This window comes from Pistacia vera, unplaced genomic scaffold, assembly GCF_008641045.1.
Source record: "Pistacia vera cultivar Batoury unplaced genomic scaffold, PisVer_v2 Contig328, whole genome shotgun sequence".
Lineage (NCBI taxonomy): Eukaryota > Viridiplantae > Streptophyta > Magnoliopsida > Sapindales > Anacardiaceae > Pistacia > Pistacia vera.
In genome coordinates this window covers 33336-104983 of record NW_022196144.1, presented here as the reverse complement: position 1 = coordinate 104983, position 71648 = coordinate 33336, and the positions used below count along the sequence as shown (strand labels likewise).

The 71648-nt window shown below is 37.8% G+C and overlaps 6 protein-coding genes across 9 annotated transcripts; 2 read left to right on the top strand and 4 right to left on the bottom strand.

The window, feature by feature from the left end:
• The first annotated feature begins 27321 nt into the window (after positions 1 to 27321).
• On the top strand, positions 27322 to 29451 carry LOC116137509 (pentatricopeptide repeat-containing protein At2g32630). The gene has a single exon (XM_031423206.1). The coding sequence runs from the start codon at positions 27362 to 27364 to the stop codon at positions 29207 to 29209; it is 1848 nt and encodes a 615-aa protein (XP_031279066.1). The 5' UTR covers positions 27322 to 27361; the 3' UTR covers positions 29210 to 29451.
• A 481-nt stretch (positions 29452 to 29932) lies between these two features.
• Positions 29933 to 33905, bottom strand: LOC116137475 (leucine-rich repeat receptor protein kinase EMS1-like). The gene has a single exon (XM_031423169.1). The coding sequence runs from the start codon at positions 33903 to 33905 to the stop codon at positions 30099 to 30101; it is 3807 nt and encodes a 1268-aa protein (XP_031279029.1). The 3' UTR covers positions 29933 to 30098.
• Positions 33906 to 36379: 2474 nt separating this feature from the next.
• On the bottom strand, positions 36380 to 41405 carry LOC116137513 (RNA polymerase sigma factor sigF, chloroplastic-like). Of its 3 annotated transcripts, none has more exons than XM_031423215.1 (9): positions 41286 to 41405; positions 40238 to 40389; positions 39960 to 40084; positions 39672 to 39866; positions 39314 to 39569; positions 39008 to 39238; positions 37915 to 38055; positions 37542 to 37742; positions 36380 to 36861 (listed from the first exon to the last, which is right to left on the bottom strand). In XM_031423215.1, the coding sequence occupies exons 1-9, from the start codon at positions 41365 to 41367 to the stop codon at positions 36574 to 36576; spliced, it is 1671 nt and encodes a 556-aa protein (XP_031279075.1). In that variant the 5' UTR covers positions 41368 to 41405; the 3' UTR covers positions 36380 to 36573. The 3 variants fall into 3 exon arrangements, with proteins under 3 accessions (XP_031279075.1, XP_031279076.1, XP_031279077.1); XM_031423216.1 differs by having other exon boundaries at positions 40238 to 40394; positions 41286 to 41389; XM_031423217.1 differs by lacking the exon at positions 41286 to 41405 and having other exon boundaries at positions 40187 to 40292.
• Positions 41406 to 42701: 1296 nt separating this feature from the next.
• On the top strand, positions 42702 to 43672 carry LOC116137502 (transcription factor TCP11-like). Its single transcript, XM_031423199.1, has one exon. The coding sequence runs from the start codon at positions 42840 to 42842 to the stop codon at positions 43458 to 43460; it is 621 nt and encodes a 206-aa protein (XP_031279059.1). The 5' UTR covers positions 42702 to 42839; the 3' UTR covers positions 43461 to 43672.
• Positions 43673 to 45031: 1359 nt separating this feature from the next.
• LOC116137493 (OVARIAN TUMOR DOMAIN-containing deubiquitinating enzyme 12) lies at positions 45032 to 51516 on the bottom strand. The gene is made up of 11 exons (XM_031423186.1): positions 51362 to 51516; positions 50438 to 50848; positions 50183 to 50343; positions 49474 to 49547; positions 49179 to 49233; positions 48936 to 49010; positions 48739 to 48812; positions 48606 to 48654; positions 48243 to 48327; positions 47645 to 47701; positions 45032 to 45271 (listed from the first exon to the last, which is right to left on the bottom strand). The coding sequence occupies exons 2-11, from the start codon at positions 50775 to 50777 to the stop codon at positions 45216 to 45218; spliced, it is 1026 nt and encodes a 341-aa protein (XP_031279046.1). The 5' UTR covers positions 50778 to 50848; positions 51362 to 51516; the 3' UTR covers positions 45032 to 45215.
• Positions 51517 to 57486: 5970 nt separating this feature from the next.
• On the bottom strand, positions 57487 to 60864 carry LOC116137504 (serine/threonine-protein kinase PCRK1-like). Of its 2 annotated transcripts, none has more exons than XM_031423200.1 (5): positions 60721 to 60864; positions 59991 to 60400; positions 59091 to 59351; positions 58784 to 58906; positions 57487 to 58395 (listed from the first exon to the last, which is right to left on the bottom strand). In XM_031423200.1, exons 2-5 carry the CDS (start codon positions 60363 to 60365, stop codon positions 57880 to 57882), a joined length of 1275 nt encoding a protein of 424 aa, XP_031279060.1. In that variant the 5' UTR covers positions 60366 to 60400; positions 60721 to 60864; the 3' UTR covers positions 57487 to 57879. The 2 variants fall into 2 exon arrangements, with proteins under 2 accessions (XP_031279060.1, XP_031279061.1); XM_031423201.1 differs by having other exon boundaries at positions 59991 to 60369; positions 60721 to 60845.
• Between the last annotated feature and the right edge of the window lie 10784 nt (positions 60865 to 71648).

The following is a 71648-nucleotide window of genomic DNA, read 5'->3' as shown; positions in this document are numbered from 1 at the left end:
TTTCCCTAAGCAAGCGACGCTTGGGTGAAATATGTTTTTTGCTATTGTTTACAACCACGTGTTGTTAATCTACGAGAAGGGTAACCTTCACGCTTCGTGGATGCCAATCAATGTTTCCGTCCATTGGAGTAGCCAAGTGTCAGCGCGGTTACCTCCTCCAAATTAAATGCGCCCTCATCCACATTTAATGCTCTGAAAGAGAATGTCGTTTCAGCATGGCTTGCATTTAATGCGCATGGCTGGCACTTATTGCGCAATAGACACGTCTGTCAGAATAAAGATTATTTTATTAACCAAACTAGCTACAAGCACAATGGATAACATCTGAAGAGGTCGTTCAAGTGAAACACTCTTCGCCATGTATCGATTTCGAGGTGATATGACTCTTTGCTTTTGGTAAAAATGTGCTAAGTATTTTCAGGTCACGAGCTACGGATGAAACTCAACATGTTGGTATAGCACTGAGTAGGATCCGACCCAGGTCGCTGAACCTGTGGGAAAAGGCCACCTCAGGTTGCTTGTGCTATTCTTAGAGACCTATGCTGCGACCTCCTTACAACTCGATGGTCATGTTGAATAACTAGTTTCACATTATCTTAATTGTTTGTCTCATACAGCTTGATCAGCTCGATCAAGCGTCATTCAGGATAAGTCAAGTCACAGCATAATCATGAAGTTCTCAAGGTTCAATCCTTAAACCTTAAAAACTGGGGAGCTTCTGATATGCCCAAAAAATCAGGGCTGACGTGAGCTCACGCCAGCAAGGGCCAATCAGAGTTCAGGAAGGTTTTGTGCCATCTAGACGCTGCCACGTCACGCAAGGACGAAAGAGGTAAGGCTATCGTCAGTGTGGCAGGTGAATGCCAGGCTTATAAGTGGTTAGGAATTGTCCACCTGCCCAAGCCCTACGCGATTTAAAGATGTCTCCCATGCAGACAACCAATGGGAAGCGAGTTAGGAATTGTACCACATCTACACGACTGCAGAATCATGATTACTACCTTGAATCCCCCAACTATAAATAGAGGGCTCCTCTCTCATTTACGGATTGGCTTGTCTTTAGTTTTCAAAAGCATACTCTCTCTCTCTCTCTCTCTCTCTCTCTCTCTCTATATTATATATATATATATATATATATATATAATAATTCTCTCTAGATTGTATTCAGCTCGTTGTATGCGACCTGACTGTAACCATCTATTATACAATCACGGTGGACTATGATTCATTTTTTAGCATCCAAACCACTTTAAAAACTGCTTCTTTTTATTCTCTCTTTGCTATTTTCATATCGCGTGTAATTTCTAAGTCCACTTGCACTTTGCACATGTGAGTCATTGGTGTCAAATTAAGCATCAACACCTCTCTTCGCCATGTCAACCCTTTGTGTTGAATAACGAAACCAGTCCAGCCGAAACACCACTTTTCCGGTAACTTTCTCGTAATGTTTTACAAATTCCAGTTCATCTCAAAGAAAGTATTAGCCACAACACCAAACGTGTTCTGATCAGCTTCAATTAACTTCACAAAGAATTCCTGTAAACCCAATTTGTCAAGGAACCGTCCGGCATTTGAGACATGGTGATATAAACCGGTTGAGGTGAACGGGGAACCAGGAACGGTTCAGTATCACTGCTGACATTCACGTTTGACTTATGTTGACTGGCTGCCATTGATAAACAAAGAGCGAAGACATTAGTTCCATGAAAAACTGACGAGGAATGCCATACTTTACAGCAATCTAGGCTGTCCATGGTATATTGAGATCGGATACGATGGCATCAGGTTGACTTTAACGGACGAGATCATCAGCTTGAGGTTGCATCATCATGATGGCTTTGCTCAAGTTATATGAAAAGTCTCTGGACGGAAGTGCGTCGAGGTTTTGACAGTTCGGCGGCAAGTTTGCGGCTACGAAAGGAAGTCTAAGTGAGGAGATTGATGGCAGTAAGGAGATTGATCGGTGGTTTATAATGGTTGCTATGACGCCGTGGGCAGCCAGAGTCGTTCATGTCTATCATCGGAATTTGGTGGCCCGGTGACATGAAGGGAAAGAAATATATGGCTGATGAGGGATTGTGTGATTGATGCCATTGATTTAGATAAATGGCTGTAACTAATAGCAGCTTTACATGATGAATTGAAACACAGTTTATATACAGAACAGAGACCTGAAATTTTCTCCATAACACAGATTTAAAATTTTTTTTTTTTTTTTTAATCTTTAACGAAGACTTTTGATTAAGAACTATATGATAATTTATTGTTTAATTCAACGTTGAATGAAACTCGGAATTAAAGAATTTTTTTTTTTTTTTTTTTTAAAGAAAATAGCGTCAGCCTGGAACTTTATCCATAATATATACAATATATTAAAACTCGAGGGAAAAGCAGTTATGTTTTAGCTCAACCACATTTATTAATTTAATAGTTAATAATTTGTCAATTATTATAACATATTTTAATTATATGAAACCGCAAAAATCAAATTTACTTGAATTATTACCATACTTTCAAATATGTGTGGGAGTAGTTATTCAAGAATTTTTTCTTCATTAAAAAAAAAATATATTTTTTTTAATAAAATATATATATCTCAAATGTGATTTGTGATCTTTGAATCCTAATTATTATAATACTATTACTACTCTTGGCAGTTAGAAAGTGATTGTTTTGTAGTTGACTTGACATATAGTGGATGAGATCTTAAATACAAAATACAATTGGTTGGTAAGCTCTTTAAACTATAGCCTATGCAACTAAAACTTATATAAGTAGATTTTATGAAAAATACTATTTTCTTTTAAAATATAAACGAATTTTGTAATTTTAAATTATTAAAAAGATTTTAGATAATTCAAAATCAAAATAAATACCTTATGTTGATACCAGATTCGCACCAACTAGAGCGATCTGATTGACCTTAACGGAATCGGAACCAATGTGTGCATGGTTAACGATAACCAACAATGTATGAATGGAAAATATAGTTAAATAAATAACACAAGAGAATTTTAAAGTGATTCGGTCAGTTTTAATCTTGAGCCTAAGTCCACTGTTTTTGTATTTACTATGGGAGCTAATAATAGTATTCCTTGAACAATTTGCTAACCCCTTTTTCATCGTTGGAAGGGGTTTATATACAGATTTTGTACCAAAAAAAAAAAAAAAAAAAAAGAGAGAAAATAAAGGGATTACAATTAAGATTGAAATGCAACTCTGATATTCTCGCGATTGAGCGTTGAGATTGCGCCAAGATTGCTATCGATTTGATCCCTTCCAAGATATTCGGGATCTGAGGTTATCCGTGTGCTGATTTGACAACTGTCAAGATTGGTCGCGACTAGCTTATGCTGGGATCGAGCTACATCTCAACAAGCTTATGCTGGGTCAGACAATTAATTGAGCCGAACTGATTCTAGGTCAGGCTATAACTTCTCTGACCTCTGACGTCTTCGAGCTTGATGGAAAAATCACACACAACATCTGCCCCTTAGTGTTCGGTGCTTATTTTGAGCTTTGAAGACTAAATGCTCGATTTGATGTCAAGCTCGGACTTCGAAGGTTGTGCGCTAAAGAAAGATCTGACCGAGCTTCATGAGTCGGACTTATCTTCGGTCGACATAATCAGCACTTGACCTTTTCTCTACTGTGATATTCTTGAAAAATTCAGAATTTGAAATGAAGGGCATGTGTGTAATTTCCATGTGGTCAGGTCACATTAAATGCAACAGCCTTTGGCAATTACTTTTCGTCGCACATGGGTGACTATAGCTGTCCACGCGTGAAGTCTAGGCAATGTGCGGCGACAGGTATAATTGTAGCAGTTTGACAGTTGATTGACCTTTATGGATATTTGACACATGGCCACGTCTAATTCCTAGGATTGCTCGACGAATAGACGGCTGAGATTCACTATAGATCGACGAATACTGTTGAATTCTAGCTCTTCGTCTCCCATGCACACCACTATAAAAGCAGGAAACTTCGTCAAAAACTACACATTCGCAAAAATTCTCAAACCTCCTCTGTTTTTACTCTATCACTATTCTTTTGACTTCACGACATTCTTTCGATGAATATCCTCCACTTTTACACTTCAATAAGGCTTCTTTTCCCTCCTTTATTTATTTTTATGCCTTTTTTGGTTGACGGTGGCCATTGCCATGGCGACATTAAGCTTTTTAGGGTTTTTTGAGTGTCTTTGTCAGTTTTGGGTTTAAGAAGCATTTATGGAGGCAGCCGTCGGAATCCTGGTAGCTCACTTGTGTCTATTGTTCGATGCGAGCTACCCTAGGTGCCTAAACTAAAAGCAAAGTGTGGATAGGTCACCGAATTTTTGAGCTTTGACACTTGTTCGCTCCTGTTTCAAGTACCCAAAGGCGAGCTATCACCATGTCTTAGTCAAGCAGCCACAGTATAGACTGCATGTTTGACTCTTCAGCAGGTTCAACAGTTCTCGGGGACATAATCCCAAAGGTTTTTGAGGACTTCGTTGTATAGAGCTCGGACCCCGATGCAGCAGGCTCTTTTGACCATGCTTCCGTGGAGACTCCTCCGCCAAAGAAATCTCCAACTCATAGGCCCCAGAAGGACATTCTTCGATTGGGGCCAAGGATATTGAGCACATAATTAAAGTTTATGCACCTCAACTTCCCTTGAGGGCTTCGGGAGGCCTCTTCCGAAAAAATCTGCCCACCTGTTGTGTGGTGGTCTTTAATACCCTCTTGAGGTGAGGGATGTCCATTCCCCCTCACTACTTTATCACCAGCATTTTAGAAAGGTTTGGCATTGTGCCCCTTCAATTGACAGCAAATTCTTACATAATTATTGTAGGCATGTATATAGTGTATCAAATAGCTGACTTGGGTGAGCTATCTATAGAAGAGCTCGTTCACTTGTATAAGTTGAAAAAGAATCAAAACAAATTGTATTACCTCTCTAACATGAGGAAAGTACAATTTAACGATTTGGTCAACGTCCCAAAGAAAATTTCGCATTGGGACTCACAGTATTTATTTTACGAGGCTAGGGAGACCAGCGTTTTTACCTCGGAAGCTAGTAAGACCCCGATCTTTATGCGTACAAAGAGTGTTTCCAAGCTCAACAAGTGAACTAACTAATTCTCTTTGTTTTGCAGTAAACGTCGAGCAAAACTTCCTTCCTGAAGCAAGCTTAGAGCAGCTTTAGCGTCTCAACAATCTCCCCGACAGCGAGTGCAATGTTATAGAGCTCATCACGCTTTCTCGGTTGAGAGCGTATGACTTTTGCACTGACAAAGTAAGTTCAATATCTTTTTTGAAAAAGGTAAGTGCTCAATAGCTCGTTGTTCTTGTTCTTGCATTGTTAGGTCGCTAACCACTTACTTCTTCTTTTGTAGATATGTGGACTGAAAAACCCAAAGGCCTAACGAAGAAGGCGCCGGCGCCTGGGATTACCAAGAAACTACCAATTGCTCTAGCGAAGAAGCAACCCACTAACACTACCGGGACGCTCGAGCAAGGTACCTCGCGCCCGATCCTCAAGCGTAGTGGTGGCGAGCTTAGGGAAGACCCAAGTGCCAAGAAGCCTACGACTACCTCCAAGGCAATCGAGGATAAAGATGCCGTCGAGCCCCCAAAAGGCCAGGCAAAAAAAACCCCCGACATGTTGGAGGCTTGGGAAAGCAAAAAATTGCCAAGCAACAGGGTGGCTTGGGCAAGAAGAAGATGTCGGAGCAATAAGAAGGCTCAAGCAAGAAGAAATCGATCGAGTTGTATGGGGGCTCGGGGAAGTAAAAAAGTTGTCGAGCAGTAAGATGGCTTGAACAAGAAGGTTATTGGGCAAACTGGTGGCCCAAAAAAAGTTGCGGCTAAAGACTTGGCCAAAAAGAAGTATGTTCCCACGGGTGAGACCGTCATTCCCATGGGAAGCAAATCAAGCTCGCCTTTGCAAGGAGGCAAAAAGAAGATGGACGAGGTAATCAATGAACAATTTATTTTGCCCATTTTTATCAAATAATGTTTTCATTTTTGCAGAGTCATTACAGTCGTTCTAATCAAACTTAACATAAAAAATTCGAACTTGCTCCAAGTCATGCGTAGTCCGCTTCTTTGTGAACAAAATAGTTCTAAGTTATGCGCAACTCACTTCTTGAGGAATTTTTTGAACATATATGAAAATATTTTGTCCAACAACTCCAAGTTTAGACTTGTTGTCCATCTCTAGTTTTGGTCATCAGTTTATGATTGATTTTCCTTCGACGTGTTTTACTCGAGTTTTAACTTCGTCGATTCGGGGGATTTCTCCCTTAATTAGTCAAATTTTTGCATGGCTTATAAAGCTAAGCTACCTTTTTTGAACTCTTGACTTTGAGTTTTGAATGTGATCGCTTAGATCGCAATTTTGAAACAATAGATGATAAATAACGAACAAAATAACAATAGATAAACAATAATGAACAAAATAGAGTATATGAATAATACCTCTTTATTAATGATGCCTTACATCGAATAAGAAAAAAGATAAACAATAAACTCGAGCTACTTATTGGTAATACATTCGCAAATGCTCGGCATTCCATGCTCACAGTACAACTTCACCATTGAGGTGTTTTAGGTGGAAAGTTTCTGGTGCGAGCTTTTCAGAGATCCTAAAAGGACATTCCCATTTGGGCCCAAGTACTCCCAAGTTCGGGTTTTATGTACCCTAGACTACCTTTCTGAAGGCCAAATCACCCATTCCGAAGTCTCTATTTTTGACCTTAGAGTTGAAGTATCATTTGGCTCGCTGTTGATTGAAGGCGAGCCTTAACTGAGATTTGGTTTGATGTTCTTTGATTAGATCTAGCCTCAGGCGAAGAACATCTTCGTTTATTTCTTCATTTAAGACCTCTCCCCAAAATGAGCTAATCCCCACTTCAACTGGGGCCATCGCTTCACACCTATATGAAAGGGAGAACGGGGTTTCTTCTATTGAGCTTCTTGCAGTTGTTCTGTAAGACCATAAAGCCTCAGGCAATTCTTCAGCCCATCTTCTTTTAAGGGCATTGAGCTTCTTTTTAATGGTACGCTTGATTGCTTTATTTACAGCCTTTACTTGACCGTTAGTTTGAGGCCGATAAATAGCAGCGAAACTTTTCTTGATACCAAGCCTTACGTAGAAAGATTTGAAGTCTTCATAATCGAACTGTTTTCCGTTGTTGGTTATTATGATATGGGGGATTCTAAATCTACAAATGATGTTTTTGTAGATGAAATCATTCAGCTTGTTTGACGTGATAGTTGCCAAAGGCTCGGCTTCTACCCACTTGTTGAAATAATCCATTACGACCACCACAAACTTAACACCCCCTTTTCCTTGAGGCAAAGGGTCAATCAGATCGATCCCCCAGATCAAAAATGGCCAAGGACTTGTCAGAGTTATCAATTCTTGAGGTGGAGCTCGCAAAACATCTATGAATCTCTGACATTTGTTGCGCTTGCATATGAAGTCTGCTGCATCATCAAAGACTGTCGGCCAATAGTACCCTTGGCAGAGTACTTTGTATGCCAGAGATCTGCCCCCTGCATGTTTCCACAAATGCCTTTGTGGATTACTCCGCCTCTTCATGATCAATACATTGCATGAGCGGCGAGTTATATCCACGCTTATACAATTTGTCATTGATAAGTATTTATTGAGCAGACTTTGCTCGAAGGGTCTTGCCTTCATTTCTTCCCTCAAGCACTGTCCCATCTCTCAAGTACGTGATTATTGTGTCCATCCAACTGTATCTCTACCCTGTTACCAAAATTGACTCCGGAGGCACGAAGATGCTAGGACTTGGCAAAAATCTGACTGGAATGTAATTAATTGCTTCTTTACTCATCGTCGAAGCTAGGCGAGCCAGAGTGTTGGCCACTAATTTCTTTTCCTTGGGAATTTGTAGAACAGTGAAGGTCCTGAATTGCTTGAGCTCATATTGTACTTGCTGGAGATAGGACTGTTAGAGTACATGCCCTAGAGCTAATCAATTATTGTAGAATTGACTCTTTGTAATAATGTTCATTAATCAATAAAAGGCATTTTATTCTATATCGCGTAAATTATTATTATTGCAATATGTATTGATATATGTCCTTAGAATGGTAGAGCCGTGACGAGGGTATCAAGTGTTTCAAATCTTGATAGTGAGAACCCTATGAGCACATATGGTGGCCATTCTAGAAACGTCCGTAGCCCAGTATTATTCTGAACTAAGGGCACAGATAATACGGTAAGGCTATCATAGTGTTGAACGACCCTGTCGAAAGGCAGTGACTGATCTCACTTGTCAAGGTTGTTTGGTGACAACCTGGTACACCACATCGTGTTTGTTGTAGGCGATTACACCACAGCAAGTTCACTGGACTGCCCACCAAGGATTTCATTATGGTGTAACCCCAGTGTCTATGGAACAAATCCTCTAACGAATGGTGGTGCATGTGATCCTTAGACTTGAGATCACCGACGCCTTGTGCACCGATTTGGTGTAGTTTGACACTAGCCTAACGCAGTTCTTTTCAGAGCTGTCAATACGGTAGTGATTGGCTGCATCAAGGAGTGTACATACGACTGGTTTGACAGAGATTTATCACTCCCGGTACGGGAGAAATGTTATCTCACGGCGCAATTCAGTATATGGCAATAACACTAACTTGTGGCCACAGTGGGATTGAGTTGTCGCTCTATCCAGTTTTATACGGGTCATTGGTCCAGAAACTGAATAAATAATATCGAGAGTAACCGAAGGTTGACACTATTTCTATGCCTTCGTCTCGTCGAAATACGTATGATGAAAGGATCGAATTGCACGGTAACCTATCTTTGACAGGTAGCTACTTTGCTGAATTCGAATCTATCGGTGGCCATGATACCTTGCTAGGGGCCAACTTGGTCTGTGTATTAGTGAGCCGATTAATTGGTGTTAATCGCGATACTATACACTGCCGATATGATGAGGAGCCTACGGGTCACACACATAGAAGACAATTTAAGATCCAAGAAGAAAGAAGGTGTTTTCGTCTTTTAAGGCAAAGGGTATTTTGGTAATTTCACAGTGCAATTAAATTTGCTGAGGTCGTAGCCTTTATTTAATTTTGTTAAAAATTAAATGTGAAATTACGTTTAATGTGTGTTCGCACATATTTAAATATATTATCATTATTGTTAAAGTTTAATATTATTTAATATATATTATTAATCGATTTTAATTGAGATAATGATGAAAATAAATAAATCAAATTGGGAGTGTGTTGGCAACATGGGGCGTTTGGGTTGGACCCCAAGCCTATTCCGTATGGGATTAGGGCAATTGTTTTTAATAAAGGAAAAGTGTGTGATTTTATTAAGAGATTTTTCTTGAAAAACCAAAATAAAAACACACACAGCCCGTTTTTGCTTCTCCCACGCAGTAACACCTATGGCCTAAAATCATTCAATTGATTTTGTTTTTCTTCTCAATCTTGAGCCAAAGAGGATCTAGCAATCCCTCTTTGGTTCTTTTGAGATTGTCTTCGTGTGGACTACACAGGTTCGATCCTACACTTGGATCGGTAGCAAAACATTCATCGACAATTTTGGAGGAGCCTCCAACATGCGTTTGTTTCTTTTAAACTCATGTTGAATATTTATGCAGATTTTTATTTATATATTAAAAATCATACCCTTGATCTTGGCTCATGTAAACGATCCCTAGTTATATTATTTTGTTTTCCGCTGCGTATACGGGACCGTTTACTACCAGTGGTATCAGAGCCTGGGTACTGAATTTTACAATTTTTATGTGTATGGTTTGATAACATGTATTTGATGATAATATGTTGCCATATTGAATCTGCATAAATCTGTCTTGAAATATGTTTTTAAAAACTGATTAATTTAATTTGTTGATGATCTGCTTTTTGGTTTTGCATGATGGATTTTTGTTGAGATCAATGTGTTTGATTGATTGCAAAATCCGGTTAGGTGTTTTTGGTTGCTGTATGAACGATCCGGACTACGATCTGTGTACGCTCGCCGCGCGATATATCCATCGCCGCGCGAGCGTTGTCCAAACTGGCGTGGTGATGAAACCAGCGCTCGCCACGGCGATATAACTCATCGCCGCGGCGATCGTCCTCTGGACGAGCGCTGTATGAAACAGCGCTCACCGTATGATATAACCCATCGCCGCGGCGATCGTCCTTCGGACATGTGCTACAACCAAAACCAATGCACACCGCAGCGATCTAACTCATCGCTGCGGCGCGCACTTCCAAGTGTGTAGGGTAAAATGCAAAGTTTCAAAACTTTTGGACCAAACAAATCTACAAATTATCAGGGTAAGTTGTATTAACCCACAATTTCAGAATTGTTGTTTTTTAAATGTATGCTTTGTACTTGTTTGTATATTGCATGGTGCCCGTACATGAGCCTTAGACCTAAGGTGAATGTTTTAATTATTTTTGGGTATGTATGGTTGTATTTTATAAATAGGGCCTACTGTCCTGCCTTTCTCCTCTTTCTTGATACACATTCTTCTCATCTAACTCCCCTCGAATGTAAATCGAGTTTCTAAATTTATTGATGTAGAATTTGTATAATTATTTATTGTAAATTTAGAAAGATATTTTTTGTAATGTACTTGAAGTCGGAGCAAAGGACGAGCAACCATACTTGAGACTCAAGATTTTTATTACAGGACCCCTAAGTGACCCACCGATTCCTCTAGGCTCGGAAATCGGTTTTAGTTGGGCCATGTACCGCACGTTTAATTTTGTTTAGAATGCATGCTAAGGTTGAATGTTTGATAACTGCCAAACAATGTCATTCTAACAAAGATAATAATCTGATGAGACATTAAATAACAAACCCCTTAACCGAATTATATTAAGTCACTTAATCTTCCATCACACCATGGTTTTAATCAAATCCACTGTTCGTCAAAACCTTTTCCCAAAGCGAGGGTATACTTCTACCAGTGGGGGTTAAATACATTGGAGTTTTCCTTAATGTGATGGGTCGACTTAAAAATGACGGTTTTGCTTTTTCGCCAAAGCGAGGGTTGATAAACGCGTCATAGGCATAGTAGAGCAGTACACATATTATGTTCGTGGTGACATGTAGTGTCCACTCTACTGATACTGAGAATCACACTTGAGGAAAAGGTTGGAGCCATTGGATTGTGTTTTGGCTTGTTGGCTTTCTCACATTTGAGGTTGAATGGGAGCTATCAACTGGTGTGGATTAAGTTTGTTGGCCTACCTAATCAACTCATTTTGGCTTGTTCGCCAAGCGAAGGTTTGAAATGGGCAGGATGGGATCTCGGTCCACTAGAAAGTCAACAGGCTTTCCCGAGTTAATAGTAGGGCTATTGGCTTGAGTAAATAGTGGGAGCATCGTTTAATAAAAACCATATTAAACAACAATGAACTTTATATTAACTTTATCTTTTCTGCAATTGTAGATTCACCAAAATGACATTATGAACCTGCGACCGATAATCGAGAAGAAACAGGTTGGATGGATCCATTTCTCAGACTGGTATCATAATCTTCGGATTATACTCAGTCAGAAAAGAAATTGTATATCCTTGAAAAGCCATACTGGCTGACCTGATCTTGATGCCACTCAGGAAGTTAAGATACTTATCAAAAGTTCCTTGATGATGCTGATAGCGTTCAATGCTTGATGTTAGCATCGATGACACCTATGCGCAAAAGCAGCATGAGATAGGATGCTTCTTCCTTATTCTACATCTCAAGGAGCTTTACGAAACCAATGCTCGACAGAGAGGTACAATGTCGAAAGCACTGTTTGGGAGTCGTCTGACTGAGGAGCCCAAGTTGGTCCTCATGTGCTCAAGATGATCGAGCACATAGAGAGGCTTGAGACTTTGGGGTGGCTTGGATGCAGAATTACAAATGGATTAATTCTGCAATCCTTGCCTGACTCTTATGCTTCGTTCATAATGAATTTCAATATGAACACAATGGGAAAACCCTGTCAAGCTTCTGAACATGCTTAGGACTGCAGAGCAGGACTTGAAAAGTCCAAGCCTGTTTTTGCTAGTTGCTGCCAGTAAACCAAAGGGTTACAGAAAGGGTAAGGCCAAGCCCAAGCCCAAAGGACAGGTTGCTCTTGGCCTGAGAGTGGCATAGGGAGGGTAAGGTAGTCTGCTTCTTTTGTGGCAACCTGGCCACTGAGGAAACATTGCAAGGCTTTCCTCGCAAGCAGAAGAAGTTAAGGCTACGACTTCAAGTTTTTATGATTGAGTTAACTTCTCTCCCTCCCTAACATCTGGGTCATGTGACACAGGATGTGGTACTCACATTTGTACTGATGTGCAGGTCTAGGCAGAGTAGAGTGCTCCCAAGGGAGAGGTGGACCTACGTTGGAAATGGAGCACATTGGGCTGCATTGGCTGTAGGACTTATTGTTTTCTTTGCCTACGGGCTTATTATTGGAACTACATAACTGTTTCATGTACCTTCTATTTCTAGAATATTATTTCAGTACCGCTTTGGATTATGGGGTATCATTTGAATATCTAATGGATTATTGTCCTTTAGTTTGAATGGTATTCTATTTGGAATTGCAAGGTTATATAATGGATTAATGTTCTTGATTTAAACAATAATTCTCAATATTGAACCCGAAAGCTAAACAAGCGATCAAAACCAAACATATCTCTGGCATTGTAGATGTGTCATGTTAATAAGACTCACATTGCAAAACTTCAAAGGGATGGGTTTTGGCCCCTTTTGACTTCCAGTCATTTGAGGTTGCGAGTCAGCCTTTTAGGCAAGATGACCAAGTCTTCTTTCACAGGACAAAGTGAAGGGCTACTGAACTGTTAGGCATCATCCTAGTGATGTAATATGGTCCACTAACAGTTGAAGCCAGAGGTGGAATTCATACTTCATCACATTTACTGATGATTTCAGTAGATATGGTTATGTCTACCTTATGACATAAATCTGGCCTTTGATAAATTCAGGAATTCAGGAATGAAGTACAGAATATGTTGGGCAAAAGTATTAAAGCTCTTCGGTCGGATCGGGAGGTGAATACTTAAGCTTAGGGTTTTCAGAGTACCTGAAGGAATGTGGGATAGTATCACAACTCACCCCTCCTTATACACCCCAACACAATGGAGTGTCAGAAGGGAATAGGACCTTACTTGACATGGTTAGGTCCATGATGAGTTTTAGTGATTTACCTGCTCATCTGGGTTATGCCCTAAACTGTGACTCACGTTTTGAACCGGTGCTGCCGATCAATCTGTAGATAATACTCCATTGAGCTTGGAGTGGGCGAAAGCCCAACTTGTCTTATCTAAGGATTTGGGGTTGCGAAGCTTATGTTAAGAAATTGACTTCGAACAAGCTGGCCCCTAAAATCCTGTAATGTATATTTTGTGGGTATCCAAAGGAGACCAAAGGATACTATTTCTACCACCCAGAAGAGCACAAAATTTTTGTTGCTCGATCTAGTGTCTTCCTAAAAAGGAATATTTTCTAAGAAGTACTGTGGGAGAAAAGTAGAACTCATGAAGTTGTAGAACCACAGATATACTAACGAGACGGATGAGTGCTACAAAGAGTGGTTGAGCATCATGAGGAGGTTACTCCACAACTTGTGGATCAAAGTGAATTTCATGGCTTCAAGCCATTTAACGAATCTGGATCCGATATCATCTTTGTAGGTTCTGGGTTCATCGTCTTGGTAGACCAGTACGTCACCATGTTGAGTCACGAGATACCTATCTCTCGGGCTCATGGCGTACTCTCCCAGATCTACGTAGCTCCTGCTACTTGAGATATCCATGTACCAGAACCATGTGGTCTCTGGTGGAACCACCTGAGGGGTAAAACCCATAGGTGTAAATGGTTCAAGAAGAAAACTGACATGGATGGCAACGTGCATACTTATAAAGCACGGCTGGTTGCCAAAGGTTTCAAACAAATTCATGGCATTGACTATGAAGAAACCTTTTCGCCGTTTGCCATGATTAATCCATCCGGATTATGCTTGCAATTGCTGCTATCATGACTATGAGATTTGGCAAATGGATGTCAAAACTGCTTTCCTAACAAACCTTGAGGAGGTTTGATAACACAACTTGATGTTTTCGTTCTTGATAGTCAGCTAATAAGGTATGCAATTGCATACATCTATTTATGGACTCACAAGCTTCAAGGAGCTGGAACATTCGTTTTGATGAAGCTGTAAAATTCGGTTTTATTAAGAACAAGATGACCCTTGTTTATAAAAAAGTGAGAGAGCGCAGTAGCATTCCTAGTGTTGTGTCGATGACATACTTCTGATCGGAATGATATACCGAACTTGCAGTCTGTAAAACTTGGTTATCCAAGTGCTTCTCCATGAAGACTTAGGGGAGTGGCCTACATCCTGGGTATAAAGATCTATCGTGATAGATCGCGTAGGTTGCTTGGCCTAATCAGAGTGCATATATTGACAAAGTCTGAAACGATTCAGTATGGAAAATCCAGAAAGGATTTCTTCCGATGTCACATGGTGTTTATCTCTCTAAGGAATTGTGTCCTAAAACACAAGAAAGATATGATGAAAGGAGATCCATATGCATCAGCAATTGGATCCATCATGTAGCCATGCTATGTACTCGGATTGATGTCTCATGTCCTTGAGTACTTGTAGTAGATATCAATCGGATCCAGGTGAGCGTCACTGGATGGCTGTCAGAATACTTAGTACCTGAAGAGGACTAAGGATATGTTCTTGGTTTATGGAGGAAAGATGAGCTCACTGTAAGAGGATACAGTGATGCTAGTTTCCAAACGGACAAAGATGATTATCGATCGCAATCAGGTTTGTATTTTGTCTCAATAACGTGCAGTGAGCTGGAAGAGCTCCAGCAAATGAGGCATTGTCGTGCGGCCAAGAGGCAGTCTGGATTAAGAAGTTCATTGCTGACCTTGTGGGTTTCCTACAATTGTTGATCCTATAGCATCTTTGTGACACAATGGAGCAATTGCTCAAGCCAGGAACCAAGGTCTCATCAGAAATCCAACACTACTCACGTTCCATCTCATCAAGAGATAGTTGAGGAAAGACGTGCAGATCAGTAAAGTGCGTACTGACGATAATCCGCAGATCCACTACAAAGCCTCTGTCGTAGCAGAAGCATGACAGGCACTTGAGATCATTTGATTAAATACATGAATGATTGACTATAGTCAAGTGGAATTGTTAGAGTAATGCCCTAGAGCCAATCAATTATTGTAGAATTGACTCTTTGTATAATGTTCATTAATCAATAAAGGCATTTTATTCTATATCGCTTAAATCATTTTTGCAATATGTATTGATAATGTTCCTTAGAATGGTAGAGCCGTGACGAGGTATCAAGTGTTTCAAATCTTGATAGTGGAACCCTATGAGCACATATGGTGGCCATTCTAGAAACGTCCGTAGCATAGTATTATTCTGAACTAAGGGCACAGATATACGTAAGGCATCATAGTGTTGAACGCCCCTGTCGAAAGGCAATGACTGATCTCACTTGTCAAGGTTGTTTGGTGACAACCTGGTACAACCCATGGGTGTTTGTTGTAGCGATTACACCACAGCAAGTTCACTGGACTGACCCACCAGAGGATTCCATATGGATGGTAACCCCAGTGTCTATAACAAATCCTCTAACATGGTGGTGCATGTGATCCTTAGACTTGAGATCATCGGAGCGCCTTGTGCACGACGTGGGTTAGTTTTGACACAGCCTAACGCAGTTCTTTTCAGAGCTGTCAATACGGTGGTGATTGGCTGCATCAGGAGTGTATCAAACTATGGGATTGACAGGATTTATCACTCTCGGTATGGGAAAAGTTATCTCACGGCGCATTCAGTATATGGCATGACACTAAAACTGTGGCCACAGTGGGATTGAGTTTTGCTCTATCCAGTTATAATACGGGTCATTGGTCCAGAAACTGAATAAATAATATCGAGAGTAACCGAAGTTGACACTATTTCTATGCCTTCATCTCATCGAGATAACGTATATGAAAGGATCGAATTGCACGTAACCATATCGTTGACAGGTAGCTACTTGCTGAATCTCGATCTATCGGTGGCCATGATCCTTCTGTGGCCAATCTTGGTCTGTTGTATTAGTGAACGATTAATTGGTGTTAATCGCGATACTATACACTGTCGATGATGAGGAGCCTATGGGTCACACACATAGAAGACAATTTAATCCAAGAAAGAAGGGCGTTTTCGTCTTTTAAGGCAAGGGTATTTTGGTATTTCACAGTGCAATTAAATTTGCTGAGGTCGTAGCCTTTATTTATTGTTAGAAAAATTAAAAAGTGAATTACGTTTAAATGTGTTCGCACATATTTAAATATATTATCATTATTGTTAAATGTTAATATATATTTATATATATTAATCGATTTTATTGAGATAATGTGGAAAATAAAATAAATCAATTTGGGAGTGTGTTTGGCAACATGGGGCGTTTGGGTTGGAGCCCGCCTATTCCGTATGGGATTAGGCAAATTGTTTTAAATATAAAGGAAAATGTGTGAATTTTTTAAGAGATTTTCTTTGAAAAACCAAAAAAAAAAAACACACAGCAGCCCTTTTGCTTCTCCCACGGCATTAACACCTATGGCCTAAAATCAATTCAATTGATTTTGTTTTTTTCTCATCTTGAGCCAAAGAGAGCTAGCAATCCCTCTTTGGTTTTTGAGATTATCTTCGTGTGGACTACCAGATTCGATCCTACACTTGATCGGTAGCAAAACATTCATCGACAATTTGAGGACTCCAACGTGCGTTTGTTTCTTTTAAACTCATGTTGAATATTTATGCAGATTTTATATAATATAAATTGTAAAATCATACCCTTGATCTTGGCTCATGTAAACGATCCCTGAGTTATATTATTTTTGTTTCCGCTGCGTATACGGGACCGTTTACTAACAAGGACGTCATTTTGTCCTCTTTTGCCTAATATTCCTCAGAAATTTGGTGGACCACAAGCTGGGAGTTACTATAGATCTTTATTGACACTACCCCCATTTCTTTGGTGAGGCGGATCCTCACGAGCATTGCTTCATACTCTGTCTCGTTGTTCGAGGCAACAAACCTGAATCTTACTATAGCTTGGATTGGGTTCCCTTATGGACTTTCGAGAAAAAGCCCAACTCCTACCCTCTTCTTATTCAAGGACCCATCTATGAACAAGGTCCACTTCCATAAATTGTCAAGCTTTGGTTTCTCCGGTTTGTTTGCTTCCAAGTTTCTTGCTTCTGGCAAGCTTATCTCCCCCTCGGACTGATAAGAGAACTCCGAAATGAAATCTTCCAAAGCTTGTTTCTTAATTGTTGTCCTTGGGACATACTTGATATCATGCTGACTCATCTCCATGGTCCACTAAATCAATCTATGTGATGCCTCAGGCTTTTGCATTATCTTTCTCAATAGTAAGTTTGTTAGTACATGTATGGAGTACGCCTAGAAATAGGGCTACAACTTTCGAGTGGCGATGACGAGTGCATAGGCGAGCTTTTCCATCTTGGGGTATCTCGTTTCAACATCGAGCAACCATTTGCTCACATAATATACCAGCCACTACACTCTCCCTTCTACGCATACCAAAGTCGCATTGATCACGCACTTTGATACCGATAAATACAGTAGTAGGGGCTCGCCCTAGATGGGCTTTGACAACAAAGGAGGCTACCCCAAGTGCTTCTTCAGTTCCTAGAATGCTTTCTCTCACTCATCTGTCCATTTGAAACCCTTGTTTCCCTTCAGGGTTTCGAAGAAAGGTAGGAAACCTGTCTATAGCTCGAGAGACAAACCTGCTTAATGCAGCCACTCGCCCTGTTAAGCTCTAAACCTACTTTATGCTAGTCAGGCTCTTCATGTTCACGAGAGATTGAATCTTGTCTGGGCTAGCTTCGACACTTCATTGATTCACAAGAAAACCTAGAAACTTTCCCGAGCTTACTCCAAAAGCACACTTCAGAGGATTGAGTCTCATTCTGTATTTTCTGAGGATGTTAAACATTTCCCCCAAGTGCTCAATGTGGCTTTCAACAACCTTTGATTTGAGGAGCATGTTGTCAACGTACACCTCTATTGTCTTGCCAATTTGCTCAGTGAAAATTTTGTTCACCAAATGCTGATAGGCCGCGCCAGCGTTCTTTAGGCCAAATGACATTACCCTATAACAATAAATACCTCAGTTAGTAATAAATGAGGTGTGTTCTTCATCAGGCTGATACATTGGGATTTGGTTGTATCATGAGTATGCATCCATGAAGCTTAGTAGTGCGTTCCTTGCTGTCATATCTGCTAATTGATCGATCCGGGGTAGCAGAAAGCTATCTTTGGGATAAGCCTTGTTCAGATCTGTGAAGTCGACGCAAGTTCGCCACTTGCCATTCGACTTCTTCACCAAGATTGGGTTGGCGAGCCAGTTTGGGTATTTTACTTCCCTGATGAAGTTGATGTTTAAGAGTTTATCAACTTCATCTTTGAGGGCTCTAGACCGCTTTGCATCAATAGATCTTCTTTTTTGTCTAATTAGCTGAGCCTCTGAGTCGACGTTCAATCGGTGACACATTACCTTAAGGCTGATCCCCACCATGTTCACATGAACCCAAGCGAACACATCAAGGTTTTTCTTCAGAAAACCCATAAGATTGTTTGCCAGCTCGTCGCTTAGACTGCTACCAATTTTCAGCACGCGAGTTGGGTCTTCCTCGCTGATAGATACCTCTTACAGTTCTTTTGTTGGCCCTACTATAGGCTCTTCTTTATGGATGCGAGGGTCTATGGTGTCTTCCAGAGGCCCAGGCTTTGGCTCAGACTCAGCGATGACCATGGTTCTTGGGAGCAACCATTTATGTGTAGCATGAATAGCCCGATTGTAACATTCCCGAGAATCTTTCCTGCAAATTGTGCTGACTCCACCTAGAGTTGGAAATCTCATTGCTTGACAACGCACCGAGGTGACTGCGCTTAGGTCATCCAGGATCAGTCTCCCAATAATGACATTGTATGTGGTCGGGTAATCGACCACTAAGAATTATATCATCACCGTCCTGATCTTAAGCCCTTCCCCAAGAGTCACGGGTAAGTTGATTGTTACCTTGGGGATTAGGCTATCACCGGTGAATCCATAAAGCGGCGATGGACACGCCTTCAAATCTTGCTCTACAAACCTCATTCCTCAGAAAGCTCCCAAGAAAATGATGTTCGTTGCACTGCCATCATCGACCATTACCTTGAGTACTCGAGTGTTGTCGATCCTTGCTGCGATTACAATCGCATCATGGTTATCGAGAGGAGATTTTTCACATTCTTCCTTGGTGAATCCTATCACCTTGCTTTCCTATTTGAGCCGTTTTGAGGACTTTTGTTCACAACTCACTACTCGAGGGATCGAGTCTATCTTGGCTTCTTACGCGTATTACTCACAAGAGTGCCTGGAACTCCTTACAATGTCGGGTTCCCCATACATCATACCCACCATAACTTCATTGTTCGCCGGATTTTGTTCGACCTAATTATTCTACTCACCTGTTTTTTGCAAACTAGGGCCTCCTTGACAAATTCTTTCAGGTGGCCCCTTCTGATCAGATCCTCGATGATGTCCTTTAGAGCTTGGCACTCATTAGTGTTATGCCCAATGTGCCGGTGGTACTGGCAGTATTTTTGGAAATCTCTTCTTACTAGTGCCCCCTCATCCTTTCTGGCGCGAGCAGTCTTTTGGCGTTACGAGAGACCTCATAAATGTGAGCTACATCTTGAGTCAAGGGCTGTATTTTGCATACCATGGGAAAGGTTGTCTATCCCCACGGTTCTCTGTCCTCTGTTTCTTTTAGAACCTGTTTCGGTCCCTATCATCGCGTTCTTGGCCCCTTCGTTTATCTATTGGGTGATCTTGTTGCATGTTAGGGGTTCTTCTTGGCAAGCTTCTGGCCAAGGCCGCTAGTGAGCTTTCCACCTACTGATATTTGGCGACCATTTGATAGAACTTGACCAGGCTCACATGATCTTCGCTTTGGAGTTTTTTCCACAACTTTGTCTGCGGCCTTATACCTGCAATTAGCAAAGTTTGGATCGACTCTTTAGGAGCATCCATGATATTTTCCTGCTTATTCTAGAACCTCATTAAATACGAGGTCATTGTTTCGTCTCTTTCTTAACGAATATTGCTCAGATAACTGAGCGGCATAGCGAACTGTCTCTGCACTTGGAATTATTGTAAGTACAACAAGGAAAACTGCTACCAAGACTAAATTGAGTTCACCTTGAGCCTTTTGTACCATCTGATGACATCCCCTACCAATGTGAACACGAAGCAGCGGTACTTTGCCAAGTCACAGACCTAATGTAGCTCCATAAGATTATTAAAAGAGTCAAGGTGATCTTTAGGATCTCTTTTCCTGTCGAACTTACTCTCTAGCGCCCTGAATCCTTTGGGGAGTAGGGCTTGGCGAACTTCCTCTATGAATGGAGAGCTCATTATTTCTTCTGCTGCATTGTTCTGATGGGCTCTTAGATCGTTGAGCATTTTTTGCACTCGATCTAAATCTTCATTATAGGGATTGCTCTGGCTAGCTCTTTTTAGCCTTACCTAGAGCAGATGAGTTTGGAGATCTATTGCTTGTGAGCCTCCTCCATTGTGCGCGTTGATGAGCAAGGTTGAGTCATGATGGCTGGGTTGGTAGGTGCTATCATACTCATAAGTGCGCTATTAGCGACGTTGGTTAAAATTGGAACGTCGGTCATTGCCAGATTGGTGCGCATGGCTCATCTTGCGAGCTTGCAAGGCCTAAGCCCGCCTTTGGCATAGGTTAAAACCGGCACGATGACGTTAGGGATATCATCGAGCATCCCTTGGGTGACCATTGCCATTATTCTCCCTTATAGGTTGTTTTCCTGGTCGCCTCCTGGGTCAGTTTGCCCACAGGACTCACGTTTGTGAGCGGAATGTACCTTGTGATGTCTAGGATGTTGGTTGCTCCTTAGTGCCGACAAACCAAATTGGTCGCCGATTGAGTTCTGACCTATCAGGGTAACATCCGTGAATCGTGGTTGGTCAAAGTCCTAGGGTGTTGGTTGCTAATTTCTAAACTCAGCCACATTTTATTGCACCATATGTGTAACCATAGTTCTGATTATTTCCACCAGTTGCCCATTCTCGAGATTTGACATCCCTACCCCTTACTGATTCGAGATCTGTTGCACTGGTGGCCGATGCCTGACAATGTCTTGATGCACCTCCTGGTAGGTGGTTTCCACGTTATCATGGTTTCCGGTGGTGGTTTTTGATCTGGTACAAACGATTGAGGCCTTGAGTGATCGAGTCTCTGAGATTTTTTGCTGGAAATTTTGAAAGTAGGCGGAGGCCCTCCTTCTAGCGCCAAAATGTTGATACAAGATTCGCACCAACTAGAGCGATCCGATTGACCTTGACGGAATTAGAACCGATGAGTGCATGGTTAACAATAACCAACAATGTATGAATGCAAAATGCAGTAAAATAAATGACAGAAGAGAATTTTAAAGTGGTTTGGCCAGTTTTAATCTTGAGCCTATATCCACTGTTTTTGTATTTGCTGTGAGAGCTTACAATAGTATTCCTAGAACAATTTGCTAACCTCTTTCTCATCATTGGAAGGGGTTTATATACAGATTTTGTACAAAGGATAGAGCGAAAATAAAGGGATTATAATTAAGATTAAAATGTAATTTCGATATTCTCACGATTGAGCGTTGAGATTGCACCAAACCTGCTGTCGATCTGATCCCTTCCGAGATATCTGGGATCTGAGGTTATCTGTAGGCTGATTGGACAACTGTCGAGATTGGTCGCAACTAACTTATGCTAGGGTCGAGCAACATCTCAACGAGCTTATGTTGGGTCAGACAATTGATTGAGCCGAATTGATTCTAGGTCGGGCTATAACCTCGTTGACCTCTAACGTCTCTGAGCTTAATGGAAAAATCATACACAACACCTTATAAATATTTTTGAAATTTTAATACTTTAAATGTGTTCAAAAAGTTTTTATCCATAGTTCCAACCAAAAGTTTATTTTAACATTAAAAGAAAAAGAAAAAAGTTCTTTTTAACCCGTAAATAAGCTCAGTAAAACATACATCGATCAGCTGTCATGAGTCCTTAAATTAAAATATAAGTTTGTTTGTGATTCTAATTTTCATTCAAAATTGAATTTTGTTTTTCATCAACCCTATTAAATAATTAAGAAAAAATAGTCTCTGATATCGAGTTTTCGAAACTCATCCTAATAATAAACTATTATATCGTATAATTAGCCTAGCCAAGAAGTTACATTTGACAATATCATATTTGTTGTGCAGTCAATCCCTGAATTGTGGATTGTGACACGTGTTATTTTTTTAGGTTAATTTTATTTACAAGTTTGTTATTTAGCTGTCTTTTTAACCTAACTAGGAGCTATCTCTTTTTCATTCATACTTTTGTAAGTCGTACTTTTGCGCAGAAAAACACAGAAAGTAATACTGAAATAGTGGATGTAGGATTTGTGCCTATTGTTCGAACCACTTTAAAAATCTTTGATTTGTGCTATTCATTCATTAATTGATTCTTCAACAAAATCACGGATTCTCCACAATCCCTCGTGTAGTTCCCATCACTAAGTCTATGTACTTCTCGTTGACTCAAATCACAACATCAGCAATATCATTACAATACAATTTTGCATCCAACAATAAGAAAATTATTACTACTAACATTGTTGAGAAAAATATTATGCTCAATACAAACTAGCAAATCATAACTATGAAGAGAAACTACTAAACTATAACAGCAATTAATACTTTTGCAGCAACTCCTTGAGATACTCTTATATTTCCATATTAACTCAATTTTCATCAACCGGCGTAGAATTTAAGTCCACTAATATTTCTTCATCATCAATCTTCAAAACGTCAAGAGATATTTCTTCATTAGGATCAATATTCAAATCGAAGCCAAAAGAATCTTGAGTCATGGCCTCGTCAGTCTCAGACTCGTTGATGAAAGAAGGTACCAATCTTGAGTCAAACTCTCCATCTTCGTCAATCAAACTCATTAAATCATGTTGTTGATCACCCTCTTCGTCTTCGAGGCCACTGATGAAATCAAATACATGAGGAGGAATATAATCTTGAGTAGCTTCTTCACCAAGAGGAATATAGTCTTCATTAACAATGCCAGTGCCGTTGCCGTTGCTGTCACCGAAGGTTTCCATGAATTCATCAAGAGGGAAGTGATCATCATAATAAACAGTAAGGTTGGAATTATCCCAGAACTCCCTGTTATTATTCATCTTGAAGGTTTTGAAATTGAGGGAAAAAAAGAGGAAATTTTTTTAACTCTAGAACTGAAACAAGTATTGCTATGAAATTAATTAACACGGAAATTTAAGTCTCCTAATAGGAATAGGAATAGGAAGAGATTTTTAATAATAATGAGTGCGTTTGGTTTATTATTTTGGATAGGATTTTGGGAATAATATTGGGTAGTTGGTAGGGGAGTATTACGAGGTAAAATTTAAAAATTTATGAAAAAGCCCCTAGGTTTGCTAATTTAATTAAATACCCTAATATATAAAATGACAAAAACACCCCCACCACCGGCAGTGTCAGATTCCGGCCACCACCGCCAGAATCTGGCCAGAAAATCATGTTACGACACAGACCAGTCGGATCTGTGTTGTAACGCGTCGTTATGGCCTTTTCCGGGCAGATCCACCACGGATCTAGCCAAAAAAGGTCAGATCTACGGCCTGTTGTGGCCGCGTAGTTATGGCCTTTTCCGGCCAGATCCACCACGGATCTAGCCGAAAAAGGTCAGATCTATGGCCTGTTGTGGCTGCGACGGTCGGAAAAGGCCAAATGACCGCCATCTTTGGCCGTCAACGACTGCCAAAGATATGGCTGTCGTTTTTGGTCAACGTTGGCCAAGATTTGGCCGTCGTTGACCTCAACGACGGCCATTTCTTTGGCCGTCGTTCACGACTAGATCTGACATTTTTCTGCCAGATCCGTGGTGGATCTGGCCGGAAAAGGCCATATCGGTGAACTTCCGACCATTTCTGATCGGCAGGTAGGCCGTTGTACAGATTCCGACTACCAACGACGGTGGTTGTTGGAATCTGGCAAGTATGGATCGCAGGGGTGTTTTTGATAATTTTTAAACTTTTTTCAGGGTGCATTTGATGAAATTAATAACCTTATGGGGTCTAAAAGTAATTAAAAAATAAGGTAATACTTCTGGAATAATGTGTCAAATATTATTTGGAGAATAGGATTAGGAATATGAATAAAAATAATAAGCAAAACATGCCCAATAATATTAAATGACAAACAAATCTTTCAAGGATTTGTTTACAAACTGATATGACATAAAATGAATAAAATAGGAAATACAAAAAGTCAAATTCATCATATTACTCTTCTATTTATTTTGTGTCATATTATGTTGCACAAAAATTTATCTATACGTGTAGCATTGTTCTTTTAATTATGAATTGGAGTCTTGATCGTTTAATATTTTCTCAATATTTATTTTTCAAATCCTATTGGCTTGTGGTTACAAGTATTTCCATGAATGTTGTGCCCAATTACGAACCATAAATTATGGACTTGAGGCCCAATTAAAACTATCTCATCACCAGACTCCATCTTCAAATTAAATAGGATAAAAATATATTATGTCTCGTTTTAGCCGCTGATAGGAGAAGTAGATGCGTAACAAAAGCATACGAGCGGCTACTACACAAAGACGTTACTTGTACAAGGCTTTGGTCTAATAATATTCATTCTACCCCGTTAACAAATTAAATTGCCCAGCAAAGGCCCAGCCCTATCACAAAGTCAAGTATGGCTTATATATGACATAATGAGATATTTTGGATAATTGTAATACATGTGCATATATGACATGATGAGATATTTTGGATTTTGACATGATTGTGTGTTGGGTTCGAAATGGCTTAATCATACTTGACTTTGTGATAGGGCTGGGCCTTTGCTGGGCAATTTAATTTGTTGACGGGGTAGAATGAATATTATTAGACCAAAGCCTTGTACAAGTAACGTCTTTGTGTAGTAGCCGCTCGTATGCTTTTGTTACGCATCTACTTCTCCCATCAGCGGCTAAAATGAGCCATATAATATATAGATATATACATCCTGTATATATGTACATATATATATTTAGAATTGTAATATATGTACATATATGACAGGATGAGATATTTGGATTTTACATGATTATGTGTTGGATTAAAGAGTAAACGACATATTCCCACCCAGGTTTAGCAAAATCCAAGGGTAGTATCCCTAGTTTATAAATTCCAGATTATCGTCCTTAAGGTTTGAGAGTGATTATTAAACTGTCCTTCACCCCATCCAAACTACCATCACATCTATTCCAAACATCCAATCCCAAACTACCACCACAACTTACCAAACCACCCCATTCTAAACCACCATCACAATCGACCCACCCTATAACACAGCACCAACAGTCGGTCAAACCACCACCATAGTCCATTCCAAACCACCACCATAGCCAACTCACCCTAAACCCTAAACCCATAGGCCCCCATCCAACCTCTCCAAAACAAGACCCACCATGCAGCAAATCAACCCAACACAAAAAATGCGAAAACTAGATCAAATCAAACAAACACTCCACTAGAACTCGCAAAAACCCATCAATTCTCTGAATCAATCATCAAAATTAGCCAATTCACTAAAAATCGCGAAGGAGAACACGAACCTCACCGTTGGCGAACGGAAACTGAACAGTTGAAGAGGATATGGGGGTTTTGAAGAGTTGGAGCAGTTGGTTGCAATGGTGGAGACCAATTCGATTTTGGTCGCCAGAAATGGCTAGAATCCAACGAAGAACAACCAAATCCTAACCCTAATGGCATCAACGATCGAAGAGGTCAATGAGTCAGAAAACATAAAGGTTTTAGTAATGTGAGGGTGCTGAAGTTGATGGTGGTGTCCTGAAGTCCAATTCCAATGGGAAACGACAAGATCAAGTGTGAGAGTTGTTTACACACGGTTGAGATGTGGGGTTATTTGACTTTTTAATTTCAAATTATGGTAAAGACTATTTTAGCATTTTAACTGTTAAAAAAACAAAAAGGTGTTATTTTAAGAGTGAGAATCTAGAATAAATAAAACCATGGGTACTAACCTTGAATTTTGCTAATCCTCAAGTAAGAGCATGTCATTACTCCTTTTTAAATTAACCTTGTTTTAAGTTGGCAAATCAACTGATGAGTTTACCCAACTTGATTATGCTCGGGCTTGTATGGAGATTGAGGCAACCAAGCCCTTTTTGCACTGATTTACGCTTGAAACCAAAGCGTTGTCCAAAATGTTGCGAGTTTGGCCATGTTTGCCACTCGCCAAAGGAGGCACCTAAGCCACCTAAGGCACCTGAGTAGGCTCCATCGAGTGTTCCTCACTTGATCCCTCTTGGGGCCCCAAAGACCTTCCCGGTGAGCACCAACCCCCCAAACACCCTTTGGCCAGAAACTTCATTGGCCACTTTCTCGAATGAAGTCATTCCGAGTGGTGCTCCAATTGTTGAAGTTCAAGATCTTTTGTCATAAAATGTCGTTAAAAAGGGCCAAGCAACAACTCATCAATTTATGGTCGGGACTGGTCATTAGCCATGGTGTTTGTTGGCCACTGCAACATGAACGTCGAAGATGCCAAAGTGGACCTCCACTCGGACATGGAGTGGCCCACGTTCCAGTCCCTGTCCTCTAAACCTCCAAATCCATCAGCCTCCAAGTGAAATAAGAGTAAGAAGAAAAGGCGATGATCCTAGTTTCTTTCCTTTCTTATGTAAATCTTACGTGCTCATTTAGGCGTCTATGTCTTTCTTGAGTTTGGTTTGTTGAGTTTGAGTGCTTCTCTTGGGCGTATGTGCCTTGTTAGCTTTTGTCTTCGAGCCTTTGAGCTATTTCAGGCAATTATGTCATGTTCGAGCCTGCGTGCTCTTGGGTTTAGCCGTTTAGGCATATGTGCCTTTGTTGTCTCTTGTTTTGTTATGTGGCGGCCACCGTGTTACTTGTAACATTTCTCATTTTTTGTTAATTTATTTACTTACTCCCAAAAACAAAAACAAAAAAAAAAAAAAAATTATACTGATGCTCTGGATCGGATCTCCATCTGAGTCTGACCCATAAATCCAATCATCCGACCGTTTCAGCAACCTATAAAAAACCGCCAACACAATCTTCATAGCAAATAAAGCTCCGAGCTCAGTCACCGAGTGACAGTAGCTTCTTCAAATTCAACTCGTTAATCAACGATGTCAATTCAAAAGCTACTACAAGCCTTCAATAAAACCCACTTTACAAATCCCACCTCAATTGCTCATCAAGCAATCGCTTCAAACATCGCTAAAACCCTCATCAAATCCGGCCTTAAACCCTTCGAAACGACCCCGCTTTTACTCTCAAATTTCAACTCTGACATTGCCAATCTTGTTTTATCAAACTCAAATCTTCCTCCTCAATCTTGTTTGAGTTTCTTCAAATTTCTCCGCAGAAACCCATCTCCCGTTGCGCATAAACCCGATCTTCAAGCCCATGTAATCCTGATTTGTAGATTATACAAGGCGCAAAAGTTTGCTGAAATGAAAAATGTATTGAGTTATATTGCAACTGATGTTAGTCTTCGATGCCCAGTTATAAATTTAGTTTCTTTAATTGAAAATGAAACTGCTGAGGCTAAATTTGTTGAAAAGCTTTGCGACATGTTGTTTAGAGTTTACGCTGATAATAGATTGTTCGATGAGGCTATGTCGGTTTTCGATTATATGGAGAATAGCGGTATGAAGATTGATGAGAGGTCTTGTATGGTGTATTTGATTGCTTTGAAGAGAGGTGATCAAATGAATATGTGTTTTGGTTTTTTTCAAAGAATGGTTAAGGCTAATGTGAATATTACGGTTTATACGATGACGATTGCGATTGATGGGTTATGTAAGACAGGGGATTTTAAAAGGGCTAGGGATTTGATGGATGAAATGATTGGTAAAGGGATTAAAGCTAATGTTTTTACTTATAATACGCTTATAAATGGGTATATTAAAAGAAAGGATTTTGTGGGTGTTAATGAGATGTTGAGCTTGATGGAGAGTGATCAAGTGGCTTATAATGCTGCTACATATACGCTTTTGATAGAATGGTATGGGCGTTCAGGCAGGATTGGTGAAGTTGAGAGAGTGTTTGATGAAATGCGTGAGAGAGGGATGGAAGCTGATGTTCATGTGTATACTTCAGTTATTAGTTGGAATTGTAGGGTTGGAAATATGAAAAGAGCATTTGCCCTATTTGATGAGTTGACTGAGAGAGGCCTTGTTCCAAATTCTCACACTTATGGGGCTTTGATTGATGGTGTTTGCAAGGCCGGGCAGATGGAGGCGGCTATGATGTTGGTAAAAGACATGCAAAGCCAAGGAATTAATCCGAATCAAGTGATATTCAATACAATTATGAATGGTTACTGTATGAAGGGTATGATAGATGAAGCCTTAGAAATGCAGGCTATCATGGAAAAGAAAGGTTTGGAGATTGATGTGATTTCTTATAATACGATTGCCAGTGGCCTGTGTAAATTGAAGCGGCTTGAGGAAGCAAAAAGGTGGTTGTTCACTATGATGGAAAGGGGTTTAGCTCTTAATGTGGTGAACTTCACTACTTTGATTGACATTTTTTGCAAGCAAGGGAACTTAGAGGAAGCAAAGACGCTATTTAAAGAGATGAAATTGCAGGGAGAGAGACCCAATACTGCTGCATACAATGCGTTGATTGATGGTTATACAAAGAAAGGGAAGATGAAGGAAGCTCATAACCTTAGAGCTGAGGTGGAAGCAGTTGGGATGATGCCAGATGAATACACATATGCATCCCTTATACATGGTGAATGCATATTTGGGAAATTAGATGAAGCACTAAGACTGTTTAATGAAATGAAACAGAGGGGTTTAACTCAAAATGTAGTCACATACACAGTAATGATTTCTGGTCTGTCTAAGGAGGGGAGATCAGATGAAGCTTTCAGATTGTATGATGAGATGATTGAGGCTGGCCTTACACCTGACAATAGAGTGTATACTTCACTTGTTGGTAGCCTTCATACAGCCAGGACTTAGTATTAAAGGGTACTCAATGACAGTGAATGTACTATTAAAAAATTGGATGGTTTATCCCTAACCAGCTGATGACATGTCAAGCCTATGATTACCTTTTGTAATCTATTTATGGTGACAGCAATTTGAAATCACGTCTTAGTGTGTGTGGAAATGTTGATGTTGGGTAAGGTAGGAGTTGAGTTGTCTGTAGCCTTTGGTGTATGGATTTGATGCAAAAAGGAATTGAAATTGCTAATTTATCAACTCCCCAATATTTGCAGTATTCTTCAAATTTGTGAAAAATTACAGGATCTTGCAAACCTGGGAGATCTCAGTTTCTTTTAGGCTAAAGAAGTACGCTTCTCTAAGACTAAATTATTGGTGTTTATTTTTTTTTTTATTATTATTATTTTATTTTTTAAAATTTGGTTTTGGGGACTGCATCTGACTTCAATCTTTTGATAATAAATAAAAATAAGAATTAACAGGAAAAACTGTAACGTTGAAATATACCTTGTGCTTATCATTTGTTTAATTTCACTTACTCTCACTAACATTATTAATCGTCGGAATTACTTCTAACTGCTGACATGTTTACATTTTGCTTTGATCTCATTAGGGATTCAGACCATTTCCAGAAAGAATTTTTTTTTTTTTGCAACACTCATTTTGGGCTTCTTCTGGCAGTGCTTAAACGGAAATCTGAAGTCATAAGAGCTCCTGAATTATAAATTGGTTGCCTGGGTTTGTTGAACTAGTGTCCACTGTATGCTAATGACCATCAGCATAAAGCAACTTAGTGGATTCGTCAATGATGCTTTTTGCGAACTATGGAATGATTCACTGGGTTTTATTGCAGTACAGAATATCGTTGCATAAGGGCAAACATAAGATAACTAGTGAACAAAAGCTAATAGTTCACTGCAATATATTCAAGACAATTGACAACATCTTGCATTGTTGGCCTTTTTAGTGGATCTTCATTGGTGCACTGCAGACCCAGATGTAGCAGCTTAAGTATTTTGGACGTTGCTTCACTCTCCTTGCAGAGTTTCCCATCTAAACACTCAGTTTCTTTTTCCTTTTCCACCATCACTCTCACCCAACCAACTAAATTTCCCCCTTCCAAATCCTTAAATTCCAAACCAGTTGGCTCCTTCCCTGAGACAAGCTCTAGCACTAATACCCCAAAACTATACACATCACCCTTTGTTGTGGATCTCCAGTTTTGACCATATTCAGGTGCAATATATCCGAATGTACCTGCAATTTCAGTGGTTACATGGGTTTCACAGCCACTGAGAGTCCTAGCTAATCCAAAATCAGCAATCCGAGGTTCAAAATTATGATCCAGAAGTATGTTACTGGCCTTAACATCCCGATGAATAACAGGAGGAATGGTACTGTGATGCAAAAAGGCAAGACCCCTTGCCGCTGCTAAAGCAATTTTTATCCTGGTTTCCCAGTCCAATGTTCCCAGAGCCCCAGGCTTGTTCCCTAACCACAAGTCAAGACTTCCATTCACCATGAACTCATATATCAGAACCTTTTCACCTCTGAATGAACAAGACCCAAGTAGTGGAACTAAGTTATTATGTTTCACTTTTCCTATTGCTTCCATCTCAGCAAGAAATTCCCTGCTTCCTTGGTCTCTTGCTTTTCCTAGCTTCTTGACTGCAACCAACTGCCCACTGGGGAGGATGCCTCTATAAACTGTACCTGAACCTCCATCACCAACCACATTGGATTTAGAGAAATTATTTGTAATGCGGGCAACATCTGAGAATGTTAGCTGCAGCGAGGATTGCTTTAACATAGTACCTCTATTATCATTCAAATTATCTCGGCTTTTGGAGAGATACTTCACACTACCCAACTTTAGGGTATTCCTTTTCAGGAAAACAAGAAATAGCCATAAAATGGAAATCGTTGTGCAAAGCGTCAAAACTAAGAGCACTGGAATTTCAAGTAAGTAGCATTTCCACCAGAGTCTAGTTTTGCCGTGTTCTTTTGTTGAAGATCCCCAAAAATAACCAGTCTGTGGAGTAGAACTTTCACGGAATTTTATGCACTTGAAGACTTGGCCCTGTAACAGATTGCTTGAAAGGTTCAAGTATCTTAATTCTGTGAGGTCACATAACTCATGAGGAATTGGCCCATGGAAGAAGTTCTCGGAAATGTCAAGGTACTGAAGCTGAGATAGATTGCTGAGGTATCTAGGTATAGTACCTGATAGTCTATTATTATGGAGATCAAGGGAAGTCAGGTAAGGAAGATCTGCGATCGAACTTGGAATTTCTCCATTTAACTTGTTTATGCTCAAGTTCAAGGTACCAATTTGGTGCCATGATGAGCTCTTCCTTAGTAACTGACCGAGATTCCCTGAGAGTTTGTTTTCTTGCATGTAAAGGCCAACAATGTTTTCCAATTTTGAAAGAGAAAATGGTATCTCACCTGAGAGACAGTTGTTGCTAAGGTCCAGATCAGAAAGGCTTTTCAGATTGCCAGTGGATGGAGGAATTTCACCTTTTAGCTGATTCCCTGAAAGGTTAAGCTTGACCAGGTGCTGAAGCTTTCCAATTTCTGAAGGAATCTGTCCACTTAGGTTGTTGCGTGCCAGGTTCATACCTTGAAGCTTCTCTGCATCTCCTACCTCAGTTGGTAGCTTGCCTTCCAATCTATTTGAAGAAACATCGATCGAAACAAGTTGTGGGAGTCGAAAAATCGATGCTGGGATCTTTCCAGTGAAGTTATTGTTTGCAAGCAGTAAAGTTACAATCACAGAGCAGTTTCCAAGTTGTTCAGGTATCAAGCCAGAGAGCCTGTTCATAGAGAGATCTAAAACTCCCCGATGCTGTTGATAACTCATTCTAGGAATCAGAGCTTGCTGGAAGCCCTCTGTTAGCCCCGTTGGAAGTGGACCTGATAATTGGTTGTGCGAGAGAATCAGGTATTCCAATTCTTTCAGATCCTGAATATTTTCTGGAATAATTCCTGTGAAGTTGTTAAACCCAAGATCCAAGCTTGTTAAAGACCTCAATGTAAATAGTTCATTGGGTATTTCTCCAGATAGCATATTCTGGCTAAGAGAGAGCACCGATAACTCCTGCAAATTTCTGATTTCTTTTGGGACTCTGCCTTGCAGTCGGTTATTATTCAAGACAAGGCGTTGAAGAGTAACAAGATTGCCAATCTTTGCAGATAATATTGCTCCAAGGAAATTGAAACTTGCACTGTACTCCAATAGTGTTTTAGAACTCCATATCTCCTCAGGAATTCCTCCTGAGAAATTGTTATAATCAAGCTCTAGACTCAGAAGTGGAAGATGAGTTAGATATGCAGGGATGGTACCAGTAAGTAGATTTTGGACAAGAACAAGTTGGGAGAGGTTTTTGCAATTTTGAAATGTTTCTTTGATTGATCCACTCAGGTAATTGTTCTCAAGATCAAGATCAGACAAGAATTTGCAGTTGCAAAGCTCTGAAGGAATTATACCAGATAATTGGTTATGGCTAAGGCTAAGGTAAGTTAGGGATGAACAGTTGCCAATTTCTCGGGGTATCCTTCCATGGAACTTATTTGATGCCAATAAAATAGATTCAGCAAAATGCCATTTGCCCAACCAAGCTGGAACCTTCCCTCCAATCTGATTCTTTTCAATGCTGAAAGAGATAATAGATTCTGACAAACTTACTAGACTTTCTGGCAATGGTCCAGAAAGATCATTAAAGCTCAAGACAGCAGTTTTTAGCTTGCGGCAGTTACCCAGCTCAGGTGGAATTGTCCCATTTATTTCTGCATTACTGATGAAGAGATATGTGAGGTTCAGCAACTTCCCAATAGCTGGGGGTATTGGTGATTGTAACTGATTTCCAGAGAGGTCAAGTTTTGTTAGACCTCTTAGATTGCCAATTTCTTTGGGAATTGGACCTTTGAGAGTGCTAGAAGGAGCTTCTAGGCTGATCAGGTTTGTCAGATTGCCAATTGCTTGAGGCAACGAACTAGAAAACCTGTTATTTCCAATTCGAAGGTACCTTAGTGCCATAGTCTCCCCGATGCTGAAAGGAATAGGCCCTGTTATGGAGTTGTTCGAGATATCAAAATTCTGCAATCTTGTTAGTTGCCCAATACTGATGGGTATGCTACCATAAAGGAGGCCATTACTAAGATCGAGAACTTGAAGGCCAGAAAGATTTCCGATGGTTGATGGAATTGCACCCGAAAACGTATTCATTCCCAAATCTAGCACTTGCAAGTTGGATAGCTGAGATAATTGCTCGGGAATATATCCTGAGAACCAATTTGAATTCAGATTCAAGTTTCGAAGGCTGGAACAAGAGGATATAGCAGGGCTTAATCTGCCTGAGATTCTGTTGGAGGCAAGGTTCATATTTTCCAACTTTCTGAGGTTCTGGACATCAGAAGACAGAGTTCCATTGAGAAAGTTGAAGCTCAGATCAAGGGTTTTGAGCTTTATGAGTTTCCATAACTGTGATGGGATCGGACCTGAAAATTCATTATCTGCGAGGTCTAGAACTTCAAGATTTGATAAGGATGCCAGCGATGAATGAAGCCACCCTCGCAGACCAAGATTGGGTAGAGAAAGAGTAACAACACTGGCCTTTTTGCAAGTAATCCCGGTCCATGAACAGGGTGATGGTTCTTTACCCCAATCAGCAATCCCTTCAGCATTGGTTAGACCAGATTTGAATGCCATTAGTCCTTCAAATTCTGAAGCTTCAGCGTATGGGCCTGAAGAACATAACAATATGACCAAGAACAACCTCAACTTGGAACAACTTGAAGAAGTCATCTTGAAAGGTGAATGATCTACCTGCAGTAAACCATGGTAATTAATCTTATTTTCTTCTATAGGAAACCATGATAACTAATAAACAAAGACTTTCAAATTGTATAAAAATAAGATCAACATGGTGATGGAATTCCATCTGCAATTCTTTTCCTAAAATGAAATTAAATATTGGTGAATTTATCTGCAATATTACCCGTTAAACTTGCAGAACGTATATTTATTGGTGTGGTTTCTAAAATACGTTTGTCCTTTTTCTACAGATTTGGAGGATATTAAGCAATGGGTAGATAAAAACGAAGCTGTCAGAGTGGTTACAAAGCGTTTCACTGCAGAACAGAGTTTCAAACTTCTATGGCAAGAAGCAAATACTTGTTTCAGGCCAGAAGCAGTTCACAGTACACATAAAGATTAGCGAAGACTCAAGAATAAGGTAGCAGATAAAATATGTGAACTCATCTTATATTTATTTGAATGACTACACCATTTTTTTTTTTTTATTACTATTACTTTCTTTCTCCAGATTTTGAGGGAGTTAAATACGCATAAAGCATGAAGGCAAAAAGGAAGCACAATGACTGCAAATATTATTGTTCAAGCATAAAAAGAAATGTTCAAACGCACATACTTACTGTTTTAAACTCAGTCGTGGGGATGCTAAAATGCACGCAGTAAAGGGCTTCAATGAACGCAGAGAAGAAAAGGATATCAACTCTCAAAGTATCACCTTCTAATCCACTACTTATTCAAGCAACAAGAAGGTAAGAAGACAAGAGAGAGAACCAAAGAAAAATTGACATAACATAATGTTCACCATTCCAGCACGCTAGAGACTTGGTGTATTGTCAGTTCAAAACTGCAAAAGTGGGATTTTACAAGAAACTGAGCCAGGTAGAGTGGGAGAAATTCACCATACTCCATGCCCTTCTCAGTAGAGTTGGTAGAGTGTCAGTAACAACACTCAAGTCAAAATAAATGTGACCTGCCTGCAAATTTCTTCAAGTCATTAAAGACTAACCAGAGTTTAATTAACTGGGAGAAGTGATTGTGCGTGAACAGCAGAAATAGCCATCATCAAAGTGAGCACTTGCAATAAAATTATTTACGCGTTTAATTGCATTTCATTAGCAACCTTTAAACTAAAACGGTTGTGTCCGGACTCTGCAATTTCAAAATGAAGCTGGAATGACAGGCTTAGTGACAAAAGTTACGATCTCGTAGGCCCCTCCATTTTCAGGGAAATTACTGGGTTTCAGTTTTTTCTTTTAACTTTTTGCCAGCTATGGTTTGGTTTAGATTTCTTGAACACGAAATGGGCCATCTGTGAAATGTGTAATCTCCGCTGATTAGATCATGGCAGAGTGATGAGTCTTTTCTTGTGGGGTTCGCAAGGAAACTGTTTATTTATGGAAGCTCTTTTGTTTTATACAACACGCGAGCTTCGTGTTTGCATAAGACATTAAGACTTCTGACCCATATGGAGTTTTTTATTTTCTTTTTCTTTTACCGAGAAAGATCATCTTTTCCTTTTGCTTGTAAAATGAAATTAAACCCTTCTGTTTGTCTTTCACCCAAAAAAAAAAAAAAAAAAACTACAGAATATCAGCTTTGGCTCGATTAGAATCTGTCTTAGAATGATTACAGATTAGAGATTTCTCTTTTTTATTTTTCACCAGTGTTTTAAAACCCAGCCGGCTTGTTGAACACTTGAACAGGCTCAACCAGGTTTCGAGTTCGGTTACCAATTTTCTTATTCACCAAAAACCCTAAAAATTAAGATGATAATTGACGTACAATTGAAGGTCAGAATGTTGAGGCTTTAGAAGAGGAAGGACTAGTGAGTGCAATAGTGACGACAGAGGTAATTTCCGGTAAGCAAATCGACTCAAAATCTAAAAAAACCGATGAAAACAACAACCCACTTTTGCCAGCTATTGGCTATGCGAACAAGGGTGGGTGAGATGGTTTTGATTAGGAGGCTAAGTGGAGAATATTTGTGATTATAGAGAGAGATGGTTTTGATTAGGAGGCTAAGTGGAGAATATTTGTGATTATGGAGAGGGTTGTCGACATCGATAGTGATAAGATCTAGACTGGATTGTCGAAGTTGGGGTTTGTGAGATTTGACCAAACTCGAACCAATTTCGACCAGATCCTGGATAGATTTTATGAGAAATTGGCTCAAAGATAATTGGAATTGCATTTGGTGTATCGCTATCACCAAACAATTAACTGTCAATTTTTATTTGGAGTTTGTTTGCTAAATTTTAAACTTGTATGGGCTTAACATAATTTTTAGGGGTATATTTGCTAAAGTTGAAACTTTTTGACGCCTGGTTTGATCAACCGGTCAAACCGAGTAAACCGGCCAACCCAAGATCTGACAACTTTGCCGGGTTTCACCCCGGGTTATTTATTAAAACACTGATTTTCATGCGTGGAAAATAATGTTACAATGTTTCATCCTTGAAGCACTTGAAACGCTGTCGTAAGCTAGTTCATATGCAAAATACAAGACCTTCAAGCCTAAAGTCACTTTATAAATAAAATGAACAATATAGCTTCGTTTTTATATCTAAACAAGTAAATCTGCATATCCAGCTAGTCCTTCACTGCCAAGGGACTGTTTAAGCCTGTATACAGCTCGGTTCTCCAGTTGCCGAACTCTTTCCTTGGATAATCCAAACATGCTCCCGATGTCAGACAGTGATTTCGGTTTCCCATCTTCAATGCCAAATCTTAGCCTGATTATTCGTCTTTCTTTGGGGTTTAGAACGTTTAGAAGGTTGCGCACATGCTGCCTCATCAATTGCTTTGCCACACTAATGTTTGGGATCTCAATCCCAGTGTCTGCAGTTATCTCCTGCATATTACAAGAGATTGTTATGATACTGATTTCTTTAACCTGAGAAAGTACAGAACATTTATGCAAACAATAACTTTAAGAAAGATTAAGAAAGATATCATAAACCAAAATTGGCCAAATCTCCATCTGTAATAACTTTGATATTCCAGTAGCCACTAGTCTTAGCAGTCCTCACTCAGATCAATAATGACGAGAATTCATATATAGAAGAAAAGGTATTAGAGCATATACTATACCAGCACTTGAATAATTGTCCAATCCAAATATATATACATACAGATAGTAATATTATGATCCTTTTAGACTGAGTAAAACATGTTTGAAACAGTCCTCTGAATCAAATAACACAACTCCAAATGTTTGCTAAGTGCTTTCCTCGTCAATATATTTGAGAAAACTTTTTTAACAAATTTCTGCTAGTCTAGATCATTAAGTGGCTGAAATCGATTTCTCAAACATTACAACAATTTTGCAAATATATGCCAACCTACATAGCAATTTTCCAAATACCCAAGTATGTATATACTCATCAGACTCCTATCTTGTTTGCTCACAAATCAGTTGCAAATACCATGTAATGGAAACAGAAGTTGTAGGGATCAAGGAAAGAAGACTTTCTTTTTAAAAAAAATCCTCATCTTGCATAGTCAGATGGAAATTTTGGCAAGCACCATTACCTGAAAAGTAGTATCTTGGTCTGCCCAAACAGGCTGTTGCATGGAGAGTGGCATTCTTGTGAAAAATAACAAGTTATCCAACTTCTCAACTGTAATTCCAACACGTATCGCCAATTCTTCTTTATTCGGACAATGATTTCCTTCTTGAATGCATAATCTTTTTGCTTCCAGTACCTTGCTCAGGAGGGTATATACATGCTCCTGCAAATAATAAAAAAATTCTCTCACAGGTATCAAAGCCCTGTTTGCATACATAAGAAAAAATATATGTCCAACAACTTTGATGGATTTGAACCCATCCAAGTCTTTCCAAAGGAACACCAATAAACCAATACACATTTATGGATTAAAGAGAAAAGGCAATTGTCATTACCGGCAACCGGATTGTCCTAGAATGTTGAAATATCGCCTTCCTAATTGTCTGCCTTATCCACCAGTATGCATAGCTGGCAAATCGGCAACCTGCATCGGGTTTGAACCTCTCAACACTCTTCATAAGACCCATACTCCCCTCCTAAAATAGTTTAACAAAGAAACAGAATTATATTAGTTAACTTCTGAACAAAATTATTCCGTTCTTTTGTATCCAGAGATGTTTCTGATAGAATTTTATTTTTCATGGTCATGAAGTTCACAAAAAATAATAACCTAGGTTTCAATTTCTTTTCCTGTTCTTTGCAATCAAGAATAAAAATGTTAATGTGACAGATTAATAATTGATAATATGATCATTTGGTTTTCTAAGAACAAAATATAACGGTACCCCAGTTTGTAGGAAAACTCATGCAAGAGACAGAGCTCGAATATCCAAAACAATATTAGGGAAGCATCCTAAAATTCATCTAGTCAGTTTGAAGGAACTCTTAACCCCAAACCTGAACACCCCCTTCATCTATCTATACATATATAGGTACACTAGGATCAAGAGCCCCACTTTTTTTACACAAGTTTTGACACAATTTTAGAGTTGTTAGACTGATACATTTAAATGATTAAGAGGGCATTTAAATTGCCATGTCCAAGGTGCTTTAATTATGCAAGTTGCATGGACTCTCAACTTTCAAAGTGCCTTGATCCTAAGACTCAAACTTGTGTCAAATTTTATGTCACAAAAGTGGTGTTCATGAGCCCCGCTATATATATATATATATATATATATATATAACAAACCATAAGGATTTAAACCCTTTTTCTTCTGTTCCCACAGGACCTGCTAGCAGCCATCAGATTTTAAGCTTTCTACAAAAGTGATCCACATTCACTTTCTTACTCTGATCAATGATATTGAAATAAACTAAAAAACCACAAGGCTCCAAACCTTTTATCTACTTTTATCTCAGGACCTGCTAGCAGCCATCAAATTTTAAGCTTTCTACTAAAGTGATCCAGAGTCACATGCTTACTCTGATCAATGATATTGAACAAAACTAAAGGCAATTTCCAATATTAAATGTCTTCTGATTAACCTGCAATAGGTCCTGAAGGATGAGACCACGGCCTTGATATTGTTTGGCAACATGAACAACCAAGCGTAAATTTGCATTGATCAACTTCTCTCTGCTGTTATTACCAGACTGAAGTTCTGACTGCAAGTCCCGACAATTAAGCTCAACAGCATCAGCCCATTCAATCAAGGTGGGTTCACGACCAAACTGAGATTCAAGCTTACTCTTCACCTTCTCCAATCTCATCAAATTCTGTTACATTTCTCATAAATAAGACCATCTGGAAATTAATCATTTACTACAAAGAAAAAAGGAGTTAGAAAACACCTGTATTTGAGCAACGCACTCAGATTCTTCTTTCACAGTCAAAAGTTGTCTTGTTTCGGGACCCCACAAGAACAATCGGAGAGGATCATTAGGATTAAACCCTTCACTTAACTTTTTCTGCACATCTGACTTTTTAGACCTATAAGTTTCAGGAACCATAACTTGTGGTTTAGAAACCCTCCTTTTCTTTGACCGTCTCTCCAAACGCCGGGTTGACCGAACGGTTTTCACCTCGTTGAGAGGAAAATTTGATGAACTAGTAGAGCCAAATTAAGAATCTTAGTCCTCAGAGAAATTGACCTCAAAATAATAGCAAAGTAACAGAGAAACATGCCCGTAAACACTTAATAACAAGTACCTGGTTGAAATTATATCATCAGATTCAGCTCCATTTAACTTGGGGTTCTCAGCTAATGAGGCTGCTTCTTTCGATGCTGACAAAGCCTTCCTAGCAAGGGCAACTGCATTAAATGGTTCAAACTCCTCAGTGTTACTTGTACTAGACTGCATAGTTGACAAGGAATTATTTACCCCTGTTTGTCCAGGTCGCAATCTGCAAGAGAAATTACAGAACCACATAACATCCAGTTCAGAGGCAAAATTGCAACCAGAAGAAACAAAAATTAAATATTTCCATTCATCTTACAAATTCCATAAACCAGGCAAGTGAAGCAATTGGTGCTCAAAGTCCTGCACTAATTGATCCAAGTTGCTGGAGTTCTCTTCAAGAACTGAGGCCCCAGTCTCCAACTGCCTCCTATCCATAGTTGGCTGCAATGGAGCAGAAGTAAGGCAAACAATGATGATACATGAAGTAGAAAAACAAACAAGTTGTCAACCATGTGAAGGAAAAGAAAAGATGCATTGCTATACCTAAATATTTCTAACTCAAAATGCATTCATATATAGACAAGAATGTCTAACCATAGACGTTTTGTCTTCCTTAGACATGTGTAAGATCGGCCTATATTCATCGCGCTGCTCTTGTAAAAGAACTGATGTAGGAAAATGTCGAGCTACTGTAAAAGTTGGAACAGAAGACATTGTGGGGGCAGCTTGCTCATGAAGCTTCAGAACTGCAGTAATACGCACACAACCGTGCAGGGTGTTATTTAAAAAATTAATTAATTATAAAAAAAAAAAAAAATACAGAATAGATCACCATAAATCTTTAACAAACTACGTGAATATCAAATATTTATTAAAGAGTCTTACAAATTAATAACAATTAACCAGATGCCAGCATTTCCTTCTAATTTCAAGCATTAAACAAAGATGTAGCACAAGAACATGAAACCTCTGAATCACCGATAAAAGATATGTGTGTTTCCATACCTCCATATATAATTTTACTTTAGGCTCCCAAATGTATGTCCTAAGGATACGCGTTAAGAAAGATTCTGAACATCGAAGTTTCAAAACGATTAATTGATGCACATTTCAATGCATCAACGGCAAACACCTGTCTTTTAATGACTCAATGCTGAAACCTTAAGTGTTTCCTTAACATTGGCTGCTTAGGTAAACGTTTAACACAATCCCTAAAACTTACACCAACAAATACCGGAACACATACACACACTAAAACAAGATAATTCAAGAAATTAATCAAGAAGGAAAACATCTAACATAAAGGTGAACTGTGTAAATCCTATTTAAGAATAAAATGCTCCACCATGCTTCAAATAAATCCGTCATCACAAATGAAACAACAAAACCAAATGTAACCTGGTCTTGTACTTAAAACTCATACTAACATATTATCATTAACCCACTAAACACAATAACTCAAACTTCACATCCCCATTTCCTTTTAACTCCCGTTCGCCAAGTAAAAAACTTTAGTAGAAAAGAAATACAAAGCCGCTAAAAAATGAAATGGCGACCACAAAAATTACACACTAAATTTAACAAATAACCAAATGGGGCGGCAAAGAAACAAGAAAGCTTAAAGATTTGCAACATTTGTTACCTGAAGAAGAAGAGGTGTTTTTGAGGTGGGTTCTTGAAGGAAATGATGGAGGTGAAGATAGCAAATTTCGTCCAGCTTCCATTAAATATTAGTTATAAAGAATCTCTAACTAACTAACTAACTAACTACAGAACTGAGAATTCATTACAAATGTAAAAGTGTTTGTGTTGTGTTGTGTTGTGTAATGTGTTTGAAGATAAATACGAAGAGAAAGGTGTGAAGTGAAGTGAAGTCCACCGCTTTGAGAAATGAGAAGGCTATTTCACGCCTCAAAATTCATACAACATTGCCTGAAAGGATCAGGTTGGACTTGGGCTTTCTCTATTCTCTCTTTCATTTTATATCTTTTTCTATTGGGAATTTGGGATATTTTCACTTTCGAAACGGCGTCGTTCCAGTCAGCATTGACTTTGTGAAGTTTTGGACCATGTGCTACGTTATTAGGCTACTGCATTATAACTGATCTTGATCTTTTTATGGACTGTGGCCCATGTGTTGGGACTTGGTATTTGGGCCTTAATCATGGGTTAAGACTTAAGATAGGTTTGGGCTAAAACTGATGTTATTTGAGCCCATAGTAACTCTTTAAATCGATAAAATAAAATAATATATTCCTAAATTAACCATTTTATAATCTCTTCCTTAAGTTCTAATCTTAGAAAGAAAAAAAATTCTTTTTTACTTTATATTCATAACTTGAAAGGGTAATTTCAGACATGTAAGTATAATATTATTTAATTTAAAACTTAAAATCATTAAGTAATATTCAATAATTTAAATTAAATTAAAATTATCAGAGCAGATGGGAATCAAGGGTAAATTTGAGAATTAAATTTAAATTTCGATATTTGAAGTTCGGTCAATGTGTCAGAAAGCTCACCAAATTTAAGACAATAAGCAGCACAGCAAATATAAGCGCGTGGCTCATCAACTCCAACAAAAGCTTTTTCACTTTTTGACCCTCAGTTGCTGACGTTATAGTAACCTTCGTTATCCTGCAAAATAATTACAAATTTACGGTAGATAATTTTTAATTTAATAATAATTTACTTATAACTGTAACTGAGTCATTTAACTTAGTTATATGCTCAAATAAAATTTTATTTTTTATTTTTTATCAGATGATATAATTCAATTATAAAGACAGTATTGTTCTTTTTAATTTTCAATAATATTAAAATTTAAAAATTATCTTTGCGAGTGAGCTTTTGGGAATTGGTCCGTACGCACTTTATGGTGAGACTGAAATACCAAAATGTCAAATGGCATCAACCTCACAGGGATTCTCCACGTCTACATTCGGGCCCCACTAACTCTACCATCTGATTGGTAGGCCCCATTCCAAAGTTTGATACCTCTCACTTTTTAACACGTCAGCTAAATAAGACCCCACAACTCACTCTCCATCTTAAATAGCCCCCACCTCTTCTTTGTGAGGTTAATCGAATCCTCAAAAAACACCCTCTTCCTCTTCTCTCTCCCTTGTTCTCTTTTTTCTCGAACCCTAAATTTTCTCCTCCATTTTTATTTCTTTGTTTTGGTTTTAAACCCTAAATGGCCTCAGACATCCCACTTCATACCCAACAAAAGCTTAATCTTTCCACCACCACTACCACCAACGCTACCACCACCACTTCTGTTGCGAACCATTCGCCACCCAAGAACCAACTGGCCCATCCACGGAAACGCGCCCTTTCCACCACTGCCTCAAGGGACCGCCATACCAAGGTCAACGGCCGGGGCCGCCGTGTACGGATGCCGGCCCTCTGTGCGGCTAGGATCTTCCAGCTGACCCGAGAACTCGGCCACCGTTCCGACGGGGAGACTATTGAGTGGCTCCTACGCCAGGCGGAGCCCTCCATTATCGCCGCGACGGGAACCGGAACAGTTCCTGCTATCGCCGTATCGGCTTCCACGGCGGGGCCGGCACCTATTTCATCGTCGCCGCCGTCGGTGCCGTGTCGGGTTCAACCCGTCAGCTCTGCGGCCCCGGGGATGTTCGTTGCGGCCCCACCCCCGAGCTGTCGGCTGGACTTGTGCCAGCCCTTGGGATTACAGTATGCTGGAAATGGGTATCGGCACATGCCGTTCACGGCTCTTCTGTTGCAGCCTGCCGTGGCGGAGGAAGCGGAGGAGAGGAGACGGCAAGAGGAGATGATCGGAGAACGTCAATAAATAGATATTAGAGAAAAGTAGATGTAGTTTACAGATAAACAGTAACATGGGTTTTATTGCTTTTGGGCTTAGTGCAGTTGTACTGTTCAGTCTCTCTCTGTCTTTCTCCTCTTATGGGGTTTCTCGTTTATTATGTTTTGTAGGTAAAGGTTTTAGTAAGAAGAAAGATGTAAAAATTTAAAATTTTAGTAGCAATGGAGATGGGTTCCTTTTTAAAAGCGAGAGTTTGTTTCGAGTGGTTGAGATAAAGGAGAAAATAGGACCATCATTTAAGAATAATTTGAAACTTGAGAGGAATATAATATGTGCAGTGAGGAGTTGAGGAATGCAAATGGCCGTTATCCTTCTTTCGCCGATGATGGCGATATGGCTGCATTCACAAACACGGATTCATCCGTGGCCATATTTAATTAGATTTCGATTAGGAACTTCATTAAGAAATCCGAATTCGTTTCTAATTTTACTAGGAAAGCGGTAGAGTTATCAAAAATTACAATATTAATTTATAATGAATTAACAGTTATTCAGTCTATAAATTTGTAGTTTGTTGCACATTTGCGGTTACTATAGTATTACTTTTTTACTAGAGATATTTGGTTAAGTTTTATCACTGTACCGGTACGTAATCTTCTTCAGGTGCACCTAATTGTCACTTTTTACTTTTTAGCTGGACTTGACCCGCTCAAGAGTCCGGTTATGGTTGGATTGGTCGGTTAGACAGTATACTGTAAAAGTTTTTTAGTCCCTAAGTGTTTGAAATTCATCAAAAACACTCCTAAATAATTCTATGACTCCCTTAAGGTTTGAAATCTATCCAAAACACCATTGTTGCACAAAGAGACTTGTGAGTGATGACGGCAGCAATGATCAACGGTTAATCGAAGTTTGGAATGATGGGACTTTTGATGTATAGGTTCTATTGTGGTGTCAGGAAGTTATACTGGTATCGAACTTTTTCAGAATCAAGAAAGAAAGTCGACAGTTGCGTGAACAATGGTGGACGGTGATCGATGGCCAATCGAAGTTTGGAATGATGGAACTTTTGATGTAGAGGTGCCGATGAATCTTCTAGTTTTGATTCCCAGTCAAACCGATCCGAACAGCTGGTCCGGTCTGATTTTTAGAACACTGCTTTTTAGTCTTGTCCTTTACCTTTACCCAGTTCGCCTATGTCCACCATACTGAATTGTCCTTAATATTCCTTGGGATAAAAAACAGGACAAATTTCATCTAGAATTTTACCAGAAAAGCTACAAATGTCGTGTACAAGAGCCCTACCAAGCCTCGAAAAGGCATCTTGCGTTAAAAAATAATAAAAAATAAAAATCAATACTCAAAACGGTATTCCACTGAGGAAGAAAATGAAAAATCTTGAAATTCACTCGGCAACCATAATCTACATATTGTATTTGGACATAATTATATATGTTAGTATATATGGGCTTTTCAGATTAAGATTATTGTAAATTCATCATACAATAAAATATTATGCCACTTAAATAATTCAACACATAACCGTGAATAAATGAAGCAAAGAATTGTATTTGATAAGCCGGCTCTTGCATTGCTTGCATTGCTATACATATGCATGCAAAACTGCGAGAAAAAAAGGGGAATATATAATGTTTTGAAAATGAACATGAAAAGGCAAATTCTTGCTCCAAGAAGTAGACCCACACAGAAAAGTCGAGCAGCAACGGCAGAATTCAACAAAATGAGAGAAGTATGCCACAAGCTACTTTGACATTCTATATGCTAATTCCCAAAGTTCCACCATCTTTTCTTCCGTCTAGACTCCCGCAAAGGTATATCTGAAAACCCAAATCTAAGATTTAATTCCATCTTCACTTGTCAGGATTAAGCTATAATTTTAAGAATCTTCTCATTACACAATATTTATCATCTAATATTTTAGTTCTGTTGTTCAATGGAATCAACCCAAACGTTTTCCTAATGACATGTAAATCAAATCTTTAGACTTCAAATAACACCTTTAGCTCACAATTCACAAAACACAGTGAAAGAGTCGATAAAGGTAATTACCTTCTTGAGAATAGATTGAGTTGTAGTGAACCTCTGCCCAAAAACTCAGGCAAATAACTGCACAAAAAGGTTTAATAAGCCCAGAAGATGATGACGTAGCAATATTAAACTCTTTGCTAATCTAACTAATATGCATATAAAATCAAGGAAATGTGTTTTTCATGCTTAGTTAATACATACAAAGAAATTTAATAAAAGCTTAGAGGGTGGTATCTGAGTGATTTGATCTCATAATGTGCCAGAAAAAGTAATCAATTAGCTTGGCATTACTTTATGTCAGTTTTCCTGATCTTAATCTCAACAAACTCCAAAGTAACCATAAAAAACCTTTTGAGACACTAAAATAAAAGTAGCATAAGCAACGAGCCAAGTAGTATAGATGTTTAAAATAGGCTCAAATAATTGAATCCCAAAATTCACAAGATGAGAAAACTAGAGCAATAAATAATGTCTGTTGGCTTAGTAATACAACAGTATAAAAAAGAATTACAGACGCGACTAATCAGAAGTTCAGCAGAAAAGTATCAAAGCCATCATCAAACCAGAAAATAGGAAAAAAAGGGGACAGACTTTCAAAATAAACAAATTGAAAATTTACCTCCTTTTGGTTTCTTGGTGTTGGGAAGAATTTCTATGTAACAGGTGTCCTTAAAAGAAGTAATAACAATTATTTTTACACCAAACTGCCATAAAAGAGACCCACGAGAATTAATAATGGATGAAGGAGGCACAGTACTGTGTAAACTACAACATAAAATATAGTTTATTGTGCCACAACATGTATAAAGCATTAGCCTCCCTTCTTTTTCTTCTTTTGATAAGAAAAAGACTAAGGAGTTACTATTACTTGTATCTGTTAAATAAATTTTACAGCAATGGATAAGTAAACAGCATTTAAACTTGGATCATTATAAGAACTTAATAAACTTGAAAGAAAGAAAATATTGTCCCAAATCCATACCGAATCTGCAGCTGCCTGCAGCGTGACATGATCACCCCACTCACCACTCCTAATTTCATTCAAAAATGGTATTAGTATGGCCATCCTTACCAGAAACATTTTTAATCAATAATGGGAAGTGTTTGGCTAATACTTGGACATCTTCTTTAAATATTCACCATACTCCATGGGAACGTATCCTTCATACATATCTGGATGAGACTTCAGCTGTTGACAACAAACCATTTGAGTAAGAGATACATGAAGATCCATATAGTAAACACCATGGTTGACAAAACAAAGTCAAAATTTAGACTTGCAAATTAGTAGCTAACTTCTAGAACAACAAACCTGATTTACAACTTGTCGTCTCACATATTTGTGATGCTCAGGTGTGTTATAGAGTTGATCTGACAAAGCACGAAACTGGCAAATGAAAGAAAAAACAGTAAATATTATACATTACATGCAATGGACATCCCGTGATAGACATATTAAAGATATAGAAACTGATAAACCTTTATGCTTGAGATTAAGATTAAAAAGGAAAAAGGAAAAAAAGGAAGTAAAAAAGGATAGATTAAAGCAACATACCTGACAGTTGCCATCTCCTGGGACTTTAAGCTCAACAAAGCCATATAACTGCAATCTAGATTGAAAAAAGGGTATACAGCATCAACTTCAATAAAAGAAGAAAACATTTCTGATAAAACCACAAAGAAAGGCCAACAATAACTTCATTACACCAAATTCTAAACAAATTACAGTTGAACTAAAATTTCAATATAATCCTTCTATATCTTCTATCACTGTTTAAGAAAATTTGAAATAGGCTTCTGGTTTATGATTCATCCAGTTTAATTCCCAAGGTAAAGAATATTGATAATACCTGTTCAGCATTCTTTCATGATCTGAAGTTGCTTCATCAAGTGATGGTATTTCCCCATTAATTCTAGGAACATGCTACATGCAAAAAGAAAATTTAAACGAGGATCAGATATGCACACACATTGAGAAATCGCTGATATACCATATACCAAATTACCAATCAATGATTTTAGCTCTGTGACAATAGATGTTTAAGCCTAAGTATCCATGCACTCAATCTATGAANACATGTAAATCAAATCTTTAGACTTCAAATAACACCTTTAGCTCACAATTCACAAAACACAGTGAAAGAGTCGATAAAGGTAATTACCTTCTTGAGAATAGATTGAGTTGTAGTGAACCTCTGCCCAAAAACTCAGGCAAATAACTGCACAAAAAGGTTTAATAAGCCCAGAAGATGATGACGTAGCAATATTAAACTCTTTGCTAATCTAACTAATATGCATATAAAATCAAGGAAATGTGTTTTTCATGCTTAGTTAATACATACAAAGAAATTTAATAAAAGCTTAGAGGGTGGTATCTGAGTGATTTGATCTCATAATGTGCCAGAAAAAGTAATCAATTAGCTTGGCATTACTTTATGTCAGTTTTCCTGATCTTAATCTCAACAAACTCCAAAGTAACCATAAAAAACCTTTTGAGACACTAAAATAAAAGTAGCATAAGCAACGAGCCAAGTAGTATAGATGTTTAAAATAGGCTCAAATAATTGAATCCCAAAATTCACAAGATGAGAAAACTAGAGCAATAAATAATGTCTGTTGGCTTAGTAATACAACAGTATAAAAAAGAATTACAGACGCGACTAATCAGAAGTTCAGCAGAAAAGTATCAAAGCCATCATCAAACCAGAAAATAGGAAAAAAAGGGGACAGACTTTCAAAATAAACAAATTGAAAATTTACCTCCTTTTGGTTTCTTGGTGTTGGGAAGAATTTCTATGTAACAGGTGTCCTTAAAAGAAGTAATAACAATTATTTTTACACCAAACTGCCATAAAAGAGACCCACGAGAATTAATAATGGATGAAGGAGGCACAGTACTGTGTAAACTACAACATAAAATATAGTTTATTGTGCCACAACATGTATAAAGCATTAGCCTCCCTTCTTTTTCTTCTTTTGATAAGAAAAAGACTAAGGAGTTACTATTACTTGTATCTGTTAAATAAATTTTACAGCAATGGATAAGTAAACAGCATTTAAACTTGGATCATTATAAGAACTTAATAAACTTGAAAGAAAGAAAATATTGTCCCAAATCCATACCGAATCTGCAGCTGCCTGCAGCGTGACATGATCACCCCACTCACCACTCCTAATTTCATTCAAAAATGGTATTAGTATGGCCATCCTTACCAGAAACATTTTTAATCAATAATGGGAAGTGTTTGGCTAATACTTGGACATCTTCTTTAAATATTCACCATACTCCATGGGAACGTATCCTTCATACATATCTGGATGAGACTTCAGCTGTTGACAACAAACCATTTGAGTAAGAGATACATGAAGATCCATATAGTAAACACCATGGTTGACAAAACAAAGTCAAAATTTAGACTTGCAAATTAGTAGCTAACTTCTAGAACAACAAACCTGATTTACAACTTGTCGTCTCACATATTTGTGATGCTCAGGTGTGTTATAGAGTTGATCTGACAAAGCACGAAACTGGCAAATGAAAGAAAAAACAGTAAATATTATACATTACATGCAATGGACATCCCGTGATAGACATATTAAAGATATAGAAACTGATAAACCTTTATGCTTGAGATTAAGATTAAAAAGGAAAAAGGAAAAAAAGGAAGTAAAAAAGGATAGATTAAAGCAACATACCTGACAGTTGCCATCTCCTGGGACTTTAAGCTCAACAAAGCCATATAACTGCAATCTAGATTGAAAAAAGGGTATACAGCATCAACTTCAATAAAAGAAGAAAACATTTCTGATAAAACCACAAAGAAAGGCCAACAATAACTTCATTACACCAAATTCTAAACAAATTACAGTTGAACTAAAATTTCAATATAATCCTTCTATATCTTCTATCACTGTTTAAGAAAATTTGAAATAGGCTTCTGGTTTATGATTCATCCAGTTTAATTCCCAAGGTAAAGAATATTGATAATACCTGTTCAGCAATCTTTCATGATCTGAAGTTGCTTCATCAAGTGATGGTATTTCCCCATTAATTCTAGGAACATGCTACATGCAAAAAGAAAATTTAAACGAGGATCAGATATGCACACACATTGAGAAATCGCTGATATACCATATACCAAATTACCAATCAATGATTTTAGCTCTGTGACAATAGATGTTTAAGCCTAAGTATCCATGCACTCAATCTATGAAAAAGAAGCAGCTGATATCTTAGACAATAGACTATATATTAGCAACAAAATATGAGTACAATAGTCCAGGCATAAAACATCAGTGATACTCGACATCAGTGATACTCATGCACTGCAGAAGATATGCATTAATTTGAGAACTTATCATATTTCCATATGATAGAGAACCTAAGTTTAGTCTAAATAAGCTACAAAGGATATTTAATCACTTGTACAATGTAAATTTACAGTGAAAATGGAATAGAAAATTTCTCAGAATCCCGATCACAGCACACCATTCAAATGAAAAAATGCCCCCACAAGCTAAGGCACATGATTAAAAAAAGCAACTGACAAACGGGAACATCCAAATCCTCAATAACTCATTTGTGCCATATATTAACAAAATATGAGATAAAATTGAAATTAATACCATCAAATAACTCTGATAGATAAGTAAAACAGAAAATCAAAGATTGAGATAATAGATTTAATAAGCTAACTTACAGGAATAGGAATCATTTGATTCAACCTCTTTCCCACTTCCTCATCTAGTATATATTCACTAGGTAACTCCAAGGAATAGGAATCCTCCTCTCCATCTCCAGGGCTAGAACATGAACAGGATGGCCCCGTATCATCAGATTCATCTTGGCCACACTCATATCCTGCTCATAATAGAATATTTTATCAAAAATTTTAATATTGGTAATAACTACCACATAAATAAAATGAGGTACAACTAGCAACTTTCATGAATACCTGAACTATAATTCCTTGTGGACAAATTATGCCAATCATGGTCCTGAACAGAATCTTGCAGGTGGTCTTCTCCTGCATGTGAATATTGAGAGTCTTCTGCAAGTGCTAATTGTGAAAATTCTTGAGAAAATTCTTCTTGAAGGGTACGAGCAATAATCTCATCATTTTCTACCTGATTACACTCTGCATCACTATGATCTCTGAAATACTGACCATTATAGATGTCATTAGCATCATGCTGAACTATCTCACCATGATACCCAGAATGCAAATAAGGATCACATTCAAAAAAATGAAGACCCCATTGAAGTAAACCTGAATCTTGCTCCTCCATAATCATCTCCCTCAAAACAATATATCCAACAATAAATCCGAAACAGTATCGCGATCCCTCGCCAATTAACCAACTCTCTGTCCAAAGAGTTCCCAAATAAATACTGATATCTTCTCAAATAAATAAATAAATAAATGAATCACTGCACTTAAATATTTGTTCATAGATTCTCAACAGCTTTACACAGTTGACCTTCAAGTTAAAACTTTTCTCTTTCAAAAACAAGTTCTTCACTGTGTATAGACAGAAACACTAATTCAAACACAATTATAACATCTGATTCCGTGCCAGTAACACCAGTCCAAGTACTTATTCACATGCTGCGTAGTGATGCTAACAAAAAAACAATTAAATATCATTTTGTTTAATATTTTGCACTGAGATCAACAGATGCCTTCAATCCTCTGCCATGATTCCAATCAAATTCATAACTCTTCGCTTAATTATTCATTAATTACACAATAACTCAAACAATTAACCAAACCTAAAATTCAAAACTAAAAACATATTAACCAAACATTTGAACTCAAAATATCAAAACCAAATCCAAACTTAATCAATAAGAAATTTACAATTTAAATTAAACTCACCTGATTACAGCTCGATTAAGAGCTAATTAATATATTTTTTTCAATAATTGAAATTTTTGGCTTGTAAGCAACGCGCCGTGTATGGTACGAATGAATGGAATACACGAGTAAATAAGATGACGATAGAAAAAATTTGACAAAAAATAAAAATAAAATGTTTTGAAGAAATTAAACAAAGAGGCGCGTTCCATTTCCACCCTATATATACTGTTTGTGCGTTAAAAGTCGAGCAAGTTTCGGAACAGTACCGAGTACGTTCAGCCGTTGGATTTCGATTGTGTGGACATGATTTCGGGTTGTTTAAGCGGCTGTTTTTTAAGTTTTATTTTATTTTTTATATTTTTTTAAAATGTAATCGGTTTAATGGCTGGGATTGGTGGATCGTACGGCGGAGATTGAGTGAAATTTGGTAACGAACTGGCTGCTCTTACGTCGAATTGACTATTATGACGTTTCGTTAACAAGAATTCGATGAGTCAAAATTTAACTACGACAGAGGCGAAAGGGCTGATAAGTAATTTAAAAATATAATATAATAATTATAAGACTGAAGAAAGAAACAAAATTAGCACGTGCAGTGCACTGATAGCGGTTATAATTTACGGATTTTTAGGAAATTCCAATCCAACGTATTTCATGTCGGGTTTGTCCGAACTTATGAAAATTAGTTTATAATCAACAAATACTTAGTTTATAAACATTTAAAATTTTAAGTAATTACATGTTTGATTAAAGTATTCATAAGTGATTGATAAATAGTTGACGTGTTTGATAAAATGTGGTTTATAAGTATATTTTATTATAAAATAACTAAAAATGTATTACATTAAACTGGATATATTATAAAATTTTAAAATTAAACAAAGATAATATAATAATATATTTAAAAATAATAATCTACCATATAATTAAAAATTAAATTATTATATTAATAAATTGTGATTAATATTTTTATAATGCTGGCGTGCTAAACGGGTACATAATGTCCGCAAACAGCATACTTTTGACGGCTGACGGTAACAAAACAAGGAAGAGAAGATACTTTCCTAAGATTATTATTTGTTAACTATATAAAAATAACATAACTTTAAAAGATTATTAAAATAATAATGATGATATGAAAAAGAGGAATCTTGACTTCTTATCCTTGGAATTGGACTACAACATCATATCAGTAATGTTCTTGGCTCGATATTAGAAATTCAATAGCTCCTAATGTTGAAACTTTAAAATGTAATAAATCCCTAATTTATTTTATAATATAAAGTTTAGGTAGAACCCTAATTCATAATATAAGTTACGGACTTACTGTAAAATTAATTGTCATTTTAATATGATGTTCAAAAACAACATTTAAAATGGACTAGATGATAAATAAGTACATATTTGGAAAAACATATATAACTTATTAATGATGTTATGTAGATGAACCAATAATAGATTGGTCAAGTGGTAAAAGTTTGGGATTAAGGGGTTTGCTCTTTTTGTAGTCTTAAGTTCGAATCACAATAACGGTTGTTAATATTATTGGTCATTTGTTCGAGATCGGGAAACAAGTCGAGGTGCACGTAAGAACTACATAATTATTTATTTATATATATTGAATACTAATTGAATTAAATGTTTTAAGTACTTGTCTATTAATTTTGTGTCATGTCTATTTCTATATTAAAATTTGTATATCAAATATTATTTATTTTATTATTAAATAATCACATTACAAGAGTAAAAATAATAGTGAGCATCATTTTTGTTTGATACTTTAATTTATTTGGTGTTTTAAAGAAACTTTAATTTATTGTAAGGTTGATGCTTTTGTAATATATTTTTCTTTCGATCATTTTTGTTTTATATAATATTTTAATTTTAAAATTCAAGGTTAAAATTTAATACTCTTAACTACCTTTAGGTGGTTGAGTGGTTCGATACGGATTATTGGGTGTATTACTCAAGATGTCTTGAATTCGAATCCCTCCTCGAATGTTAATGAGGGTAACCGTAAGAGTTCTTATCCAGTTAATAATTTTAAGATTTCGAAAGATTAATTGAAATACGCATAAATTGGTCCAAATACTCTCGGTCAAAAAAAAAAAAAAAAAAAAAAAACGCAACAAATGTATTCATATTCACATTCAATTAGACGAGTTATTTAAGATCAAAGATTCTAATCATTTATTTTGCGAAATAGCTAATTTATTTTCAAATTAAAGAGATTAGTTTAGACTTTAGATGGATTTATTGTATGAGATTTTATAGTTTAATGTACATTATTACAAAATCTGATCCTTGTATCCTCAAGATCACAAAGCCTAGATACACCAAAACCATAATTGAATCTAATATTAGTAAAGAGTATTTTTTTTTTTTTTTTTTATGCATAGCTGTCGCGCAAATTCTAATTCTCGATATGGTAAGATTTTGTTAAAAGTGAGTTTACTTAATTGTCTTTAATGAAAAAATAATAAGAGTAAAAATACTATATTTAATTATTAAATAAAATAATAAAAATACAAATGGCACGGCTTGTCTCATTTATAGTCAAGATAATTAATACAAGCTTACGTGCCGTGTTAATATGTTTATCATCTTAGTGTTATATCAACATCAAATAGAATCAATACCAACCAATGGCTGTCATTTTCTAAACAGAAAACCCAATATTCTTTTCCTTCGTTTGAGCAACCCTTCAAATATAGAATCACCAAAGCCACGACTTATTTACACAAATGGTATTGGCTTTTTAACAAACACTTTATGGGCGGCCCAATTAATCATGACTGCATTCGTCATTTCCTTCTCTTCTTTTCTTTTCAGGATCAATGGTTGGTGCAAGTCACTGTTAGCTACAAGGGATACAGGAATCTAATGTTGTGTAAAGAAGTTAAATTAATGCCTTTCTTCTTTTTGCACATATTTACAGCTTATAGAAATTACTTTTTAGAATTTGTTACTTTTTCAAAAAAGTACTTCAACTACTTTTCTAACCCAAAAATTTGCAATCCCAATTATATATATATTATGACGAGGATGTCTCAGCTAGTCTACTCACATCTCAACTAATTCTGAGGCTTATTGAACATCCTACAAGCTTAATGTTCCAAGATAAACTACAAATGTGGTAAGTGGCCCCAAGCCAGCTCGAACCTAGAAAGTTAATGAAAGAAACAAACATTCTTGACCATCAGGCCAACCCCTTGAGGTTATCCCAATAATATTTTATCAAGTATTTATACAGTATTCCTTTCAAAATTATTGTAAAGGTATTTCTTTTATTTTAATTATGGAAGATGATCAAGTATCACTTTTTGTTAAGTAATTTTTGGACCTGAAAAACAACGTTTTAAAACCCAACCTGGGATGAAACCCGGCAAAGTTTCCGGATCTCGGGTTGACCAATTTAACATGTTTGAATGGCGGTTAAACCGCCTGACAAATAATTTTAAAATTTAGTAAATACACCCTTAAAAATTTGTTAAGTCCTTATATGTTTGCAAACATACCCCAAATACAAATCAGCCGACGACTGGTTGGTGGCGGCGACACCTCAAATGGAACCCCAATCGTCCCTTGAGTCTATTCCTCCGAACATCTACCCAAGATCTGGCCGATATCGGTTTGATTTCGACCAAATCTCATCGACTTTGTCGGCAGCATTCCAGGCTACATCTCACCAGCGCCGGCGTTGACAACCCTCCCTATCACCCCGAAAATACTCCTCTCTTCCTCCCGACAAAAACCCACCTCACCCCACCCTTGTTAGCCTCGCCAATCGCCAGCAAAAGCCGGTTGTTGTTGCCACCAGTTTTTTTTTCGATTTTCGACTGATTTATTCATCGAAAATCAACTCTGTCACTACCATTGCAGCCCAACATCCTGACCTTTAATTGTTCATCAATCATCATCCCAAATTCTAAGGTTTTGGGTAAATAGGAAAAATGTAAACCCGACCCGGTGAAGCTTTCGAGTTTTAGTTAAATCGGCCGAGCCGGGTCGGGTTTTAAAACATTGCTAAAAAGTGCTTTTGTCTAAAAAAGAAAAAAAAGATGTTATCACTTAAATATATTTTTATTTTAAACTAGAAAAAAAAAAATAAACAAGTTTTATTTATATCAATAAACATATACTTTTACTGTTTAAACTTATCTATTTATGAACAAAATTGTGCACAAATTTTGGTCGGACAAATGTAATATTTAGAGATGGGCGTTTGCCTCGCCCCCGCTGGGACCCGACCCGACCCAAATGGGCCTGGGAATCCCCAAAAAAGACGGGGATAGGGCCGGGGATAGTCCTTAGTTATGTCCCCGCATCTAGGGATGGGCCAAGGAAGGGGATAATGCAATCCCCGGCCCGCCCTGCCCGGTCCCCATGGAGCCCTGGCCGCCTTGTTTTTTTGAGAATTTTTTTTTTTTTTTTTTTGTTTCCTTTACAAAATTGATATAAAGTTAAAGTTTAAATCATAATTTTAAGTAATGTATCTAAATTTATGATATATATTTTTATAATATTTTCTAATGTTTGTATTAAATTTATAGAAAAATAATTTAAACAAGGGAGTTTAGTAATTAAATATATGTATTATTACTTTGTGAATTTCACAAAATAATAATACATGGGACATGGCCCAAAAATAAATTTAATTAGATTATTACAATTTACAAACCAATATAAGAATACATATAATTGCTTAACGACTTACAAATTACACAAATTCAATTATCCTTGTAATTAATTAATTGATTGATTAAATATGATGTTAAACTTAATCAAATAATGGGATTTGTCCCTTTCACAAATGGACTAATTTTATTAGTTGTAGTGGAGATAGTGTTTTATGAATTAATTCACCAATTTACCTAATAAATTATGTAAAGATTGAATTTAGTTATGTTAATTTCATGAAAAATTAATTAATTAACATGGCTAACTAAACCTAAGCCTCCATACAATTGAATAACTAAGCAATTTACCTAATAAATTATGTTAAGATTGAATATAATTATTGTATTAATTCTTGTTGGAGTTGTCTAAGTACTCTAGTGGCAGCAATCCAACATTCTAACTTTCCGTAAATAGGCCCTGGCTTTTTCCAGTCATTCAATGGCCCCTCCCTGCAGTTCTTTTGAATTTCAAATAGTATTTAAGATCCTTAGTTTTCGATTATCTAATAAATCACTTAATGAAAGTAGATTATTGTTCCAGCTATTCAGAAATTGGATGACATTTAATTTTAACAAGTTGTTAAGAAATTGGAAATATATGGTTTACAAGCTTTTTGAACTGTGAATGGCATAGATGCATAGTTGCAGCAATATAGCCTGAATGATGATTATATTTTATTGCTTTGAAATCCATGAGTATGTTCCAATTTTTACCAAGAAATTGTTATTCACCATATTCAATTATTCAGATCAATTTACTTTTTAAATCTTAATTTAAATTTTACAAGAAATTGTTAGACTTTATATTTTCTTACCTTAAATTATGCATTTTTAATGAATTAAGTTAATTAACTATTGAAATTAAAAAATCAAATTGTTAAATATAATACTTATCAACGTACTAGTTTTTCACAATTAAAATAATTAATTTTACGGAAAGTTTTGATTTACATGGGGTAAAAATCCCCGTTCAGGGGATAAATTCCCCGCGAAGCCCCCGTTATCGGGTTGGGCCGGGATGGGGATGGTCATGATTTTGTCCCCGCGGGCTGGGGATGGTCATGAGAAAAATCCCCACCTGCGGGGACAGGCCGGGGATGGTCCTCGGAGCGGGTAACGGGGACGGGCCTCGGGCATGGGGTCCCCAGCCCCGACTCAGCCTGCGCCCGTCTCTAGTAATATTTATCAAAACGGGAATAAACCGATAACTTTTTTAGGACATATTTTATAAAATGTCATTTAAAAATAATAAAAAATGTCTCTTGCGTGATAAAATGTAATTTGTGTCAATATTTTTTAATTTATAAAGTAAATGTCTTCTAAATAATAATACCCTTAAAATAAAAAGAAAAGAAAAGAAAATCCAGAGAGTACTTTTACCTATTAAAACTAAACATTATAATGTAAATAGAAAAAGTGATTTTAGCTATTTTGATAGTAAGAAAAGTACTTCCAAACTCACTATAAAATAAACCTTAGAGGTGATTCTGTAGATGAAGAAATTACATGAGATCAGCAGAAATTACAGTGCTCTATAGATGAAGAAGATGTAAACTTAGCTTACTACATAACTCCATTTATTTTTTCTTTTTTGATGAAATTATTCAAATTCTACAGACAACAACAATACAGAATTTTCACAAATAACTATTACACTGATTCAGCGAAGAATCTTTTGTATTACTATTTACTACAGGCTTCACCAAAACTCACTGCATTTTGCATCTCCTTACAAGAATTGTTTTTTACACTCTCTGGACTAATCATCAAGAGGAATCCAAGTTTATAATTTCTCTATTCTCTTCTTTTTAGTTCTTCAAAAGTTCATCTGCATTTAGCACATCAAAGCTCTTGCATTCAGCAAGTCCTTACGAGTTTCGGTCTCCATTTCTGAGTCAAACAATTACATTCCCCAGTTCTTGATTCCATTTTGGCTCTCTTATTTTTTGTTTTAGAGTCGCGGGAAGTTTCCATAGATGTCGAATTCCTCAAGGGTAATTGAGGACTACCAGTTTCTGTTGGTCCCTCGATAATTTTAGTCACCAGTTCCAATACCTCACTCATCTTTGGGCGTGCCTTTGGGTTTCTGACCAAGCATCGGTTGGCTATAGTTGCAAGTTTGTGGACTGACCTGAGTGAGTATTTACCTTCAAGCCTGGGGTCCAATATTTGTCGAAATTTTTTGGCGTCAGATAAGTATGGCTTTACCCATTCCAATAGTTTCTGCTCACTCTTGGGACGGTTTCGATCTACGGGACGCCTTCCTGTGATTAGTTCGTAAAGGAAGACGCCATAGCTCCATACGTCACTCCTGGCCGCCAGACGACCAGTTTGGACATATTCAGGAGCTGCATATCCCAAGGTTCCTACAACCTGAAGAGATCAATGTTTAAGCAAATTCAACTGGAAGAAGAAACAGAAAAGTAGCTAATATTCTGTTTCTATAGCAGGCATTTGGAATTTGGATAGCATAAACTAGATGAAAGAATAATCATAATATAGAACCTAAGAACCAATGATTTGTTTCTCATATAGTCATATTACACAATTTAAACCTATTCTGTTTTGTAATATATTTGAGGGTGAATTAGGAGTGTCCATAACCTATTGTGTTTTGTAAAATACTACCTTTGCTAGTTTATTTCTGCAACTGACCATTGAAAGACATAATATCTAAAATGTTAATGCTCAAACCTAAATACGCATATCTTCTATTCTCTGTTTTTATCATCAAAAACATGGTTATGCACTATGGACATACCGCTGTCGAAACATGGGTGAATCCTTCTGAAGGACCTAATCTTGCCATTCCAAAATCTGATAGTTTTGCATTCCAATTCTCGTCAAGAAGGATATTTGAAGATTTGAAATCTCTGACAATGATCTGTAATAGATACAACAGAATAAAAATAAGACAATAAGTTGTAAAGTAGCCTGTTCTTGGATAAGCTGCACTTGAATCACAGTTTTAACTTTTCATTAAAAGACCACCCAGGAAGCATCCAATGCACTACTACAAATCTTCTCACAAAACCTTAAACATGTTGAAGTATCAAAAGCATAAATACCTGAAAATCCATTTCTTCATGTAGATATTTTAAACCACGAGCAGCATCTTGGGCAATTTTCAATCTCATGGCCCATGGAAGAGTTGTCTCTGATCGAGGGGATAAATGCTGATCCACACTTCCATTAGGCATAAATTCATACACTAGAAGCCGCTGGGCTCCCCTTTCATCGTCCTCAGCACAATATCCCACCAATTTTACAAGGTTTGGATGCTCGACAACCCCTAGAAAATTCACCTCTGTCACCCATTCCTTGTGTCCCTGTCAACCAATAGCTGAAAACCTTAGTTCATAAACCAAAAAAAAAAAAGATTATCAACTAAAATAAGCATCTTATTTCAAAATGTCCAGCAATCTGTGATAGGCTTGAAATAATGTTTTCCAGCATTAAATACAGTATCAAAGCTTTATAACAAACCGTACGTATAATAACAAATTCTAGCAGGACAAGAAAGAAATAGAGATGATTCCAAGTCATTAGAAGAAACAAAACCATAGAAGAGAAGAGTGGGGGCAAAAACACATGTTTATTTTATGCAATTACTAGATTTATAGACTGACTGAAAAGAATCGATCATACCAGTATATTATCTGAGACTCTGATGAATTTATTCATTACACGCCTACAAATTGAAATGCGATTTATTTTTGCAGTCCTTCTACAGTAAGAATGTAGCATCATTGAATCATAAGATATGGAAGTGGGATTAATCCTACTTAGCAACAACCTTAAAACATCTGAACTTGAAGCAACTTATGACAATCAACAACTTAAAATAAATGGCTTCTTACTTTTAAGTGCTTTTACAGTAAGTGCTAAACAAGTGAACATCTAAAACATTAGCAATAACAAAAGAAAACTAAAGGCAATAAATCTTATAATATAAAAAGAACCCTTGCCTGCGTCCCTCTTCTTCCAAGCTGTTTCACTGCAACTTCAATTCTTTGAGATGGATCCTCCGAATTCTTGATCAACCCTTTATAAACGCAACCGAACCCACCTTCGCCAACCATAACAGAGCGACTAAAATTCTTAGTGGCTGACTTCAGCTCAGCTATGGTGAACACTTGAAGATTACTGGGTTTCTGAGACGTCGGAAAGGAGGGCCTTCTTGTGGACTCAGTGCTGATGGCTGATACATTTTGTGAATTTAACTCAGCCCCATTATCAGTAAATGCAAAATCCAAGGACCGCATTGAAACTACTGACTTTGGGGTCCTTGGAGAGATGGGTTCATCTCTCTTGTCTCTATTACCGAATTGGAAACACTTCATGTCCCTTAAAAAATCAAAACGCAGAAATTTCCTGACTGCAGATCCGGATTCAAATGAGAAACAAACTCAAGCAAACAAACCAATCTAAAATTTCAGTATCAAAATCACAAACACACTGAAAGAATGCATAAATGGTGAGAATTGACTACAGTAATTGTTCAAATACAAGAAACCAAAATCTAACTCTAAGTTTCATAGATAAAGCCTTCAATCATTTCTTTACATGATTATAGTTTTTTTCAGTCTAAAGTCAAACATATGAAACCAAGAAACTAAAATGTTGAGTTATTTATATATCTCTGGCACAAAATCTAGAAACTTTCTGCAAATAATCATCACCAAAAGAAGAACTTACAATTACCAATCTTGACAGATGGGTTTGCAAAAACTCGTTTCCTTAACAAAGTTCCAATTTTGATGAATGTAAAGAGAGAAAAAATAGTTATAATCACGGGAATCAAAGGGTCTTTAAAGGTAAATTATGATCTTGAGATAAAAGTCCATACACGGCAACTGGAATACCAATGCGAGTCAGCCAGTCAACCCCACAAAGCCCCACATTTTTGTATAAATTTCTTTTGTTTTATTTATTGTTAAATAAAATCTATCCCTTTTTATAACGCAAAAATCCTACATTGCTCAAGAGTCGCCATTTTAATTTAGTTAAAAAAAGGTGGTCAATTTTGAGAGCAATGTGAGACTCTTAACAAAAAAATTTACAGTCAGAAGACTCAGAACTGAATTTAGATAAATTTGGGATTTGGGTCCCAAGAAAATTGGATTGATTTGGATAAACTTAGGAATAAAAGAAACTATTCAATAAAACTTAATATAGCTTCAATTATCTTTATATTAAATGTGACCTATGGTTATTGGCTCCAATAATTATATGATTTAGTAGATCAGACTTTTTTTTTGGATTTTTTTTTTTCTCATATATCTTTATATTAAATGTGACCGATTGGTTATTAACTACAATAATTATATGATTTCGTAAATTATATCTTTTTTTTTTTTATGATTGACAAATCAGTTTACGCGTATTTCAACTAATCTTTTGAGTTCTAAAGTTGATAATTGGATAAATTTCCTCAATAACCACCTCTATTAACAATTCAAGTTATTCAAACTCAAAATCTCTTGAATAATATACTTAAAGGTCTTAATTAACTATCTGGGTCATTCAATGATAGTTAGTAGATTAGATTTTTTCATATAACTTTTATGTATTAATTTATGATATCACGTCTACGTATCATTGCAGTGCCATGTATAAAAAAATGTGATGTTAAAAGTGGGCAAATATTATAAAAATAAAATAAAATATCAAATATAGTAGGGTATCAACCAATATAATGCCACTTATTCTGATTTTTTATTCTCATATATGCTAAGATACATATATTTACTTGTATTACTATCTCAGTAATATTACTAGAATGCCATAAATTTATTTGTCATATTTAAAAAAAAAAAAAAAAAAATCCTAACCCTATATCTATTTATCAATATAAATTTTAGTTTAACATAAAATATGTATGAAGTTTAATATTGTTGGTATGTTTTAAGCTAAGGTGATAAAAATTGAGAAAGACAAATTCATATAATATTATCATGGACCTTTTGAATCAGTCCCACCCATAAAATTATAATTGTTAAAGAAAGAAGCTGAAAATCCGGATGTGAAAGGGGCCATGTGGATCGTGGAAAGGTGGGACGAAGACAAGACAAGTAAAGACCAGAGAGAAGGGAGAGTTGAAAAGTCTTGATTCGTGAAGATTACGAAGGAGTAAGTCAAGATGGTCTTATGTAAAGAATTTTGGAAACATTAAACAAGCTTTGACTCCTTCTTCACTTTCATATTTATTAGAGCAAATAACATGTTACCACCGAGGTTTAGCAAAATCCAAAATTACCCCCTGGTTTAATTTACTCTAAATTCATACCCTTAAACTAACACTGTTAATTATAATAGAGTTCTAACATAGATACAGAATTGCTATTATCAAACTTTCCTCCTATTGGACAACAAATCCACATAGAATGAATTCACGTCAAGTGTCGAAATCATACACTACTCTCCAGCTTGTGTGTCAACCCATGAGAGGTTTGTTTCACATGTAAGACTACAAAAAGATTACTTCACTAGTAAGATTTAAAGCTATGATGTCATTTTGTCCACGTGTCACATTGCATGAGTGTTACTTCACACTTAAGCTTAAAAATGTAACACTATAAAAAGGGGTCTCCCACTCACATTTGGGGGGAGTGGAAAAGAAATCTCATGCGCTTTGTATTAGTGAGAAACCCTGCAAAGGGCAATATCATAACAGTGGGTGTAAAAATTACTTATTACTTCTGAACCACTTTAAAAAATCTTCTTGTCCTTTTTATTTGTTGCTTCACTTTCCCGTCTTTTAGTTTGTTATTCTTTACGCTTTTTTTTTTAATTTATAAATCCAACACTAATGTAACTTTATATTTGGTCTTCCAAGGACCCTGAGTGAATCCCACACACAGGATTCACATACTTCTCGTTGGCGTGAAAATTTGCATGAACACCTACCCATCTTCATCTTCATCTTCATCTTCATTGTCTCGGTTTTACTGCTAATGGCGCACGTTAGTAGGCGATGCCCCTCGCATTCTTGGCCACTTTTCAGCCGATTCTATTGTCCAAAATCTATTATGTGACCACCTTCTGAACCCTCCCAAACTCCTCTATAAGATCCATACCTCCATTACCCACCATCACTCCCCCATTAGTCGGATTTTGCAATTTTCATTCCACCACTTCCAAGCCAAATTCCAGCCAAACCTAACCTCTAAATCCGTCTAACCACCACCAAAAGACTCCCTAGCCTCTCTACTACAAAAACCCCAACAAATTCGACCAAGCTCGCTCACCATTCGTAGTCGGCCAACCCTAGGGTTCCCTTGTGGTGTAGTTGTGTTTGGGTTGTAATTGGAGCAAAATTTGGAGTTTTTTTTTTTTTTTTGGTGAAATTGGTTTTAGTTGTGGAGAGTTTGAAGCTTAGAGGACTTGTTTGTGTGTTTTTTCTAGCCTTTTCCACTTCCTTTGGCGTCGTTTTCTTCTTTTTCAGCTGATGCACACAAGGTGTTTGTTGAATTGCCCTAATGAATAGCCGAACACCCATCAAGCAATCAACTTCAATCAATAGCCAAAAAAACTCCAAACAAAAACTCTTAGAAAAATCACTCCCAAACAACTTTAAAAATCAGATGGAACAGTCGAAAATTGGCCAAGAAACAATGAGTTTGTGTGAAAGTGCAAAGGTCGTTGGCCTACGATTTGAGGGTGCACCGGGGTGGAAAAGAGAGGGGGTTTTGGTGAGGGTGATGTGAGGATTCGGATGGAAGTGTTCGGGGAGTTTGATGGTGCCACAATCTGGCCAGAAACAACGGTCAAATTGGTGAAGATGAAAGATGGGTGAAAATTGGTTATTTTGACACTTTTACCCTTCAACTATTAAAATAAAAGAAACGGTGTTAGTTCAATGATGATAAATACAACCAATAGTATCAACTTAAGATTTCACTAAACCTCAGGTGTGAACATGTAGTTTGCTGTATTTATTATTATTTACATCACATTACATTAATTATCACCATCATTATTTCTTTCATTCATTCAATTAATTAATTAAATTTTATTTGGTCGGTTTAATATTAAGATTTGAATGAGTCGGGCTGACGATTCAGGAGAGTTAAATTGAAAAGAGTACAGGTCATTCACTCATTGACTGTCTCTTAGTATGATCATTGACCCTTCTTGTACTCATGTCGTTTCATATTATTCTTTTCTTTTCTTTTTTTTTTAATTAAACATTTTGTATCAATTTAACAATCAATAAAACTCACTGCAATTGGGAATCTAAGTTTATACTTTCTATATTTTCTTCTTGTTAGTTCTTCAAAAGTTTTAACAGCAAGAATCTATGATGGCAGCTTTATGCAAATCAACATAGAAATTAGAAACTCACTGCATTTAACACATCAAACCTCTTACATTCATCAAGTAAGTTTCGGCCTCCACTTCCATGGCAACCTCCAGTTTTTGATTCCAACATGGTTTTCTTATTTTTTTTTTTATTGTCTTAAGAAATTTCCATAGACGTCCAACTCCTCAAGGGTAGTTGAGGGCTACTAGTTTCTGTTGATTCCTCCACAATTTTAGTCACCATTTCGAATACCTCACTCTTTGGGAGGCACCTCAAGTCGTCGACCAAGCATAGGGCGACTGTCCTTACAAGTTTTTCGACTGACTTAAGGGGACATTTAAGTCATAATTTCAAACCTAGGTCCAACATTCGTCGAAAATTATCGTATAAGTATGGCGTTACGCCTTTAACCTTTGTTATCCTTACCCATTCCAATATTTTCTGCTAATTCTTGGGATCCTGTTATCTATTTCAAAAAGGAAGACGCCATAGCTCCATACATCACTCTTGGCTGACACATGACCATTTCAGACATATTCAGGAGTTGCATATCCCACAGTACCTACAACTTGATGAGATGAAAAGTTGAGCAAATTCAACCAGAAGAAATATAAAAGCAATGCATTTGAACAACATAAACCTACTTTGTTCTGTGAAATATTCAAAGGTGAATTTGGAATGTACATAACCTAGTGTCATGTGTGATTTTCCATCAAGCTTAGAATATTGCGAGGTTATAGCCCGATCCAGAACTAGCTCGACTCCACTAATTGTTTGACCCAACATAAGCTCGGCTTTAGCTCAACTCAACACAAGCTAGTCGCAAACAATCCATGCGATCGTTCAACCAATTCCCATATAACTTTATATCCCATATATCTCTGGAGGAATCAGATTGACAACAATCTTTGCACTATCACAACACCCAATCACGAGAATATCGAAGTTGCATTTAAATTTAATTGTAATCCCTTTATTTTCGCTCTTTCCTTTGTACAAACTCTGTATATAAACCCCCTCAAACGATGAGGAAGGGGTTGGAAAATATTCCTAGAATTACTATTGTAAGCTCTCATAGCAAATACAAAAAACAGTGGACGTAGGCTCAAGAGTTCATCTCATCGAACCACTTTAAAATTCTTTTTGCCATTTACTTTACTGCATTCATTATTCATTCATTGCTAGTTATACATAATCATGCACATACCAGTGTCAACATTCTGACACTAGAGGAAGAGCATAAACCTCTGCCAACATCTCATAAAGTTAACAGCCACAACAATTAAATCAATCCAGGCCCATAATGGTGCGTACAAGATCAAAAACCACCACCGGAAACCACGACAATGTGGAGACCACCCATCAGGAGGTGCAACAAGGCGCCGCTGGGCGTCGACCACCAATGCCGCCAACTCGACAGGCCGCGAATAATCGAAGGCAGGGATGTTAAACCCCGAAAATTGCCAACTGGTGGAGATGATCAAAACCATGGTTGCACAAACGGTGCAACAGAACGTGGCTAAGCTGAGAAATCAACAACCAATTGCCCAAAACCTTGACCAGCCACTCTTCATCAATATCACCCTGACGGGTTAGAATTCAACCGGTGACCAGTCCGACTCACCAATGCCAAGGGGCAACCGACACCCTCGACATCATAGAGTACACTCTGCTCACGAGCGTGAATCCCGCAGGCAAACTAACCCCACGAGGCGGCCAGGGAAACAACCAATAAGTGAAAGCGATGGCAATGGTCGCCCACGAGACACTCGACCTGCTCGACGATATCCCTAGCGTTAGCGTGCCGGCTTAACCCACGCCCAAGACAAGCTCGATCCTCGCAAGCTCGCGAGACGAGTAATGTGCACCAATTTGGCAATGACTGACGTTTTGGTTATAACCAACGTCGTGAGCAACGCACTGACGAATATGATAGCACCTATCAACCAAGCCATCATGACTCAACTTTGTGCATCAATACATGTAATGGAGGGGGTTTACAAGCAACAAATTTTTGAACTCACTTGTTCGAGGTAAGGTTTAACAGAGCCAACCAGGGCAATCATAATAAGGACTTGGATCGTGTGCAGAAAATGCTTGACGATCTAAGAGCCCACCAGAACGACGCGATAGAAGAAACAGTGAGTTCCTCTTTCACTGAGGAAGTTCGCTAGGCCCTGCTTCCATAAGGATTCAGGGCTCTAGAAAGTAAGTTCAATGGGAGAGGAGATCCCAGAGACCACGTCGACAGTGTCAATGACCTATTGGAGCTACACCAAGTCTGTGACTTGGCGAAGTGTCGTTGCTTCGCGGTCACACTGGTAAGGGATGCCAAGAGGTGGTACAAAAAACTCAAGGCGAACTCTATCAGTTATTGGCAATAATTCTCCTCGTTATACTTGTAGCAATTTCAAGCAAGGGGATAGTTCGCAATGCCGCTTAGTTACTTGAACAATATTCGTTAGGAGAGAGATAAAACACTGACCTTGTATTTAACAAGGTTATAGAATAAGCAAGTAAAGGTTGCGGATGCACTCGAAGAGTCAATCCAAACTTTGCTAATTGTAGGCGTCGGGCCAAACACAGAGCCATGGAAAGAGCTCCAAAGTGAAGATCATGTGAGCCTAGCGAAGTTTTATCAGATGGTTGTAAAGCACCAATGAGTAGAAAGCTCGTTAGTGGCCTTAGCCAGAAGCTCGCCATGAAGAGCCTCGGACAGGCGACAAGATTGCCCATCAAATAAACAGAAGGACCAAGACCACAATGATAGAGACCGAAACAGGTCCTAAAAAGACAAAAAACAGATAATTGCGGGGACAGATAGCCCTTCCCGCGGTACGCGAAATATACCCCCTCACGCAAGACATAGCTCACATCAACAAAGTCTCCCATGAGACGAAGAGATTGCTTGCTCCAAAAAGAATGAGGGGAGCATTGGACAGAAGAGATTGGCAAAAATATTGTCAATACCACTAGGACATCGGGCACAATACCAACAAGTGTCGGGCTTTGAAAGATGTCATTGAAGACTTGATACGAAGGGGCCACCTAAAGGAATTTATTAAGGAGGCACCAACTCGCGAAAATACCAATAAGCAAAATAACCAGGTCCTCCGACCAACGCCAACAATGATGTCCTGGTGGGTATGATCTACGGGGGGCCCAACATAGCGGGAAGCTTAAGGCACACCCGCGAGCAATATGCTCGAGAGGCTAGAACATATTCAATCCCTTAGGTAATGAGCTGTGAACAGAAGTCGCCAAAGCGACCTAGACAGGAGAGCGAGGTGGTAGGATTCACTGTTGAAGAATGCAAAAAATCTTTTCACCATAACCATGATGTGATCGTAATCGCAGTCAAGATTGGTAATGCCAAAGTGTTGAGGTTGATTGTCGATAATGAAAGTGCAACGAACATCATCTTCTTGGGAGCTTTCCGAGAAATGAAGTTCATGGATAGGCACTTGAGGGCGTGTCCTTCGTCACTTTATGGATTCATCGGGGACAGACTAGTCCCTAAGGGACCAATCGACCTTCCTGTGACTCTGAGGATAGAACCCAAAATCAAGACAGTAATGATTGAATTCTTAGTGATAGATTGCCTAACCACGTACGTCGTCATCCTTGGAAGGCCAATCTTGGATGATTTGAGCACAATCATATCAATACGCTGCCAAGTAATGAGGTTCCCAACTCTCGGGGGAGTCGCAATGATCAAGAGCTGTAGAAAAAAATCTCAATAATGTTACGACTGGGCCATAAATGCTGTACTAAAATAGCCACTCTCGAGGACAATGGTCATTATAGAATCTGAGTCGCACCCCAGACCTTTTAAGGATACCATAAATCTTTGCATCCGTAGAGATTAGCCCACAACAAGGCCAACAAAAGAGCTATGAGAAACATGTGTTAGCGAGGAAGATCCAACTCGCATACTGAAGATTGGCGAAAGCCTGAGCAAAGAAATGGTCGATAATCTAATGGTGTTTCTGAAGAAAAACCTCGACGTGTTCGCATAAGTGCATGTAGATATGGTGGGGATCAGCCCCGAGATAATGTGTCATACGTTGAACATCGACCCAAAAGCTCGGCTAATAAGACAGAAAAGAAGGACTATGGATGTAGAGCATTCTAAAGCACTCAAGATGTAGTTGACAAACTCTTAAACGTCAACTTCATTAGAGAAGTGAAGTACCCAGATTGGCTCGCTAACCTAGTCTTGGTTAAGAAGTCGAATGGTAAGTGGCGAATTTGCGTCGACTTCACAGATTTGAATAAAGTCTGTCCCAAAGATAGCTTTTCGCTGCCATAGACCGACCAGTTAGTAGATGCGACAGTTGAAAATGCACTACTCAGCTTCATGGATGCATATTCGGGATATAACCAAATCCTGATGTATCAGCCCGATGAAGAGCATACCTCCTTTATTACTGACCGTGAGATTTATTGTTACAAGGTTATGCCGTTTGGCTTGAAGAATGCTAGAGTGACCTACTAGCACTTAGTGAACAAGATGTTCGTCGACCAAATTGACAAAACTCTAGAGGTGTACATCAATGACATGTTCGTCAAATCAAAGGTCGCTAAAAGCCACATTGAGCATTTGGGAGAAATGTTTGAAATTCTCAGAAAATACATAATGAAGCTTAATCCCCTAAAATGTGATTTCGGAGTAAGCTTGGGAAAATTCTTAGGGTTCCTTGTATATTAGCAGGGTGTTGAAGCCAACTCGGAGGATTCAAGCTCTTTTAGACATGAAAAGCCCGACCAGCATAAGGTAGGTATAGAGCTTGACAAGGCGTGTGGCTACACTTAGCAGGTTTGTTTCCCGAGCCAAAGACAGACGTTTCCTATTCTTTGAGACCTTGAATAGGAAGAAGGGTCTCAAGTGGACGGAGGAGTGCAAGAGAGCCTTCCAAGAGCTGAAGAAACATCTGGGATAACCTTCTTTGTTATCAAAGCCCGTCCAGGGTGAGCCACTGCTACTATATTTGTTGGTATCAAAGTCTGCTATCAGTGCGACATTGGTACGTGAAGAAGAATGAGTGCAATGGCCAATATAATATAGAGCAAAAGGCTGCTCGACGCGGAGGCGAGATGTCCTGAAATGGAGAAGCTCGCATATGCCCTTGTCATTACTGCCAGAAAGTTGTGGCCTTATTTTCAGGTGTATTCCATTCATGTGCTGACAAACTTTCCATTGAGGAAAATAATGCAAAAGTCTGAGGCGTCAGGTAGATTGATCCAGTGGATGATGAAAATGAGTCAGCATGATATTAGGTACATCCTGAGAACAACAATCAAAAGTTAGGCTTTGATGGATTTCATATCAGAATTCTCTTATTAGCCAGAAGGGGAAATAAACTCGCCAGTGGCCAATACCTTAGGAGAAATCGAGCAGCAGAAACCAAAGCTCGACGACCAGTGGCAGTGGACTCTGTATATGGATGGCTCCTCAAATGAGAAGGGGGTAAGAGCGGGGCTCTTGCTCGAAAGTCCTGAAGGACACCTGATCAGAGCCATAGTAAGGTTCGGGTTCGCCGCCTCCAACAATAGGGCTGAGTACGAGGCATTGCTTGTAGGGATCCGCCTTGCCAAGGAAATGGGGGTAGAGTCCATCAAAATTTGCAATGATTCCCAGCTCTTAGTCTACCAGATCACTGGGGAGTACTAGGTGAAAGAAGATAGAATGGCATCCTACCTCCAGTTGGTGAAGTCCGAGCTTGAGCAATTTAGATCCTTCACAGTTCTTTAGATCCCAAGGGAGAAGAATTTGGTTGCTGATGCTTTAGCCTCCTGGCCTCTGCAATGAGCCAAGAAAAAGTTGATTCGATACCAGTTAAGTCACTCTCAAGTCCAAGTATCTCTACTCCACAAGAACCAATCCTAGCAACGAGTCGGAGATACAGTTGGATAGATGCAATCATTGTCTATCTAAGGGATGGAATACTACCAGAAGGAAGAAATGAAGCCAAAACACTCCGCGCAAAGTCAGCTCAATACATCTACACATTTCAACATGAATTTCCAAGCTATGGAAATTCTACACTTGCATTTTTTAAAAACATATACTTCCCATATATGAACATATCATTTCATCATGACTATTTCATGGATGCATAAAAAATTCATAGAAACATATCATCCTTAGGCTTGTTTATACATACATAAGCTCATACTTAGGTAATATATAACATATTAGACATAGCCTCTATGGTCATTCATTACATCAAATATATATGTTCATACAATCATTAAATAATCACAAAGACCACTCATTCAAACATGCTTCACAACCCTTTAAGCATCATTTTCATACTTGGAACCAATCATAGATTATTAGACTTAAAATAAACTAATAAATTGGAAGCACTTTTGAGGTAGTCATTCTGCATAGGTCATATTCAAGAAGGCATATCTTGAGTTATACACATCGGATTGCTATGGTCTTGGTCTCATTTTAAATTTTAGAGAAAGGGCTACAACTTTTATGTTTAGGTCTCAACCTAGTTCGATAGGTAAGATGCCCAAAAATCACTCAGAAGGTCACGGATTTGATAGGGCAACCTTGGTAACATGCCTACTTTAAGGCTTTTCCATACCTATTTACCTCTACTTACTCCCTAACCTTTCCTAACCATTCTCCCCTGTGAAAACATGTAATATGTTAAAAACACATGACACAACTAATTCCATTGATTATCATCAAACTTCAATTCTTGCCTTTCTCTAACTCTTTCTTCATTAGGGTTTAGCCAACTCATGCATGCAATTTCTCTTTAGATTTTCGTCAAACACTTCATATGCACATGCAACTACCATGTTGGCTACACTTCCACAACTCTCTAATTCAACTAAATTGTGAGCCAAAAACTCACTAAATTTAGTATCAAACCTGGCTGAATTTCTCACTTCTCTATACTCCAAAAATTTCATCACAAAATCTTCCACAACTTAACCAAATCATCACATAACCATACACTACTTCTCATGGCTAGAATTTATACATCATTAAACATAAAAAACGGCCAATAATTCTCTCATATTATCACATACAAACATGCAATAATTCATTCAACACAAGCCTTGCTCAAATTAAGGTTCAAATTGGGTTTACTTACCTTGAATATGTGAGATCACTTCCCTTTTGCTCTAAATCTCTTCCTCTTGGACCTAGATCATGTGAAAACCATAAAAATTTAAGACTTTAAAGTTTAATCACACTCCTTTTGCTATAATCTTACCTTAAGATGCTTTAGGATTGAAAATCTATGAAAATCCAAGCCAAATGCTATGATTTTCCTTTGAAATTTAGTGAAGA

Coding starts and splice junctions, on each gene's coding strand:
- LOC116137502 (XM_031423199.1), top strand. CDS start 42,840: ATGGCCTCAGACATCCCACTTCATACCCAACAAAAGCTTAATCTTTCC.
- LOC116137475 (XM_031423169.1), bottom strand. CDS start 33,905: ATGGCATTCAAATCTGGTCTAACCAATGCTGAAGGGATTGCTGATTGG.
- LOC116137509 (XM_031423206.1), top strand. CDS start 27,362: ATGTCAATTCAAAAGCTACTACAAGCCTTCAATAAAACCCACTTTACA.
- LOC116137504 (XM_031423200.1), bottom strand. CDS start 60,365: ATGAAGTGTTTCCAATTCGGTAATAGAGACAAGAGAGATGAACCCATC. Junction 59,352..59,990: donor TTGGAAGAAGAGGGACGCAG/GCAAGGGTTCTT, acceptor ATTGGTTGACAG/GGACACAAGGAATGGGTGAC. Junction 58,396..58,783: donor TCACCCATGTTTCGACAGCG/GTATGTCCATAG, acceptor TGATCTCTTCAG/GTTGTAGGAACCTTGGGATA.
- LOC116137493 (XM_031423186.1), bottom strand. CDS start 50,777: ATGATTATGGAGGAGCAAGATTCAGGTTTACTTCAATGGGGTCTTCAT. Junction 50,344..50,437: donor CACAAGGAATTATAGTTCAG/GTATTCATGAAA, acceptor TATTATGAGCAG/GATATGAGTGTGGCCAAGAT. Junction 48,655..48,738: donor TATTTAAAGAAGATGTCCAA/GTATTAGCCAAA, acceptor GAATGAAATTAG/GAGTGGTGAGTGGGGTGATC.
- LOC116137513 (XM_031423215.1), bottom strand. CDS start 41,367: ATGGAAGCTGGACGAAATTTGCTATCTTCACCTCCATCATTTCCTTCA. Junction 40,390..41,285: donor AAACACCTCTTCTTCTTCAG/GTAACAAATGTT, acceptor GTATTACTGCAG/TTCTGAAGCTTCATGAGCAA. Junction 36,862..37,541: donor ACCAAGATACTACTTTTCAG/GTAATGGTGCTT, acceptor TGTAATATGCAG/GAGATAACTGCAGACACTGG.